Source organism: Erithacus rubecula, assembly GCF_903797595.1.
Source record: "Erithacus rubecula genome assembly, chromosome: 28".
NCBI lineage: Eukaryota > Metazoa > Chordata > Aves > Passeriformes > Muscicapidae > Erithacus > Erithacus rubecula.
Genome location: NC_136680.1, coordinates 3,527,585 through 3,588,784, shown reverse-complemented (window position 1 = coordinate 3,588,784; position 61,200 = coordinate 3,527,585). Strand labels below are relative to the sequence as shown.

Sequence of the window (61,200 nt, the reverse complement as noted above, 5' to 3'; positions counted from 1 at the left end):
TTCTGCTCATCCTATCAGCCCTATTCTGGAAATTACTCCCCCAGCTCTCAGCACTGTTTCACCCACAGCCAGCACTGTTCTTCACAGAGCCTCCACAGAAGCTGCTGAGACAACATCCTTCGCTGAGTCCACCATTGTGTCAACCACTGTGTCGACCAGCACCAGCACGGCGGAAGGCATCACCTCAGTTGTGCAGTCCCCATCTCAGCCAGGGTCTACGGCTTCAGCCTCGTCAGCTGGGACAGAGACCTCTCCACTTGGGACAGCCTCAGCAATCCTCTCGACCTCAGCAGAAAGTTCCAGCATAAAGGTTTCAGCCACCACTCCCATCCAATCCAGCCCCGCTGAGACATCCACTCTTTCCGTGGTCACCACTCAAGCCACAGATACAACTGCGACCTCTGCAGTCCCTGCACAAACATCCTCCTCTTCTCCTGGGACAAGCCCAATTTCTGCCACCACCTCTTCTCTTACCAAGAGCTCTACCCTGGAGAGCAGTTCACCAGCTCTCAAAACAAGTACAGGCATCACCACTACATCAGAGACAACCTCAACTTCTGCTGCTGCGTCAACATCAACCTCTGAGCCCAGCATTGGGCTTACCATCATGACAACAGAGTTCTCCACCTTGGCTGCACAGTCCACATCGCGACGCGTGTCGACAGCTCCAGCCTCTTCCACTAGAGGAGACATATCTCCATTGGAGACAACTTCTACTGTCCTCTCAACAGCAGAACAAACCTCCAAACTGAAGACTTCACCTGCCACTACAACGCAATCCATGCCCACTGAGAGTCCCATGCGTGAGCAGGACACCGCTGCAGCAACAGAGGCAACATCCACCGCCACCACCACGGTCGTTGCAAAAACGGCATCCTCTGCTCCTGTGACAAGATCAACTTCTGCCGCCAGTTCTGTTCATCTCCCGACCTCTAGTCTAGAGATCACTTCCCCAAATCTCAGCACTGTTTCACTCACCGCCAGCACTGTCTTTCACACAGCCTCCACAGCAGCTAGTCTGGCCACATCCCCACCTCAGTCCACCACTCTCTCAACCACTGTGTCCACCAGCACCAGCACGGCAGAAGGCACCACCTCTGCTGTGCAGACCCCATCTAAGCCTGGGTCTATGGCTTCAGCCTCATCAGCTGGGATAGAAACGTCTCCGCCTGTGACATCCTCAACAATTCTGTCGACCACAATGGAAAGCTCCAGGATAAAGTCTTCAGCCACCACTTCCAATTCCCTTCCAGCTGGAACATCCCTTGTTGACTATGTCCACATTCCAGTGACAGAGAAAAGGGCCGCCAGCACCACAGTCATTGCTCCAACGGTGTCCTCTTCCCCTGGGACAAGACCCAATTCTGCCACCAGGTCTTCTCATCCTGTAAGCTCTACAGTGGAGATCACTTCCTCAACTCTCAGTACAGCTACACCCACTGACAGTAGTGTTCTTCACTCAGCCTCCAGAGCAGCTGCTCAGGCCACATCACCCATTGAGCCCACCACTGTGTCAACCACTGTGTCCTCCACCACCAGCATGGAGGAAGGCACAACGTCAACAGTACAGTCCCCATCTCAGCCTGGGTCTATGGCTTCAGTCTCATCAGCTCGGACAGAGACATCTCTACATGTGACAGCCTCAACAATGCTCTTGACTTCAGCAGAAAGCTCCAGCATAAAGGCTTCATTCACCACTGCCATCCAATCCAGATCCGCTGAGACATCCACTCCCTACCTGTTCACCACTGAAACCACAGATACAACTGCAACCTCTGCGGTCCCTGCACAAACATCCTCCGGTTTTGCTGGGACAAGCCCAAATTCTGACACCACCTCTTCTCTTACTGAGAGCTCTACCATGGAGAGCAGTTCACCAGCTCTCAGTACAAGTACAGGCATCACCACTGTGTCAGAGACAACCTCAACTTCTGCTGCTACTTCAACCTCTGAGCCCAGCACTGGACCCACCTCTATGACAATGGATTTCTCCACCTCATCTGCACAGTCCACATCGCGCCAAGAGTCGACGGCTACAGTCTCTTCCACTGGAGAAGACACATCTCCATTGGAGACAACCTCCACTGTCCTCTCAACAGCAGAACAAACCTCCAAACTGAAGACTTCAGCTGCCACTACAACGCAATCCATGCCCACTGAGAGTCCCATGCATGAGCAGGTTACCACTGCAACAACAGAGGCAACATCCACTGCCACCACCACGGTCCTTTTACCAACGGCGTCCTCTATTCCTGGGAAAAGACCAATTTCTGCCACCAGTTCTGCTCGTCCTCCAAGCTCTACTCTGGGCATCCTACTTCTCCCAGCTTTAGCACTGTTTCACCCACCACAAAAACTGTCATTCAACACATCCTCCAGAGCAGCTGCTGAGGCCACATCCCCCGCAGAGTCCACCACTGTGTCAACCCCTGTGTCGACCAGCACCAGCAGGCAAGAAGGCACCATCTCAGGCTGTGCAGTCCCCATTTCAGCCAGGCTCTCCGGCTTCAGACTCAACAGCTGGTGACAGGAGACCTCTCCACTTGTGACAGCCTCAACAATCCTCTTGACCTCAGCAGAAAGCTCCAGCATAAAGGCTTCAGCCACCACTCCCATCCAATCCAGCCCCGCTGAATCATCCACTCTTTCCGCGGTCACGACTCAAGCCACAGATACAACTGCGACCTCTGCAGTCGCTGCACAAACATCCTCCGCTTCTGCTGGGACAAGCCCAACTTCTGCCACCACCTCTTCTCTTACTGAGAGCGTGACCCTGGAGAGCAGTTCACCAGCTCTCAGCACAAGTACAGGCTTCACGACAGCGTCAGAGACAACCTCAAGTTCTGCTGCTACGTCAACCTCTGAGCCCAGTACTGGGCCCACCTTTATGACAACGAAATTCTCCACCTCAGCTGCACAGTCCACATCGCGACGTGTGTCGACAGCTCCAGCCTCTTCTTCTAGAGCAGAGACATCTCCATTGGAGAAAACCTCCACTGTCCTCTCGACAACAGAACATACCTCCAAACTGAAGACTTCACCTGCCACTACAATGCAATCCATGCCCACTGAGAGTCCCATGCGTGAGCAGGTTACCACTGCAATAACTGAGGCAACATCCACCGCCACCACCACGGTTCTTGCAAAAATGGCATCCTCTGCTCCTGGGACAAGAGCAACTTCTGCCACCAGTTCTGTTCATCCTCCAAGCTCTAGTCTAGAGATCACTTCCCCAACTCTCAGCACTGTTTCACCCACCGCCAACACTGTCCTTCACACAGCCTCCACAGTTTCTGCTCAGGCCACATCAGCTGTTGAGTCCACCACTGTGTCCACTAGCAGCAGCACAGCAGAAGGAAGCACCTCGGTTGTGCAGTCTCCATCTGAGCCTGGGTCTACAGCTTCAGCCTTTTCAGGTTGGCTCACCAGTTCTCGTCCTGTGACAACCTCAATACCTTTTCCTTCCCAAAGTGACAGTGTGGTAATATCGGGTGTTATGACTTCCCACCAAGTTCTTTCCACCCTTCGTCCCTTCAACACAGAGACATCTCGTACATCTTTTCTTGATGTCAGCAGCACAACTCATTTGGAAACAACAGGAACATCGTATAGTACTCCTGATGTGAAACAAAGTAAGTTGTATAGCACTGTGCTATCCTATAAATTTTGTTTAATTTTTGTTTATTATGTATGAACCTTAATAAACCTTTTTTTTATTTCTTCCAAAGGACCATTGTAATTAATTATGGCCTTCTTAATATATTTTTTAAATATCTCCTTCTTGTTGAAGTCAAGGGTGTATCATATGCAATATGACTCTTGTATTTTATATTATTTTTTATTTGCTAACCATTTTGTTTCTTTTTACATCTGTCTAACCTTTGTATAGTGCACTAACAATTCCAAGTAAAATTCAGAAAATTCCAAAGGGGATTTTTTTTCTCTGGTGCAAATTCATAGTTATCAATATTGGACTATGAAGTATTGCACTGGAAAAATATTTGGATATAATAATAAGATAATTGCGTAACAAATGTATTTACCTATACATTCCTGTGTTATTCCCTAATGTCTGTTTAAATCAAAATGAAAGGAATCTTAACATATGTATTTTAAAAGGAAATGTAAGCATTCATAACACAGACTAACAGTAAAAGCCTCATATAATTGAAGAGAGAACAAAGACAAAAAGAGGCCTGGATTGGTAACACCATGGCTGCAGGACTGATCGATGAACTCTATGATTGTGCATCCAGAGCCACTTAGCCCATGTCATTCCACATCTGTCCTTCTTTCAGCTCCAACCCATCCAAGAACAACACCTGCTGCCCTGGAGCGTTTCACCGTCAACTTCACCATCACCAACCTCCCCTACTCTTCTGACCTGGACAATCCTGACTCAGCCAAGTTCAGAGCTACACAAAGGGTTATGAACACTCTGGTAAGTGGATCAGCAGTAGGAAATTGTCTTGCCCTCCCTGGGTCCTGTACACTTAGAGGGAGAGCAGTGAGATTTCCATGGCTTAATTGGGAAAACTTTTATGTTGGCAGATCGACCGCCTGCTGAAGGGAAGCAGCATTGGCCCTGTTTTCCAAGGATGTGAGACAACTGGCTTCAGGTATGAGTTGCCCTCCTGTGTGCCTTTAGGTGCTCTTCCTTACTTAAAGGGACCAGTTATGGCTATGTTGTCTGTTTTTATGGAGGAAGGATATTCTCCATCCTTTCCGGGATTTCTTTCTGTTGTGTCTCACTGCAATATCTTCCCTTTACTTGATGCACTCCCCTCCCATTCAAATCTTTGGTGGGTGAAGGCCCAATCCAAGTTGACTCCAAAGTTCTTCCAGCCCCTCTTTTTCGTGAATATGCAGAGGCTCTTAGTGAAGGTGGAGAGCCCTGTCTGGCCACCAAAAACACACTCAAATTTTGGGAAGGCAAAGCTATCGGTCCCATTCCACAGTGTCCTGGGCAATTTCAAGATGAAGGCTCAAGAGGAAATCTTGCAGAGCAGGGTGCTCAGGGAGGTCCCTGTGTTTTGCAGGCCGGGCAGTCACAGGGATGAGACCCGGGTGGACGCCGTGTGCACCTACAGCAAGGAGCCCTGGGCTGCACCTCTGGACAGGGTGGGGCTGTACCACGAAGTGAGCAACAAGACCAGAGGCATCACCCAGCTGGGCCCCTACAGCCTGGACAAGGACAGCCTCTACGTCAACGGTGACTGGCGCTGCTCCCTCGGCCTCCTCTGCTCTCCATGGCAGCCCTGCCCCAGTGCTGCCCCTTGCCCTCATCCAGTCCCTGACCCTCTGTCTCTCTCTTTCCTCAGGATACAACGAGCAGCCAGTGCTGACCAGTGAGTACCTTGCAGCTGTGGGATGGCATGAGAATGCAGCATCTCACACTGGTCTGCTCTGTGGGAGGTTATGCTGGGTGATGGGGCTTGAGACCCTGGGCACATGGGAAGCATTACTGCCATGCACCTAAAGTGGAAAGTTGTCAAGGGGCCTTTGTTTGTCCATCCCGAGCCCTGACACTCTTGCTCTTTCACTTTGTGCCACCCCTCTGCCTCCTCCAGCTCCCACCCCTCCAACAACAACAACAGCTGCTGCCCTGGAGCCTTTCACCGTCAACTTCACCATCACCAACCTTCGCTACACTTCTGACCTGGACAATCCTGACTCGGCCAAGTTCAGAGCTACAAGAAGGGTTATGAACACTCTGGTGAGTGCATCATCACTTTGACGTATTCACCTTGGAGAGGGGTCTGAAAAATGGTCATGATTTAACCGGGAGACCTTTTGTGTTGGCAGCTCAACCGCCTGCTGAAGGAAAGCAGCATCGGCACTGCTTTCCAAGGATGTGAGACAACAGACTTCAGGTATGGGTTACACCTCACAGTCTCTTTGCAATATCTTCACTTATAGAAGGCCACCATTATCTTGCAGATTAACTTGTGTTACGGAGAGATCCTTCCTATGAAATGCCCTACTGCCCCAAAAAATTCTTCCTGAAACTTCCCTCTAGGAGATACTCATCCCTTGCTGCACACTTATCTTGAGGAGGTGAAGGCCAAACTCCTCCATGACGCTCAAGTTCTTTTAGGCCCCTTGCCCTTGAACAGGCCTGTGGTATAAGTGAAGGTCGGCAACAGTGCCTGGAAACCAACCACATACATTTTGGGGAGGCAGAGCTTCTGTTCCCAGGCAGTGATGGCCACATTAGTTGCCAAGTTATGCTCTGAGAGGAGAATGTGCAGAGCAGGGTGCTCATGGAGGTTCCTGTGTTTTGCAGGCCGGGCAGTCACAGGGACGAGACCCAGGTGGACGCCGTGTGCACCTACAGCAAGGAGCCCTGGGCTGCACCTCTGGACAGGGTGGGGCTGTACCACGAAGTGAGCAACAAGACCAGAGGCATCACCCAGCTGGGCCCCTACAGCCTGGACAAGGACAGCCTCTACGTCAACGGTGACCGGCGCTGCTCCCTCGGCCTCCTCTGCTTTCCATGGCAGCAGCCCTGCCCCAGTGCTGCCCCTTGCCCTCATCCAGCCCCTGACCCTCTGTCTCTCTCTTTCCTCAGGATACAACGAGCAGCCAGTGCTGACCAGTGAGTACCTTGCAGCAGTGGGATGGCATGGGAATGCAGCAAGTGTGTCACACTGGTCTGCTCTGTGGGAGGTTTTGCTTGGTGCTGTTGCATGACATCCCGGGGACATGGGGAGCCTACCTGTGGCCATGCAGAGGAAAGCTTGCAAGGGACCTCTGTTTTTCCATTGCAAGCCCTGACACTCGCCCTTTAAACTTGTCACTCCCCTTCTGTGCTTCTTGCAGCTCCCACCCTTCCAGCAACAACAACAGCTGCTGCCCTGGAGCGTTTCACCGTCAACTTCACCATCACCAACCTCCGCTACACTTCTGACCTGGACAATCCTGACTCGGCCAAGTTCAGAGCTACAAGAAGGGTTATGAACACTCTGGTAAGTGGATGATTACTTGGAAATTTTCTTGCCCCCACTGTGCTGATCAGCCTGGAGAGAGTGCAGAGGGCTGGCCATGGCTGAACTGGGAAACCTCTTCTCTTGGCAGCTTGACCGCCTGCTGAAGGGAAGCAGCATTGCTCCTGATTTCCATGGATGTGAAACAACTGGCTTCAGGTATGGGTTGCGCGTATTTGTCCCTTTCCAAGGCCCTTGCTCACATAACAAATCTGAGCCTCGGCTGGAAGACACTCATGTTCTCCTACTTCCCAGATGCAGGCTCTTCCTATTAATGATGTCCTGCTCCAGGATGTTCTCCCTGATGCCACTTCCTCTTAATTGTCCCCCCTCTAAGCCTGTAATCTCATTTTGGTCTAGGCTAAGAATATTTAGACAACATGATAATATTTTTTAAGTCTTTCCAGACACTCTTCTTAATCATGTATCTCAGAGCATTAGTGAAGATGAAGAGCAGGATCTGGCTGTTAAATAGACACATACTTTGGGAAGGCAGACTTAGTAATTCAAGTTGCAAATGGCAATAGAAGCACCAATACCCAGCCATGAGTAGAGAATGTGCAGAGCAGGGTGCTCAGGGAGGTCCCTGTGTTTTGCAGGCCGGGCAGTCACAGGGACGAGACCCGGGTGGACGCCGTGTGCACCTACAGCAAGGAGCCCTGGGCTGCACCTCTGGACAGGGTGGGGCTGTACCACGAAGTGAGCAACAAGACCAGAGGCATCACCCAGCTGGGCCCCTACAGCCTGGACAAAGACAGCCTCTACGTCAACGGTGACCGGCGCTGCTCCCTCGGCCTCCTCTGCTCTCCATGGCAGCAGCCCTGCCCCAGTGCTGCCCCTTACCCTCATCCAGCCCCTGACCCTCTGTCTCTCTCTTTCCTCAGGATACAACGAGCAGCCAGTGCTGACCAGTGAGTACCTTGCAGCAGTGGGATGGCATGGGAATGCAGCAAGTGTGTCACACTGGTCTGCTCTGTGGGAGGTTATGCTTGGTGCTGTTGCATGAGACCCTCAGGATATGGGGAGCCTTCCTGTGACCACGTAGAGGAAAGCTTGCAAGGGACCTCTGTTTATCCATTGCAAGCCCTGACACTCGCCCTTTAAACTTGTCACTCCCCTTCTGTGCTTCTTGCAGCTCCCACCCTTCCAGCAACAACAGCTGCTGCCCAGGAGCGTTTCACCGTCAACTTCACCATCACCAACCTCCGCTACACTTCTGACCTGGACAATCCTGACTCGGCCAAGTTCAGAGCTACAAGAAGGGTTATGAACACTCTGGTAAGTGGATGATTACTTGGAAATTTTCTTGCCCCCACTGTGCTGATCAGCCTGGAGAGAGTGCAGAGGGCTGGCCATGGCTGAACTGGGAAACCTCTTCTCTTGGCAGCTTGACCGCCTGCTGAAGGGAAGCAGCATTGCTCCTGATTTCCATGGATGTGAAACAACTGGCTTCAGGTATGGGTTGCACCCATGTGTCCCTTTGCAATACCTGCACTTCCATAAGGCAACCAGTAACTTACACATTCACTACTGTTATGGAGAGATTCCTCTCATCAATGCACTTCTGCCCCACAAAATTCTTCCTGAAATTTCTCACGTAGAGGTCCCTGTCACGTTCTGCACAGGCATCATGTGCTAGTGAAGGTCCAGGTCCTCAATGACACTCAATTTATTTTAGGCCTGTTCCCCTTGAACTCGCCCATGGTATAAGTGAAGTTCGACAGCAGTGTCCAGAAAACAACCACACACGATTTGGGGAGGCAGAGCTTCCATTCCCAGGCAGTGCTGGCCACAGCATTCACTTCATTAAGGCCTGAGGGGAGAATGTGCAGAGCAGGGTGCTCAGGGAGGTTCCTGTGTTTTGCAGGCAGGGCAGTGACAGGGACGAGACCCGGGTGGACGCCGTGTGCACCTACAGCAAGGAGCCCTGGGCTGCACCTCTGGACAGGGTGGGGCTGTACCACGAAGTGAGCAACAAGACCAGAGGCATCACCCAGCTGGGCCCCTACAGCCTGGACAAGGACAGCCTCTACGTCAACGGTGACTGGCGCTGCTCCCTCAACCTCCTCTGCTCTCCATGGCAGCCCTGCCCCAGGGCTGCCCCTTGCCCTCATCCAGCCCCTGACCCTCTGTCTCTCTCTTTCCTCAGGATACAACGAGCAGCCAGTGCTGACCAGTGAGTACCTTGCAGCAGTGGGATGGGATCATAAGACAGACAGGGCCTGACACTAGAATTCTTTAGGATATTAGAGGTTGGCGGCTCGGGCACGAGATCCTGGGGACATGGGGTGCCTCTCAGCCTTGCCCATGGAGACGAAGGCTGACTGGATGGATCTGCACGCATCCAGTGAGACCTGTAACAATTGATATTTGAGAATTCCTACTTTCCCACCTCTGCTTCTTTTAGTTCCAACACATCCAACGACACCTGCTTCCCTGGAGCGTTTCACCGTCAACTTCACCATCACCAACCTCCCCTACTCTTCTGACCTGGAGAATCCTGCCTCAGCTAAGTTTAGAGCTACTCAAAGGGTTATGAACACTCTGGTAAGTGGACCAGCCCCTGGAAATTGTCTTGCTCTCCCTGGGCACTCTAAACTTGGGCAGTGTCCAGTGAGGTGGCCATGCCCTAACTGGGAAACATTTTACCTTGGCAGCTTGACCGCCTGCTGAAGGGAAGCAGCATTGGCCCTGTTTTCCAAGGATGTGAAACAATAGACTTCAGGTATGAGTGGCCCTCCTGTGTGCCTAGGTAGTCCCATTACTTACATAGAGAGAACCAGTCATGTTCATGTTCTCCCCTTTATCGAGCAACGACATTCTCTGTCCTTCCCAGTATTTTTTCTGAAGAGGCTTTGTCTTCATCTCATCCTCACTTGCTGTACTCTGCCGTTCGGGTGGTGCAGGTCCAATCTGTAGTTCATTCAAAAGTTCTTCAAGGCCCACTCTCTCATGGACATGTCAACAATCTTATTGAAGCCGAAGTAGAGGGTCCAGACAACAAGGGAATAAATTCTTATTTTAGGAAGGCAGAGCTTGCATTCCAACTGTAAAATGACGATGCCAGTTCCAAGAACAGGGCTCAAGAGGGAATCTTGTGGAGCAGGTTGCTCATGGAGGTTCCTGTGTTTTGCAGGCCGGGCAGTGACAGGGACGAGACCCGGGTGGACGCCATGTGCACCTACAGCAAGGAGCCCTGGGCTGCACCTCTGGACAGGGTGGGGCTGTACCACGAAGTGAGCAACAAGACCAGAGGCATCACCCAGCTGGGCCCCTACAGCCTGGACAAGGACAGCCTCTACGTCAACGGTGACTGGCGCTGCTCCCTCGGCCTCCTCTGCTCTCCATGGCAGCAGCCCTGCCCCAGTGCTGCCCCTTACCCTCATCCAGCCCCTGACCCTCTGTCTCTCTCTTTTTTCAGGATACAATGAGCAGCCAGTGCTGACCAGTGAGTACCTTGCAGCAGTGGGATGGCATGGGAATGCAGCAAGTGTGTCACACTGGTCTGCTCTGTGGGAGGTTATGCTTGGTGCTGTTGCATGAGACCCTCAGGATATGGGGAGCCTTCCTGTGACCACGTAGAGGAAAGCTTGCAAGGGACCTCTGTTTATCCATTGCAAGCCCTGACACTCGCCCTTTAAACTTGTCACTCCCCTTCTGTGCTTCTTGCAGCTCCCACCCTTCCAGCAACAACAACAGCTGCTGCCCTGGAGCGTTTCACCGTCAACTTCACCATCACCAACCTCCGCTACACTTCTGACCTGGACAATCCTGACTCGGCCAAGTTCAGAGCTACAAGAAGGGTTATGAACACTCTGGTAAGTGGATGATTACTTGGAAATTTTCTTACCCCACTGTGCTGATCAGCCTGGAGAGAGTGCAGAGGGCTGGCCATGGCTGAACTGGGAAACCTCTTCTCTTGGCAGCTTGACCGCCTGCTGAAGGGAAGCAGCATTGCTCCTGATTTCCATGGATGTGAAACAACTGGCTTCAGGTATGGGTTGCACCCATGTGTCCCTTTGCAATACCTGCACTTCCATAAGGCAACCAGTAACTTACACATTCACTTCTGTTATGGAGAGATCCTTCTCATCAATGCACTTCTGCCCCACAAAATTCTTCCTGAAATTTCTCGCGTAGAGATCCCTGTCACGTTCTGCACAGGCATCATGTGCTAGTGAAGGTCCAGGTCCTCAATGACACTCAATTTATTTTAGGCCTGTTCCCCTTGAACTCGCCCATGGTATAAGTGAAGTTCGACAGCAGTGTCCAGAAAACAACCACACACGATTAGGGGAGGCAGAGCTTCCATTCCCAGGCAGTGCTGGCCACAGCATTCACTTCATTAAGGCCTGAGGGGAGAATGTGCAGAGCAGGGTGCTCAGGGAGGTTCCTGTGTTTTGCAGGCCGGGCAGTGACAGGGACGAGACCCGGGTGGACGCCGTGTGCACCTACAGCAAGGAGCCCTGGGCTGCACCTCTGGACAGGGTGGGGCTGTACCACGAAGTGAGCAACAAGACCAGAGGCATCACCCAGCTGGGCCCCTACAGCCTGGACAAGGACAGCCTCTACGTCAACGGTGACTGGCGCTGCTCCCTCAACCTCCTCTGCTCTCCATGGCAGCCCTGCCCCAGTGCTGCCCCTTGCCCTCATCCAGCCCCTGACCCTCTGTCTCTCTCTTTCCTCAGGATACAACGAGCAGCCAGTGCTGACCAGTGAGTACCTTGCAGCAGTGGGATGGGATCATAAGACAGACAGGGCCTGACACTAGAATTCTTTAGGATATTAGAGGTTGGCGGCTCGGGCACGAGATCCTGGGGACATGGGGTGCCTCTCAGCCTTGCCCATGGAGACGAAGGCTGACTGGATGGATCTGCACGCATCCAGTGAGACCTGTAACAATTGATATTTGAGAATTCCTACTTTCCCACCTCTGCTTCTTTTAGTTCCAACACATCCAACGACACCTGCTTCCCTGGAGCGTTTCACCGTCAACTTCACCATCACCAACCTCCCCTACTCTTCTGACCTGGAGAATCCTGCCTCAGCTAAGTTTAGAGCTACTCAAAGGGTTATGAACACTCTGGTAAGTGGACCAGCCCCTGGAAATTGTCTTGCTCTCCCTGGGCACTCTAAACTTGGGCAGTGTCCAGTGAGGTGGCCATGCCCTAACTGGGAAACATTTTACCTTGGCAGCTTGACCGCCTGCTGAAGGGAAGCAGCATTGGCCCTGTTTTCCAAGGATGTGAAACAATAGACTTCAGGTATGAGTGGCCCTCCTGTGTGCCTAGGTAGTCCCATTACTTACATAGAGAGAACCAGTCATGTTCATGTTCTCCCCTTTATCGAGCAACGACATTCTCTGTCCTTCCCAGTATTTTTTCTGAAGAGGCTTTGTCTTCATCTCATCCTCACTTGCTGTACTCTGCCGTTCGGGTGGTGCAGGTCCAATCTGTAGTTCATTCAAAAGTTCTTCAAGGCCCACTCTCTCATGGACATGTCAACAATCTTATTGAAGCCGAAGTAGAGGGTCCAGACAACAAGGGAATAAATTCTTATTTTAGGAAGGCAGAGCTTGCATTCCAACTGTAAAATGACGATGCCAGTTCCAAGAACAGGGCTCAAGAGGGAATCTTGGGGAGAAGGTTGCTCATGGAGGTTCCTGTGTTTTGCAGGCCGGGCAGTGACAGGGACGAGACCCGGGTGGACGCCGTGTGCACCTACAGCAAGGAGCCCTGGGCTGCACCTCTGGACAGGGTGGGGCTGTACCACGAAGTGAGCAACAAGACCAGAGGCATCACCCAGCTGGGCCCCTACAGCCTGGACAAGGACAGCCTCTACGTCAACGGTGACCGGCGCTGCTCCCTCGGCCTCCTCTGCTCTCCATGGCAGCAGCCCTGCCCCAGTGCTGCCCCTTACCCTCATCTAGCCCCTGACCCTCTGTCTCTCTCTTTTTTCAGGATACAATGAGCAGCCAGTGCTGACCAGTGAGTACCTTGCAGCAGTGGGATGGCATGGGAATGCAGCAAGTGTGTCACACTGGTCTGCTCTGTGGGAGGTTATGCTTGGTGCTGTTGCATGAGACCCTCAGGATATGGGGAGCCTTCCTGTGACCACGTAGAGGAAAGCTTGCAAGGGACCTCTGTTTATCCATTGCAAGCCCTGACACTCGCCCTTTAAACTTGTCACTCCCCTTCTGTGCTTCTTGCAGCTCCCACCCTTCCAGCAACAACAACAGCTGCTGCCCTGGAGCGTTTCACCGTCAACTTCACCATCACCAACCTCCGCTACACTTCTGACCTGGACAATCCTGACTCGGCCAAGTTCAGAGCTACAAGAAGGGTTATGAACACTCTGGTAAGTGGATGATTACTTGGAAATTTTCTTACCCCACTGTGCTGATCAGCCTGGAGAGAGTGCAGAGGGCTGGCCATGGCTGAACTGGGAAACCTCTTCTCTTGGTAGCTTGACCGCCTGCTGAAGGGAAGCAGCATTGCTCCTGATTTCCATGGATGTGAAACAACTGGCTTCAGGTATGGGTTGCGCGCATTTGTCCCTTTCCAAGGCCCTTGCTCACATAACAAATCTGAGCCTCGGCTGGAGGACACTCATGTTGTCCTACTTCCCAGATGCAGGCTCTTCCTATTAATGATGTCCTGCTCCAGGATGATCTCCCTGATGCCACTTTCTCTTAATTGTCCCCCCTCTAAGCCTGTAATCTCACTTTGGTCTAGGCTAAGAATATTTAGACAACATGATAATATTTTTTAAGTCTTTCCAGACACTCTTCTTAATCATGTATCTCAGAGCATTAGTGAAGATGAAGAGCAGTATCTGGCTGCTAAATACACACATACTTTGGGAAGGCAGACTTAGTAATTCAAGTTGCAAATGGCAATAGAAGCACCAATACCCAGCCATGAGTAGAGAATGTGCAGAGCAGGGTGCTCAGGGAGGTCCCTGTGTTTTGCAGGCCGGGCAGTGACAGGGACGAGACCCGGGTGGACGCCGTGTGCACCTACAGCAAGGAGCCCTGGGCTGCACCTCTGGACAGGGTGGGGCTGTACCACGAAGTGAGCAACAAGACCAGAGGCATCACCCAGCTGGGCCCCTACAGCCTGGACAAGGACAGCCTCTACGTCAACGGTGACTGGCGCTGCTCCCTCGGCCTCCTCTGCTCTCCATGGCAGCCCTGCCCCAGGGCTGCCCCTTGCCCTCATCCAGCCCCTGACCCTCTGTCTCTCTCTTTTTTCAGGATACAATGAGCAGCCAGTGCTGACCAGTGAGTACCTTGCAGCAGTGGGATGGCATGGGAATGCAGCAAGTGTGTCACACTGGTCTGCTCTGTGGGAGGTTATGCTTGGTGCTGTTGCATGAGACCCTCAGGATATGGGGAGCCTTCCTGTGACCACGTAGAGGAAAGCTTGCAAGGGACCTCTGTTTATCCATTGCAAGCCCTGACACTCGCCCTTTAAACTTGTCACTCCCCTTCTGTGCTTCTTGCAGCTCCCACCCCTCCAACAACAACAACAGCTGCTGCCCTGGAGCGTTTCACCGTCAACTTCACCATCACCAACCTCCGCTACACTTCTGACCTGGACAATCCTGACTCGGCCAAGTTCAGAGCTACAAAAAGGGTTATGAACACTCTGGTAAGTGGATGATTACTTGGAAATTTTCTTGCCCCCACTGTGCTGATCAGCCTGGAGAGAGTGCAGAGAGCTGGCCATGGCTGAACTGGGAAACCTCTTCTCTTGGCAGCTCGACCGCCTGCTGAAGGGAAGCAGCATTGCTCCTGATTTCCATGGATGTGAAACAACTGGCTTCAGGTATGGGTTGCACCCATGTGTCCCTTTGCAATACCTGCACTTCCATAAGGCAACCAGTAACTTACACATTCACTTCTGTTATGGAGAGATCCTTCTCATCAATGCACTTCTGCCCCACAAAATTCTTCCTGAAATTTCTCGCGTAGAGATCCCTGTCACGTTCTGCACAGGCATCATGTGCTAGTGAAGGTCCAGGTCCTCAATGACACTCAATTTATTTTCGGCCTGTTCCCCTTGAACTCGCCCATGGTATAAGTGAAGTTCGACAGCAGTGTCCAGAAAACAACCACACACGATTAGGGGAGGCAGAGCTTCCATTCCCAGGCAGTGCTGGCCACAGCATTCACTTCATTAAGGCCTGAGGGGAGAATGTGCAGAGCAGGGTGCTCAGGGAGGTTCCTGTGTTTTGCAGGCAGGGCAGTGACAGGGACGAGACCCGGGTGGACACCGTGTGCACCTACAGCAAGGAGCCCTGGGCTGCACCTCTGGACAGGGTGGGGCTGTACCACGAAGTGAGCAACAAGACCAGAGGCATCACCCAGCTGGGCCCCTACAGCCTGGACAAGGACAGCCTCTACATCAACGGTGACTGGCGCTGCTCCCTCAACCTCCTCTGCTCTCCATGGCAGCCCTGCTCCAGTGCTGCCCCTTGCCCTCATCCAGCCCCTGACCCTCTGTCTCTCTCTTTCCTCAGGATACAACGAGCAGCCAGTGCTGACCAGTGAGTACCTTGCAGCAGTGGGATGGGATCATAAGACAGACAGGGCCTGACACTAGAATTCTTTAGGATATTAGAGGTTGGCGGCTCGGGCACGAGATCCTGGGGACATGGGGTGCCTCTCAGCCTTGCCCATGGAGACGAAGGCTGACTGGATGGATCTGCACGCATCCAGTGAGACCTGTAACAATTGATATTTGAGAATTCCTACTTTCCCACCTCTGCTTCTTTTAGTTCCAACACATCCAACGACACCTGCTTCCCTGGAGCGTTTCACCGTCAACTTCACCATCACCAACCTCCCCTACTCTTCTGACCTGGAGAATCCTGCCTCAGCTAAGTTTAGAGCTACTCAAAGGGTTATGAACACTCTGGTAAGTGGACCAGCCCCTGGAAATTGTCTTGCTCTCCCTGGGCACTCTAAACTTGGGCAGTGTCCAGTGAGGTGGCCATGCCCTAACTGGGAAACATTTTACCTTGGCAGCTTGACCGCCTGCTGAAGGGAAGCAGCATTGGCCCTGTTTTCCAAGGATGTGAAACAATAGACTTCAGGTATGAGTGGCCCTCCTGTGTGCCTAGGTAGTCCCATTACTTACATAGAGAGAACCAGTCATGTTCATGTTCTCCCCTTTATCGAGCAACGACATTCTCTGTCCTTCCCAGTATTTTTTCTGAAGAGGCTTTGTCTTCATCTCATCCTCACTTGCTGTACTCTGCCGTTCGGGTGGTGCAGGTCCAATCTGTAGTTCATTCAAAAGTTCTTCAAGGCCCACTCTCTCATGGACATGTCAACAATCTTATTGAAGCCGAAGTAGAGGGTCCAGACAACAAGGGAATAAATTCTTATTTTAGGAAGGCAGAGCTTGCATTCCAACTGTAAAATGACGATGCCAGTTCCAAGAACAGGGCTCAAGAGGAAATCTTGCAGAGCAGGGTGCTCAGGGAGGTTCCTGTGTTTTGCAGGCCGGGCAGTCACAGGGACGAGACCCGGGTGGACGCCGTGTGCACCTACAGCAAGGAGCCCTGGGCTGCACCTCTGGACAGGGTGGGGCTGTACCACGAAGTGAGCAACAAGACCAGAGGCATCACCCAGCTGGGCCCCTACAGCCTGGACAAAGACAGCCTCTACGTCAACGGTGACCGGCGCTGCTCCCTCAACCTCCTCTGCTCTCCATGGCAGCCCTGCCCCAGTGCTGCCCCTTACCCTCATCCAGCCCCTGACCCTCTGTCTCTCTCTTTTCTCAGGATACAACGAGCAGCCAGTGCTGACCAGTGAGTACCTTGCAGCAGTGGGATGGCATGGGAATGCAGCAAGTGTGTCACACTGGTCTGCTCTGTGGGAGGTTATGCTTGGTGCTGTTGCATGAGACCCTCAGGATATGGGGAGCCTTCCTGTGACCACGTAGAGGAAAGCTTGCAAGGGACCTCTGTTTATCCATTGCAAGCCCTGACACTCGCCCTTTAAACTTGTCACTCCCCTTCTGTGCTTCTTGCAGCTCCCACCCTTCCAGCAACAACAACAGCTGCTGCCCAGGAGCGTTTCACCGTCAACTTCACCATCACCAACCTCCGCTACACTTCTGACCTGGACAATCCTGACTCGGCCAAGTTCAGAGCTACAAGAAGGGTTATGAACACTCTGGTAAGTGGATGATTACTTGGAAATTTTCTTGCCCCCACTGTGCTGATCAGCCTGGAGAGAGTGCAGAGGGCTGGCCATGGCTGAACTGGAAAACCTCTTCTCTTGGCAGCTTGACCGCCTGCTGAAGGGAAGCAGCATTGCTCCTGATTTCCATGGATGTGAAACAACTGGCTTCAGGTATGGGTTGCGCGTATTTGTCCCTTTCCAAGGCCCTTGCTCACATAACAAATCTGAGCCTCAGCTGGAGGACACTCATGTTCTCCTACTTCCCAGATGCAGGCTCTTCCTATTAATGAAGTCCTGCTCCAGGATGATCTCCCTGATGCCACTTCCTCTTAATTGTCCCCCCTCTAAGCCTGTAATCTCATTTTGGTCTAGGCTAAGAATATTTAGACAACATGATAATATTTTTTAAGTCTTTCCAGACACTCTTCTTAATCATGTATCTCAGAGCATTAGTGAAGATGAAGAGCAGGATCTGGCTGTTAAATACACACATACTTTGGGAAGGCAGACTTAGTAATTCAAGTTGCAAATGGCAATAGAAGCACCAATACCCAGCCATGAGTAGAGAATGTGCAGAGCAGGGTGCTCAGGGAGGTCCCTGTGTTTTGCAGGCCGGGCAGTCACAGGGACGAGACCCGGGTGGACGCCGTGTGCACCTACAGCAAGGAGCCCTGGGCTGCACCTCTGGACAGGGTGGGGCTGTACCACGAAGTGAGCAACAAGACCAGAGGCATCACCCAGCTGGGCCCCTACAGCCTGGACAAGGACAGCCTCTACGTCAACGGTGACTGGCGCTGCTCCCTCGGCCTCCTCTGCTCTCCATGGCAGCCCTGCCCCAGGGCTGCCCCTTGCCCTCATCCAGCCCCTGACCCTCTGTCTCTCTCTTTTTTCAGGATACAATGAGCAGCCAGTGCTGACCAGTGAGTACCTTGCAGCAGTGGGATGGCATGGGAATGCAGCAAGTGTGTCACACTGGTCTGCTCTGTGGGAGGTTATGCTGGGTGATGGGGCTTGAGACCCTGGGCACATGGGAAGCATTACTGCCATGCACCTAAAGTGGAAAGTTGTCAAGGGGCCTTTGTTTGTCCATCCCGAGCTCTGACACTCTTGCTCTTTCACTTTGTGCCACCCCTCTGCCTTTTCCAGCTCCCACCCCTCCAACAACAACAACAGCTGCTGCCCTGGAGTCTTTCACCGTCAACTTCACCATCACCAACCTTCGCTACACTTCTGACCTGGACAATCCTGACTCGGCCAAGTTCAGAGCTACAAGAAGGGTTATGAACACTCTGGTGAGTGCATCATCACTTTGACGTATTCACCGTGGAGAGGGGTCTGAAAAATGGTCATGATTTAACCGGAGACCTTTTGTGTTGGCAGCTCGACCGCCTGCTGAAGGAAAGCAGCATCGGCACTGCTTTCCAAGGATGTGAGACAACAGACTTCAGGTATGGGTTACACCTCACAGTCTCTTTGCAATATCTTCACTTATAGAAGGCCACCATTATCTTACAGATTAACTTGTGTTACGGAGAGATCCTTCCTATGAAATGCCCTACTGCCCCAAAAAATTCTTCCTGAAACTTCCCTCTAGGAGATATTAATCCCTTGCTGCACACTTATCTTGAGGAGGTGAAGGCCAAACTCCTCCATGATGCTCAAGTTCTTTTAGGCCCCTTGCCCTTGAACAGGCCCGTGGTATAAGTGAAGGTTGACAACAGTGCCCGGAAACCAACCACATAAATTTTGGGGAGTCAGAGCTTCTGTTCCCAGGCAGTGATGGCCACATTAGTTGCCAAGTTATGCTCTGAGAGGAGAATGTGCAGAGCAGGGTGCTCATGGAGGTTCCTGTGTTTTGCAGGCCGGGCAGTGACAGGGACGAGACCCGGGTGGACGCCGTGTGCACCTACAGCAAGGAGCCCTGGGCTGCACCTCTGGACAGGGTGGGGCTGTACCACGAAGTGAGCAACAAGACCAGAGGCATCACCCAGATGGGCCCCTACAGCCTGGACAAGGACAGCCTCTACATCAACGGTGACCGGCGCTCCTCCCTCGGCCTCCTCTGCTTTCCATGGCAGCCCTGCCCCAGTGCTGCCCCTTACCCTCATCCAGCCCCTGACCCTCTGTCTCTCTCTTTCCTCAGGATACAACGAGCAGCCAGTGCTGACCAGTGAGTACCTTGCAGCTGTGGGATGGCATGGGAATGCAGCAAGTGTGTCACACTGGTCTGCTCTGTGGGAGGTTATGCTTGGTGCTGTTGCATGAGACCCTCAGGATATGGGGAGCCTTCCTGTGACCACGTAGAGGAAAGCTTGCAAGGGACCTCTGTTTATCCATTGCAAGCCCTGACACTCGCCCTTTAAACTTGTCACTCCCCTTCTGTGCTTCTTGCAGCTCCCACCCTTCCAGCAACAACAACAGCTGCTGCCCTGGAGCGTTTCACCGTCAACTTCACCATCACCAACCTCCGCTACACTTCTGACCTGGACAATCCTGACTCGGCCAAGTTCAGAGCTACAAGAAGGGTTATGAACACTCTGGTAAGTGGATGATTACTTGGAAATTTTCTTGCCCCCACTGTGCTGATCAGCCTGGAGAGAGTGCAGAGAGCTGGCCATGGCTGAACTGGGAAACCTCTTCTCTTGGCAGCTTGACCGCCTGCTGAAGGGAAGCAGCATTGCTCCTGATTTCCATGGATGTGAAACAACTGGCTTCAGGTATGGGTTGCACCCATGTGTCCCTTTGCAATACCTGCACTTCCATAAGGCAACCAGTAACTTACACATTCACTTCTGTTATGGAGAGATCCTTCTCATCAATGCACTTCTGCCCCACAAAATTCTTCCTGAAATTTCTCGCGTAGAGATCCCTGTCACGTTCTGCACAGGCATCATGTGCTAGTGAAGGTCCAGGTCCTCAATGACACTCAATTTATTTTCGGCCTGTTCCCCTTGAACTCGCCCATGGTATAAGTGAAGTTCGACAGCAGTGTCCAGAAAACAACCACACACGATTTGGGGAGGCAGAGCTTCCATTCCCAGGCAGTGCTGGCCACAGCATTCACTTCATTAAGGCCTGAGGGGAGAATGTGCAGAGCAGGGTGCTCAGGGAGGTTCCTGTGTTTTGCAGGCCGGGCAGTGACAGGGACGAGACCCGGGTGGACGCCGTGTGCACCTACAGCAAGGAGCCCTGGGCTGCACCTCTGGACAGGGTGGGGCTGTACCACGAAGTGAGCAACAAGACCAGAGGCATCACCCAGCTGGGCCCCTACAGCCTGGACAAGGACAGCCTTTACGTCAACGGTGACCGGCGCTCCTCCCTCGGCCTCCTCGTCTTTCCATGGCAGCCCTGCCCCAGTGCTGCCCCTTGCCCTCATCCAGCCCCTGACCCTCTGTCTCTCTCTTTCCTCAGGATACAACGAGCAGCCAGTGCTGACCAGTGAGTACCTTGCAGCTGTGGTGTGGGATCACAGGAAAGAAAGTGTCTCCCTGTGGCGTCTTCTTTGAACACAGGAGGGCTGGGACTGGGGCATGAGACCCTGGGTAGTTGGGGAGCATTCTAGCCTGTCTCAAAGACAGCAGGGATGATGGCACAGCTCTGCACTCATCCAACCAGACCTGTAACAACTAAGATTTTCCAATCTGTAAATGATGATCTCTGCTTCTTCCAGCTCCAACCCATCCGACAACAAGAGCTGTCTCCCTGGAGCATTTCACTGTCAACTTCACCATCACCAACCTTTACTCTTCTGACCTGGAGAATCCTGACTCAGCCAAATTTAGAGCTACACAAAGGGTTATGAACATGATGGTAGGTGGACAAGCAGCCAGCCATTTCCTTGACCTCACTGACTGCATCAGGCTGGAAGAAGTGCAGAGAGCTGGCCATGGCTTAATTGTGAAACCTCTTCTCTTGGCAGCTTGACCGCCTGCTGAAGGGAAGCAGCATTGCGCCTGATTTCCATGGATGTGAAACAACTGGCTTCAGGTACGGGTTACACCCAGTGTCCCTTTGAAAGGGCCATGCTCGCATGACAGGTCTGGGCTTGGGCTGCAGGACAGTCATGTTCTCCTCCTTTCAAGAGGCAGGCCCTTCTAGCTAATGCTGTCCTGCTTCAGGATCTTATCCCTGAGGCATCTTCCTCTTAGTGGTGACCCTCTAAACCCTTACTATCAGCTTGGCGAGGTCTAGGCTATGATAATTTGGTAAATTCAAGAATACTCTTAAAGTTTTTCCAGTCACTCTCATTCATTAATTGTCTCAGAGTGCTAGTGAAGATGAAGAACAATAACTGGCTGCTAAATACAGCCCTATTTTGGGAAGGCAGACATAGTAATTCAAGTTGCAAATGGCTGTGGAAACATCACAACACAGCTATTAGTGGAGAATGTGCAGAGCAGGGTGCTCAGGGAGGTTCCTGTGTTTTGCAGGCTGGGCAGTCACAGGGACGAGACCCGGGTGGACGCCGTGTGCACCTACAGCAAGGAGCCCTGGGCTGCACCTCTGGACAGGGTGGGGCTGTACCACGAAGTGAGCAACAAGACCAGAGGCATCACCCAGCTGGGCCCCTACAGCCTGGACAAGGACAGCCTCTACGTCAACGGTGACCGGCGCTGCTCCCTCGGCCTCCTCTGCTCTCCATGGCAGCCCTGCCCCAGTGCTGCCTCTTGCCCTCATCCAGCCCCTGACCCTCTGTCTCTCTCTTTCCTCAGGATACAACGAGCAGCCAGTGCTGACCAGTGAGTACCTTGCAGCTGTGGTGTGGGATCACAGGAAAGAAAGTGTCTCCCTGTGGCGTCTTCTTTGAACACAGGAGGGCTGGGACTGGGGCATGAGGCCTTGGGCAGTTGGGGAGCATTCTAGCCTGTCTCAAAGACAGCAGGGATGATGGCACAGCTCTGCACTCATCCAACCAGACCTGTAACAACTAAGATTTTCCAATCTCTAATTGCTGATCTTGGCTTCCTCCAGCTGCCATCCATCCAACAACAAGAGCTGTCTCCCTGGAGCATTTCACTGTCAACTTCACCATCACCAACCTTCACTACTCTTCTGACCTGGAGAATCCTGACTCAGCCAAATTCAGAGCTACACAAAGGGTTATGAACATGATGGTAGGTGGACAAGCAGCCAGCCATTTCCTTGACCTCACTGACTGCATCAGGCTGGAAGCAGTGCAGAGGGCTGGCCATGGCTTAATTGTGAAACCTCTTCTCTTGGCAGCTTGACCGCCTGCTGAAGGGAAGCAGCATTGCGCCTGATTTCCATGGATGTGAAACAACTGGCTTCAGGTACGGGTTACACCCAGTGTCCCTTTGAAAGGGCCATGCTCGCATGACAGGTCTGGGCTTGGGCTGGAGGACACTCATGTTCTCCTCCTTTCAAGAGGCAGGCCCTTCTAGCTAATGCTGTCCTGCTTCAGGATCTTTTCCCTGAGGCATCTTCCTCTTAGTGGTGACCCTCTAAACCCTTACTATCAGCTTGGCGAGGTCTAGGCTATGATAATTTGGTAAATTCAAGAATACTCTTAAAGTTTTTCCAGTCACTCTCATTCATTAATTGTCTCAGAGTACTAGTGAAGATGAAGAACAATAACTGGCTGCTAAATACATCCCTATTTTGGGAAGGCAGACATAGTAATTCAAGTTGCAAATGGCTGTGGAAACATCACAACACAGCTATTAGTGGAGAATGTGCAGAGCAGGGTGCTCAGGGAGGATCCTGTGTTTTGCAGGCCGGGCAGTGACAGGGACGAGACCCGGGTGGACGCCGTGTGCACCTACAGCAAGGAGCCCTGGGCTGCACCTCTGGACAGGGTGGGGCTGTACCACGAAGTGAGCAACAAGACCAGAGGCATTACCCAGCTGGGCCCCTACAGCCTGGACAAGGACAGCCTCTACGTCAACGGTGACCGGCGCTGCTCCCTCGGCCTCCTCTGCTCTCCATGGCAGCCCTGCCCCAGGGCTGCCCCTTGCCCTCATCCAGCCCCTGACCCTCTGTCTCTCTCTTTCCTCAGGATACAACGAGCAGCCAGTGCTGACCAGTGAGTACCTTGCAGCTGTGGTGTGGGATCACAGGAAAGAAAGTGTCTCCCTGTGGCGTCTTCTTTGAACACAGGAGGGCTGGGACTGGGGCATGAGGCCTTGGGCAGTTGGGGAGCATTCTAGTCTGTCTCAAAGACAGCAGGGATGATGGCACAGCTCTGCACTCATCCAACTAGACCTGTAACAAGTAAGATTTTCCAATCTCTAATTGCTGATCTTGGCTTCCTCCAGCTGCCATCCATCCAACAACAAGAGCTGTCTCCCTGGAGCATTTCACTGTCAACTTCACCATCACCAACCTCCACTACTCTTCTGACCTGGAGAATCCTGACTCAGCCAAATTCAGAGCTACACAAAGGGTTATGAACATGATGGTAGGTGGACAAGCAGCCAGCCATTTCCTTGACCTCACTGACTGCATCAGGCTGGAAGCAGTGCAGAGGGCTGGCCATGGCTTAATTGTGAAACCTCTTCTCTTGGCAGCTTGACCGCCTGCTGAAGGGAAGCAGCATTGCGCCTGATTTCCATGGATGTGAAACAACTGGCTTCAGGTATGGGTTGCACCTCAGTGTCCCTTTGAAAGGGCCATGCTCCCCTAACAGTTCTGGGCCTGGGCTGGAGGACACTCATGTTCTCCTCCTTCCCAGAGGCAGGCCCTTCCTGTTAATGCAGTCCTGCTCCAGGATGTTCTCCCTGATGCCACTTCCTTTTGGAGGTCCCCATCTAAGCCTGTACTCTCATCTTGGCATGGTCTAGACTAAGGTCATTTAGTAAACCCAAGATAATTTTTAAATCTTTCGAGGAACTTTCTTTATTCAAGTGCCTCAGAGCATTAGTGAAGATGAAGAGCAATAACTGGCCACCAAACACATAAAAATTTTGGGAAGGCAGACGTAGCAATTCATTTGCAAATGGCTGTGGAAGCACCAATACCCAGCTATGAGTGGATAACGTGCAGAGCAGGGTGCTCAGGGAGGTCCCTGTGTTTTGCAGGCCGGGCAGTCACAGGGACGAGACCCGGGTGGACGCCGTGTGCACCTACAGCAAGGAGCCCTGGGCTGCACCTCTGGACAGGGTGGGGCTGTACCACGAAGTGAGCAACAAGACCAGAGGCATCACCCAGCTGGGCCCCTACAGCCTGGACAAGGACAGCCTCTACATCAACGGTGACTGGCACTGCTCCCTCGGCCTCCTCTGCTCTCCATGGCAGCCCTGCCCCAGGGCTGCCCCTTGCCCTCATCCAGTCCCTGACCCTCTGTCTCTCTCTTTTCTCAGGATACAACGAGCAGCCAGTGCTGACCAGTGAGTACCTTGCAGCAGTGGGATGCCATGGGAATGCAGCAAGTGTGTCACACTGGTCTGCTCTGTGGGAGGTTTTGCTTGGTGCTGTTGCATGACAACCTGGGGATATGGGGAGCCTACCTGTGGCCATGCAGAGGAAAGCTTGCAAGGGACCTCTGTTTTTCCATTGCAAGCCCTGACACTCGCCCTTTAAACTTGTCACTCCCCTTCTGTGCTTCTTGCAGCTCCCACCCTTCCAGCAACAACAACAGCTGCTGCCCTGGAGCCTTTCACCGTCAACTTCACCATCACCAACCTCCGCTACACTTCTGACCTGGACAATCCTGACTCGGCCAAGTTCAGAGCTACAAGAAGGGTTATGAGCACTCTGGTAAGTAGATGATTAGTTAGAAATTTTCTTGCCCCCACTGTGCTGATCAGCCTGGAGAGAGTGCAGAGAGCTGGCCATGGCTTAATTGTGAAACCTCTTCTCTTGGCAGCTTGACCGCCTGCTGAAGGGAAGCAGCATTGCTCCTGATTTCCATGGATGTGAAACAACTGGCTTCAGGTATGGGTTGCACCCCAGTGTCCCTTTGAAAGGGCCATGTTCGCATGTCGGGTCTGGGCTTGGGCTGCAGGTCACTCATGATCTCCTGATTCTCAGAGGCAGGCCCTTCTAGCTAATGCTGTCCTGCTTCAGGATCTTTTCCCTGAGTCATCTTCCTCTTAGTGGTGACCCTCTAAACCCTTACTATCAGCTTGGTGTGGTCTAGGCTATGATTCTTTGGTAAACTCAAGAATATTCTTAAAGTGTTTCCAGTCACTCTCATTCATTAATTGCCTCAGAGCATTGTGAAAATGAAGAGCAATATCTTGCTGCTAAATACATACACACTTTGTGAAGGCAGACGTAGTAATTCAACTTTCAAATGGCTGTGGAAGCACAAAGATGCAGCCAAGAGGGGGAGATGTGCAGAGCAGGTTACTCAGGGAGGATCCTGTGTTTTGCAGGCCGGGCAGTGACAGGGACGAGACCCGGGTGGACGCTGTGTGCACCTACAGCAAGGAGCCCTGGGCTGCACCTCTGGACAGGGTGGGGCTGTACCACGAAGTGAGCAACAAGACCAGAGGCATCACCCAGCTGGGCCCCTACAGCCTGGACAAGGACAGCCTCTACGTCAACGGTGACCGGCGCTGCTCCCTCGACCTCCTCTGCTCTCCATGGCAGCCCTGCCCCAGGGCTGCCCCTTGCCCTCATCCAGCCCCTGACCCTCTGTCTCTCTCTTTCCTCAGGATACAACGAGCAGCCAGTCCTGACCAGTGAGTACCTTGCAGCAGTAGGATGGGATCTCAAGACAGCCAGTGCCTGACACTGATGTTCCTTAGGGTAGACATATCTTGTGCCTGGGGCTCGGGCATGTGATCCTGGGGACATGGGGATCCTCCTGTCCTTCCCCTTGGAGAGCAGGGCTGACAGGACAGGTCTGCACTTATCCAAACATAGCTGTAACAACAAAAGCTGTGCCCTTTTTCACTCCCTATCTGTGCTTCTTTCAGCTCCAACATATCCAATGACAACACCTTCTGCTCTTGAGCATTTCACTGTCAACTTCACCATCACCAACCTCCCTTACAATTCCGACCTGGAGAATCCTGACTCAGCCAAGTTCAGGGCTACCCAAAGGGTTATGAACACTCTGGTAAGTGGATCAGCAGTGAACTTATCCTTGACATCATTGGCCTCAGCATCTTGGAGGAAGTGCAGAGATGCTCTTGACATAACTGGAAAACTACTTCCCTTGACAGCTCGAGCGCCTGCTGAAGAAAAGCAGCATTGGCACCTCTTTCCATGGATGTGAAACAACAGACTTCAGGTATGAGTTGCACTACAGTAGCATTCTGTAAAACCTCCCTTTTATAATGGAGCCAGTCACACTCATCTTCTCCATTTGAATGGAAGTTTAAACTTCCCAATAATGCTCTGCCACACATCTGCCTTCTGTGTGACGCCCTTCTGTCTTAGACCCCACATGCATTGCCTTTACTCCCTTGGGGTGCTAAAGGCCCTACCTCAAGACAATTCCAAATTCCTTCCAGGCTGTATTGTGCCTGAAGGGCACCAGGGCATTAGTGATGGTGGAGAGCATTGGCTGGCCATGACACACATAGTTGTGGAAGACAGACCATGGTTTCTCACACAGGAATGGCAGTGGATGTGCCATGACTGTGCCTGGTGTAGACAATGTGCAGAGCAGGGTGCTCAGGGAGGTTCCTGTGTTTTGCAGGCCGGGCAGTCACAGGGACGAGACCCGGGTGGACGCTGTGTGCACCTACAGCAAGGAGCCCTGGGCTGCACCTCTGGACAGGGTGGGGCTGTACCACGAAGTGAGCAACAAGACCAGAGGCATCACCCAGCTGGGCCCCTACAGCCTGGACAAGGACAGCCTCTACGTCAACGGTGACCATTTTTTACATTCCTTTAATTTTCATATACTTAATTTTCTTTACTGAAATGATTTCATATCTTGTCGCATTCATTCACTAATTCATTCCTTCTTTTTTAAAATATTTTTTGTTCTTTCACTCATTTGCATCTCTCTTTTTTTTTTTTTTCTGGGTTTACGGTGCCTTCTCATAAACTTTATATATGTTTCTAATTTTATGTCCTTCTATATATATTTATAATACAGTAAATTAAGCTTTTTCAATAATGCTTTCTCTGTTACTCGTATTTCAAAGATTATATTTATGAATGTCTGAGAAAATATAGGAATTGACCTCTTACGTTAAAGGAAGAGCACTTGAACTTTTTACCACTTGACAAAATCATGCATAAATTTTCCATATACAAGTTGAAGGATTCTTTGACCATGGCAATGTGGTTGGAACTTGATGATCTTTAAGTTCCCTTCTAACCCAAACCATTCTGTGATTCTAAACTGTTTTTCAGCAATCGGTAAATTCCTTCTAAACATCCCTAGGAAAGGGAGCATTCTGTTCACTGCTAAGAAAAGCAGCACCTTGCCAACAAAGTAATGTGCATTCAAGCCTGGACAGTCACCATACCAATCTTTCCTAGGGAATGTTTACACAGGAGCTCTCAGACATGTTCTGTATTCTAATGTGTGCCAAACCTTCCTAACTGTAAGGCACGTCCTCAAATCCTGTCCCTTTTCTTCCCCCACAGGTCATCATGAAGTGCAGCCTGAACTATGTAAGTACAATTAAGGAGAAATTGAGGGACAGGAAGATTTTGCTAATCAGCAACAGGCAAAACAGCAAGCTTTTAAGAATATCTGTTAAGAATATCTGAGAATTTTACCTAGAGTGCTTCCTCTTGGGATGTTCAACACAAATGGTATTTTCAAGCAGTTACTTTCCTTTCTCATTACAGCTACTGATCAAAGCACCCAACCTCTGGCACCAGCAGTAAAGAACTTCACTCTGAACTTCACCATAACCAACCTCCAGTTCAATGCAGATCTGCAGAATCCCAATTCCAGGAGATTCAAGTCAACAGAAAAAGTCATGTACCACTATGTAAGTCTTGCAAACAATGCCCTGCTGGGGCACAGTTCTCTCAGTAACTCTCATCTCTTACCTTCACTGGCACATTTTGCTTACCCCCATGTTCTTACTCCATTTCCAGGTTGATCCTTTACTCCAAAGGAGCAGCATTGGCCCAGCTTACATTGGCTGCAAAATAATGGCATTCAGGTAAGAGCCATGTCTGGGAAAAGTCCCCATTCCCTGCTTCTTAAAATTCCCATTTCTCAGCATTTAACTCATCTCTGGGTACTTTCTTACGTGGTAGCAACATCTGAGGGGTTTTTCTGATCCCTCTCTCTGATTGTGTACTAGAAGTTAAGATAGATTTCTCATAGATTTTTCAATGCCTCATTTCCTAGATCCACAAAGAACAGGGATGACACAGGAATAGATGCCATGTGCAGCTCTAGGGATGAGCCTTCAGATCCCAAATTCAACAGAACAACTGTTTATCATGAACTAAGCAAAATGACTAATGGCATCACCCAGCTGGGACACTACAGCCTCAACAGCCAGAGCCTCTACGTCAATGGTAATGAGAGCTTCTCAAAGCATTTTTCCTAAAAAAATCGTGGACTCTCTGTCTCTGGAGGTGTATAAGACCATGTGGGATGGAGCACTGAGCACCCTGGTCTAAGTTAAAGTTGTCCCTGTCCAGGGCAGAGAGGTGGAACTGGATGGTCTTTAAGGTCCTTTGTGTCTCAAACCATTCTGGGATTCTGTGTTGGAATCATGGAACAATTATGGTTGGAGAAGACCTCTGAGATCAAGACCAACCTTCAGTGTTTGCACAAACTAATTTGAAATTAGAATGAAGAAGATTTAATTTATCTTTCGAAACAGAGAACAAAAATTAGAGGGCAAAATCAAGTTAAAAGTCTTGAAATCAGTCACCACAGTCTTGTAATAAAACCCCTGTATTTAGTCTTGCTACAAGACTAAGGACTTACAAGGACTTTCATGGAATATTTTCCTAATAATTTTTCATTTGTTTTTCAGGTTACAATGAACCTCACAGTCCATCCTGTAAGTATATTTAAAACCAAATACAGGTTAATGCTATTTAAAGGCATAAATTGATTTTCCTTCCTGCTGATCTGGCAATATTTGTAACATTGCAAAATGTCTGAAGGTTGGGATCATGTTCACATGGATTTTTTTCTCTGAGAAACCAAATAATAGCAATGTCTTATGAAAATTCTGTTCTTATTTTATCATTGTCATTTTTGTTCTCTCTTGCAGCAATAAAATCAACCACCACACTAAGCCCAGGAGCAATCACAGAGCACTTCACCCTGAACTTCACCATAACCAACCTCATGTTCACCACAGACCTGCAGACACCAAATTCCCGTAAATTCCGCTCTGCTGAGAAAATAATGAAACACTACGTAAGCCAAAATTCTGTTGTTTTTCACTGAAATCACCCAGGATTTTGGGGTTCCTGTATTCACAAAGACTTTTCCTTGCCAGATTGACCCCCTGCTTCAGAAGAGCAGCATTGGCCCCCATTTCACTGGCTGCAAAGTGACGGGATTCAGGTAAGCAATAACCACAGAGCTGCACTTGGAACTGCAGCAAATGGATTTCCTTCCATTTGACTGACACTTTCATAATTGTTCTCCTTTCTCAAGTAGCTGCTTTCATTATAATAAAGCTTCTATGCCATTTTGTATGGTCTTTATCTTACAAAGCCTGTTTCTTTGTAAGGCTGTATCTTGGTGATTTCTGCAGCTCATCTGAGAACTGTGAGCAGATTTATTTGGAGGGTTTTTTAATCACACCAAACAAACAAACAAACAAACAAAAAACCAAACCCAAATATTTTTAATAACTAACAGAAGCTTTGTGATTTTAAATTCCTCAGACCTGGGAAGAACAGGGATAGCACAGGAGTGGACACCATCTGCAGCTATGGAAAGGGCTCCCAGGTGCCCAAGTTTAACCCAGCTGAGGTTTACCAAGAGCTGAGGGGAATGACAAGTGGCATCACCAAGTTGGGAATTTACAGCCTGGACAACAAGAGCCTCTATGTTAATGGTGAGTGATTTTCCCACTCCTCCAGGCTCTGGTGCAGTTTGGGATCACATTTGTTCTCACCTCAATGTGAAAAAAAGTCACCTTAAGGAGAAGGTATAGAACTTTCTGCATAATTTCTCTGTGCAAAATGAAGCATAAGATTTAAAATCCTTCCATGTCGACATTTTTGAAAATTTTAATTTCTGTATTACATTGAAGAATGAACTTAATTTTAGTCTTGACCTCGATCATTCACCTGTCTATGAACATTTCACCTGATTCCTGTCCCACAGTGTTTAATTAAACATTGACACACACATTTTCTCATTGTGGCCCTGCTCTTCCAAAGCACCTTGTTCTGCCTAAGTCTTGTTTGCTTAATACATTCACACCCTTGGGGCCTGGTTCTGATGATTCATTCCCAAGTAATTCCTTTTAATCACCCCCTTCCATTCTCCAAAGTGGATCCTCTCTTCCATAACTCTTTCTCTTGCATTTCCTTTCAGATTACAATGAGCCCCTTCAGAGATCCCGTAAGTATTTTGCCAAATTCATTTTGCCACGTTCCTTTCACCAAATTCATTTCAGAGGAAGCTCTCAAAGGAGCAATGCCCTGAGAAAATCAGAGGGGAAGAGATTATTCAGAGTAGCCTTGAGGTGTGCTGGGAGTAGGAATGTTCTGAAAGTGAAACAGCTTTTTTTTTTTTTTTTTTTTTTTGGTAGGAAATTCCTAATCCTTCTCCCCTTTGATTGCAGCCCGGAGCACCACAGCTGCACCAAAACCAACATCCAGGAACTTCACACTGAACTTCACCTTGACCAACCTCCCCTACAATGCAGATCTGGGTGTCCCAAATTCCCGCAGATTCCTTTCCACAGTGAAAGTTATGAACCACTATGTGAGTCTGGCTCTGCTTGTGCCCCCTTTGGGTCTTGGTGGTGACTTAATCCACCTGCTGTAAACTCAGGGTGTGATTCCCAGCTCTCAATTGTCTTTTTTTTTTTTTTTTTTTTTGACAGCTTGACCCTCTTTTCAAGAGGAGCAGCATAAGCTCTGCCTACACAGGATGTAAAGCCATGACATTTAGGTAAGATTTGGGATTCCAGAATCACAGGATGGGTCAGGTTTGAAGGGACCTCAGTGGGTCACCTGGTCCCACCTCCCTGTTCCAGCAGGGTCATCCCAGAGAGCACATGGATTGTATCCAGATGGCTCTGGAATATCTCCAGTGGGGAGATTCCACAGCTGTTCTGAACAATCTGTTTCAGTGCCTGGTCACTGCACAAAGAAGTTCTTCCTCATGCTCATCAACTTCCTGGGCATCAGTTCCTGCCTTGTTCCTCTTGTCCTATTCCTCAGCACTGCCTGGTCCCTGCTCTGAACCCTCCCTGCAGACACTAAAATTATCTGAAAGAATACTAAAAGTGCCTGAAATACTAAAATACCTAAATATAAAATACCTAAAATACTCCTGAAATGAACCATTTCTTTACCCACTCTCACACACCTTCAATTTGTGGCTGGTCTGAAGCCAGAAAACAGCAGCCAGTGACATCTCCCTGTCCAGCCAGGAATTTTTTTAGCTGGTAAAATAATTTTGATATCTAAATGTCATCACCTTAATTCTGGAGAGCCTGGTGAAGGATGCAGGAGCCCATTGGCACTGAGGGTTTGGTGTCTGCCCTAAAAACCCCACAGGAAGTTCTGCCATCAGAGCAGTGTCCCAAAGAATGTGTCTGACACTTTTCCCCAGGTCTGGAAGCAGGGATGACACAAAAGTGGATGCTGTGTGCAGCTACAATGCCAGCCTGGCCAGCTTTGACAGAGAAAAGCTTTACCAGGAGCTGAGCACCATGACAAACAATGTCACCAAACTGGGCCACTACAGCCTGGACAGGAGCAGCCTGTACATCGATGGTAAGCATCCATGGGATTACAGGATTTTGGGATCTCCTGGAGCTCATTCCTCATCACTGGGGCCTGAGCACTGATGAACACTTTGGTTTGTTGGTTTTCTTTAAGTCTGACACAATGACAAATCCATTCCTACAGGATATTGCCAAGCATTTCCATTCCTTAAATCAGACAAATTCTGGGCAAATTTCACTGTTACAATGTATGATCTAAGCAGGGATGTATCTATATTGCTTTTATGATATGAACAGATGTAAAAGTAAATTGATTCTACCCTTTTTATTTAGGTTTCACCCTTACAGACTCACCTGCCACCAAAAAGCCTGTCTTGACTGAAGGCAAACTGGGCTACAGACTGAACTTTAGAATAGTCAATGAAAACCTCACCAACCCTGACTCCCAGTCTCCAGAATACAGAGCAGCAGTAGAAAGCATCACCAATAAGGTAAGGAGGTATTTGAGAATATGTCTGGCTGGTCACTTTTTGAAGCAACTATTAAAGATTTATGTCTGAATTAAAAAAAAAAAAAAAATCAGCATTTGGGAAGAAAACATTCTAGAATCTGAAAGATAAGATTAGCCTTTGATTCAGTTTTAGTATTAAGCTGTACCTGGTGGGTGTCATCCCTGCCCATGGCAGGGGACTGGAGGATCTTTAAGGTCCTTTCCAACCCAAACCATTTGATGATTCCATGGTTTTACAAAATTCTCTCCAGCCAAAGACACAACCTGCAAAATGCCAGAGCTGATCTGTTAAATGAACACACCCCCAGCATTTCACTTCCACCTCCTTGGTGCATCCAAAGCCAATCCCTGCTGGCCAATCCCTGGTCAGCACATCCATGATTCATTCCTAGAATCCAATATTTTCTCTTCAGCCCCAATCCAATTTATCAGCCTGCTAAGGCCCTGATTGGGTGGTTTTGCTCACTTTGAGCTGTGGGTCTGTGAGGTTGGGGTGTCACTCAGGACTCTGCTTTCCCACACTGGCATCCTGCTCAGAGAAGGCAGCAAGGCTGGAAGTCAGACCCCACCACCAAAAGGTGCCTATTCCAAAGTAAAACCCAACCCTCATGAAATCCAACCAGCAAAAAATAACCCTGGTGTTTCTCCAGAGCTCAAATCCCTCCTGCTGCCATAAAGCCTCCACCACAGTGCCCAAACTCATTAATATTTAATGTGATATTTTAATTTCAGATGAATCAGTTATACCACCAGAGCGACCTGCGGGACCAGTTCCTGACCTGCAGGATCACAGGGCTGAGGTCTGGGATAAAATCTGATTTTATTTAAAGATTGCAACACCCTGGCACTGCTCCCCCATGGCTCAGTGCCACTGGCCCCTGAGGAATTCCCCCTTCTCTTCTCCTGTTGGAAACTGATGCCCTAAGGAGGCATTTCCAGAATTTGTCTGTTTGAAAATTTTTTTTGACTAGGGTTTCTCAGTCAGGGTTTCTTTAAGGCACTCTCAGGTGTCTGAGTATCCCAGGAAAGTATTCCATCCTTTTACTGGGAACTGGTGATCCTGTGACCTCTGCACTCCTCTCAACCTGAACTCCACTAGATTTTAAAAGTGAGCTGTCCTGCTCAGGATGGAATGCGTCTTAGACAAAGGATGCTCCCACAGGGCCAAACCTTTTAAAAACCTAAAAGTGCTGCTCTTTCCTTGAATTTATGCAATACAACCTAAATTTGTCCAGAGAAGAGGTAAAATTTTAATTCCTGTTCCTGTTCAAAGGAAAAGCCCCATCCAGCCCATTCCCTACCATTATTCCACCACTCCACCTTCAGGAAACTCCTTCCCACACAAAGCTTCCTGCCCATCCCATTTATCTCCAAACCTCTGTCCCTCTGCCCACAGGCCTGGATCCATAGTGGTTGACTGCCAGTGCTTCTTCCAGCCTGACCCCAACATCAACAGGGCAGTGGTTGAAAGGACTTTCCAGGACAGGACCTCCAACACCACTGGGCTGTGGCTGGGGAGCAGCTACAGACTGCAGGAATTCTCAGTGGACAGTATGTGCATCAAATCCCTTCCCAGTGACCACAAGGATAACCCACTTTGCCATAGCACACTCAGAATCTCCCAAATTCTTGCTCTGTCAGAGCACAAATAAATCTATTTTTGAGTTGAATCACTGGACTCTGAGTTAGGCCACTCAGCATTCAGTCCTCTAGTCATTGATGGCTTAAGGGGTTATTCAATATTAAGGTGTTCTACAATATTAAAGTATTTTTCAAAATTAAATTGTTATTCAAAATTAAGGTGTTTTCAGTATTAAAAAATCAGAAAATGAAGTTTGAATTGTTCACCACAACTTCAACCATCTAGAGTTAAAAGGACTTTCAGCTTTTTTTCCCCAATGTGCAGCATCCCAAAGAAATTAATGACCTGGTACCTTTGGAGTATCCTGTCAGACCCCATTGCAACTCAAGTTCTGCCAGCAAAAACTTCAAGTTAAAAGGCTGCTTGGTGGGAAAGCTTTAGCTTCTCTCTGCTAGAATTTAATTTTCCTCTCTATTTTCAGCCTTGGAACTCTCAGTTGAGGCAGCAACTCACAAGACACCCCTCAAGTCTGGCAAAGAAAACTTTGGATTGAATTTCCAAATCTCCAACCTCCCCTACTCGCCAGAACTGCAGGACTCCAGCTCCCAGATGTACCAAGAGAACAAAGAGAAGATTGAGAAAGAGGTGAAATGAACAGCAAGAGCTCAGCTCCCTGTCCAAAGGATATGTTAAATCAACTCAGCTTTCCTCAACTCTTTTGTTTCTCCCCATCAGCTCGAGGTATTCAGGAGCAGCCACCTGAAGAACCAGTTTGTTGGCTGCACTGTGGAGAGCTTTGGGTATGTCCAGTGCTTTTTTTCAAGCCCCAAAAGAGCAGTTCAGGGAGACATTTAGGGTGCCCACCCCTCACTGCCAACCTCAGTGCCCCCAGTGACACACAGGAGTCATTTCATTCTCCCCCAGTCAGTTTTGCCTTTACCACAAAAGGTTTCTGTCCAAACAGAGCTGGTTTTGTTTCGGTGCTTGCAGAGCTGTTTTCATGCATGAACAATCCCAGGGTAAAGCAAACACATTCATTTTCTCATTTAACGTGTTCAAAAGAGCTCAAATTCCACTGATACACAGCAGGGAAACCAAGTGACCACACAACTGACCAGCCTGAGGACAAAAATCTGGCTCTGTGAGGCTCCTCCAGCAACTTTTGGAGGAGCAAAGCAGCAGAGTAGATCTAACTTTTGGAAACAGAGCTGATTTAACTCTCAGAGTTGATTTTCCTCTTAGAAATAGAGCTGATTTACCTCTTAAAAATACCTTGCTGGGGATTAAATCAGTTTATGGATTTCACAAGGCTGCAGGAGTTCCTGTCTCACCCAGAACAAGCTGCTAAAACTGATCCCATCCCAGCCACACATGGCTGGGACATCTGCAAACCTGAGACTCCAAACCCCTCTCCCTGCTCTACCCAGCTCTGCTTCATTTTCTCTCCTCTCTGCCTGTCACCCTCCAGGCCTGTCCATGGCAAAGGACACACACAGGTTGCCTCAGTCTGCAAATTCACCCTGGATCCTCCATCAGGGACTTTACAAGAGCAAAAAGTGTTTGAGGAGCTGAAACTCCTGACCCAGGGCTTCACCAGGCTGGGCCACTATGAGTTGCAGGAGCAGAGTCTGGTGGTGGAAGGTGAGAGCTCCTGGAGGGGTATTTTGGGGAATTTTTCCTCATTTTGTTTAAATCAGCTCCAGAGTTCCATTCCTCATCTGTACCACTCCTCATTTCCAGGTTACTCTCCACTCAAGACAGATGAACCAGAGTCCAAAAGATCTGGTAGGTAATTTTTTGGCAAGGATTGACCCAACAGCCACTGAATACTTGAGCTCTGATAAATAATTGAACCCTGGTAAATACCTGAGCTGTAATAAATTAGCATCAGATACCTTGGAGTGGGGCTAAATCCATGGAAAAGATAAAATATCCAGGGCTCTTGGATAGCAAGCAGCAGGTGCCACCAGCCTGAGGGGAATGGAATTGAAGGACAGAGGCAAAGCACTTTGGGAACTGTTTGAAAACTCTGGCACCAAGAAATTTTGATAACTGCAGTATTTTTTGAAAAAAGACCAGACCAGATGTGGTTTAGCTTGGCTACAACCCCAGAACCAACAGCAAACAGGAGAGAAAAAACCAATAAAAATACCCTGAACAGTTACTTTCCCATGCACCACAAACACTCTGGTAAAACAACTTCAGCTTTTGCTGACACCCTGAGACCTGTCCCTGTCCCCAAAAGAGTCCAGAAGCAGTTATGACAGAACTTTGTCACTCTGAACATCCCTGGAATCAGCTGGGGCTCTGCTGCTCCCTGCAGTGAGAATTAAGGTTGTGGATCACTGAACCTTCACTCCCTTTTCCCAAATTTCTGTAATTTGTACCTACAGAGTGTTCAGCACTTCTGAACTTTGCCAGGGTGAGATAATAATCATAATCCTACATGGAAGAGTCTCTAAACCTGATGTGCCCCTTTTTTTTTTTTTTTTTTTTTTTCCCTTTCCAGAGCTTCAGTTCTGGGCCATCATCCTCATCTGCCTTTTCACCCTGCTGGGTTTCATCCTCCTCCTCTTGCTGTGCTTCTTGGTGAGTGTCCCCTTTGCTGTCCCACTGTCCCTGCAGAGCCACAGGAGGGACATTCAGACACATTCCCAAGGATCCCAGTGGGAAACAGCAAAATCCACCCCAAATCCTTCAGTCCCTGCCAGTTCTTGCAAGCACTGGGAATGGGGAAGGGAATTGAGAGTCAGCTGAGCAGATTTTTAGAAAAGGAAGAATTTTCTTTTTAAAAAAGCAGCAGGACCGTGGCTGGCACTGGGTTTTTGCAGAGGGAAAAACCACAAACCCAACACCAGGAATGAGGAGCAGGAATTGGGGAATCCACAGGTGGAAATAGGGAATCCTCTGCAGCATTTCCTAAGCCTCTGCCCTGTCCAAATACCTGCAGGATGAGCAGGATCCTGGTCAGGCAGTGCCTAAAACAACATTTTTAACAGCCTGTGGGAACTGCATTGAGGATTTTGCTGCAGCCTGGCAGGGCCACCTCCAGCTGCAAATCTTGGAAAAGGCACAGGAGATCCTCTGCCTAACTCTAGTGCTGTTTTAATGGGGAATAACATCTTTTCAAGCACTCAATGCTTGAAAACCTTGCTTTGCACCAGCTGAGAAGTTAAATCTACAGAGAGCAGGGAGGTTCAGGAGACAAAATTACAGCCAGCAGGATTTAGGAGAGGAAACTCCTCTGCTGCAGAACTGCCTCAAAGCTTTAGGCATTTGGGGATTTTTATTCCCAAAATCCTTCCCTTCCCACCTGGCAATGTGATTTGGGGACACCTAATGGTGGGCACAGCATGGATTCAATATTTTTCCCAGTAATTTTGGTCTTTATTGCCATTAATTCTGTTATTTTCCCATTACTTTTGTCCTTCTCCCATTAATTTTTGTTCTTCTCCCATTAATTTTGTTCTTTTCCCATTCATTTTGTTACTTTCCCATTGCTTTTGTCTTTCTCCCATTCATTTTTTTCTTTTTCCATTCATTTTGTTACTTTCCCATTAATTTTGTTATTTTCCCATTAATTTTTGTCCTTCTCCCATTAATTTTGTTCTTTTCCCATTCATTTTGTTACTTTCCCATTACTTTTGTCTTTCTCCCATTCATTTTTATCTTTTTCCATTCATTTTGTTATTTTCCCATTAATTTTGTCCTTCTCCCATTAATTTTTGCTCTTCTCCCACCAGGTCCTCTCCTGCCTGAGGAGAAAATCCCACCTGTACCAGGTGCAGCAGGGCCTGTATGGGTTGTACTTCCCCCACCTGAACACAGGGAAGGTTCACTGACACCTCAACTTGGTCTTCCCAGACCTGTTTGTCCATTGATGAAGGAAAAATAGCCACAAACCCTAGAAAATATTTCTTTTATAAATTATTTCAGCGTTTTATCTCGCCTCGAGACAAATCTTTGCACTATTGCCATGATTCTTTTCATACTCCAGGAAACTGCCAACAGTGCAGGTGCTGAGGAAAAATTTTTTTAAGCACTGCAGTGTTTTATATAAATATAAATTTTATATAAATATTACACAACCAAAGGAAAATAGAAACTACCAGGAGCTGCAGTTTGCAAAGCCCTTCAGTGTTAACGTCAGTTTTCTGAAAAAGGCTTAAAATTACAGTAATTTGGAGATTTTTGGGGACTGACTGCTGTAGACTTAGAAATCCCACCTAGATTTTAGCTTTTTCACCACTGAGCTTTAAAACTGTAAATAACTTAAATTAATTCAAATATTTTTTCTATTTATAATGATGACATTATGATGTAAAGAGACCTTGTTAAATCTGTGACACAGCCAGGCTGTGTTGTTTGAGATTGTTGCTGATTTCAGTTCATTAAATATAACATTTTACTGCCATGAAGTTGTGTTTCCTCTTTATCAGCATTTTCATCATCCCAAATCAGAAACTCTGCAGAAATCCCAGAGGTTTTGCTCCTCAGCTCCCATCCCACAGCACAGGATCTGGTTTTAGATCCCAGCACCTTTTCCTGCCCCTCTCACCCAGAATTTGGGGCCAGAATTGCCCCAAAACTCCCAATTTCCTGCTGAGCGCAAGGCTCAGGGCTGTTTCTCTGCAATTATTCAATCCTATCATTAAATAACTGTCTGAAAGTGAAAGCATTCAATTAGAATTAACAAAGCCACAATTAGTCATTAATCCTGCCACTGCAGGCAATGTTTCCATGCAACCAGAGTGGGTTTTGCTTTCAAACTCCTCCAGGGCAGGTCCAACCAGTTCACCCCCAGCTCAGAGTTTCCTGCAGAGGATTAGGATCTGTTTGCTCGCTCAAACAAAGGGCTTGAAGCACCAATTATGTCAGCAAACATCGATTAAAAGCTCTCAGAGCTCTTGCACAACACCCCTGTGGTGTCCCTGTCACCCTGAGTGTCCTGAGCACAGCTGCCACCCTGAAACAGGCAGGTTGGGAGTGGGAAGGAATTCCCAGATTTCAGCCTGAGCAAGAAAAGCTAAGTGAGCCAGCAGGGCTGAGTGCAGCCATGAGAATCATAAAATCATGAAAGGGACCCTCAGGGATCATCAGTGACCCCCAGACCCCCCAAAATCCCCCCTGAGCATCCCTGAGAGTGTCCAAACGCTCCTGCAGCTCTGGCAGCCCTGGGACCATTCCCTGGGGAGCCTGGGCAGTGCCAGCACCCTCGGGGGGAAGAACCTTTCCCTGAGCTCCCTGCCAAGGCCTGACACAGCTCCAGCCCTTGCTGGGCTCCTGTTCCTGTCCCAGACAGTTCAGACCTGTAAGGGACTCATGGATCTCATTGCTGTGGGATGTGGCTGGAGCCAAGTGTTCTGTACTTTGGGAAAGGGTTTAAAACCCAGGATCTGTGCAATCAGACTCTGGAGCCCTAATTAATCCTTGAGAGCCCAAATTCAGACTCCAGAGCCCAAAGCTGGGCACGTTGGTCACTTTTCTGCCCAGCCCAGCCTTACCCCTGACTCCCAGACCAGCAAAGGCAGATGATTTACAGGAGCCCTGGAACTGTCTGCAAGGTTAGAATTGGGGCCCAGATCTGCACAGCAAAACAGATTCCCCATAAATGACTCTGTTAAGGCTTTTCATGAAAGTTTTGCAGGGATTCAAGAGGATTCAAGAAGAGCCTGCTCCTGTCCCAGAGCAGAGCTCAGCCCCCGAGGAGTCTCCCCTCAGTCTCCTCTGCTCCAGCTGAACCAGCCCAGTGCCCTCAGCTGCTCCTCAGCCCTTCCCCAGCTCCCTGTCCCTCCTTTGGACACTCTCCAACAGCTTTGGCTCCTTCTGACCTTGTGGTGCCCAAGGTGCCCCCAGCACTGGAGGTGGGGCTGCCCCAGTGCAGAGCAGGGTGGGACAATCCCTCCCTGGCCTGGCTGGTGATGTCCAAACCCTTCTCATCTCATCTCTCCATCCCTGCTCAGCACCCTCGGGGGAAGAACCTTTCCCTGAGCTCCATCCAAGCCCTGACACAGCTCTGTGCCATCAGAGCAGAGCTCGGCCTTGGCAGCCCTGGGAAAAGCCCTGGATTTTTTCTGACTGTCCCTGCTGTGCTTCAGTTTCCTTCCCCCCTGCTTCCCCTCTCCCCTGGGGAGTCTCTTACTCCCAAAAAGCCACAGTAGATGAGAAACTGGCTCGCTCTGGGAGAGGAAGGTGCTGGTTTTTGGACCTGTTTCCTGGATATTCTGAATTTTCCTTTTCCCAGCGTGGCCCCAGGGGGAACCAGGGATCACAGCAGGAGTCACATCACCTCCTGCCCAGGGTTTGGAGAGGAGAGACCCAGCACACCCTGCAGGGCAGAGCTGGCACTGCTGCCCCATCCAGTCCAGGGACAAAAGGGAATGCAGAAAATCCAGCAATTCAGGCCCAGGACTATAATCTGCCCAGGCACATTTCTCACAGAAAGGCACAAGCAGCTGATCTAATGCAAAAAGCCCTCAATGTGGCTCTGCATGTTTGTGGGGATCCAAAATGCCAAGGAAACTTTCCCAGCACTCCTGAAGGAATTGTTCCTTTCTGCAGGAGCAGCTCCTCCTCTGCACCCACTGCCAGCCCAGGATGTGCCAGGTACCACCAACCCACCCCTCCCTGTGGGAGCCCAGGGCATACCCCTGGCCTTCTTAGGGGTCTCAAAACCCCCCTGGCAAGTGTCTCAAAGACCTCTGAGTGAGACCCTGGTGTCACAGGTGCTGAATTCTAACCCCTGGGGGAAGTTGTCAGAACAAAGAGAATGGAAACAAGCTACCAAAATTAGTGAAGTGTAAATTAGATTGTTAGAATGTAGATAAATAGGTTTTTTTTAATGTATATGATAAGGGACACCTGGCCAAGATGGAGAATTTGGGGGGTGGACACCTTTTCCTCCTTCTTCTCCATGTCATCCATGTTGGGTGACACATTGGCACTCTTGGATTGGATGGGGTCAGGGCTGGACCATTTAATAAAATTGTATTGTACTGGGAAAATTCTGTAAACATGTAATACATAGTACAAACTATATAAGATAAGCCCTGCCTTCACCAGGCAGATTCCACCATGGATGCCAGGCTGAGCAGACCACTGCTGGCCAGGCAAAAGGTCCCTGAGATAAGAAACAATAAACAATCCCTGGAAAAAGAGAAAACGGTCTCCAGCAATCTCTCACTGGCTGCTTCAGAGAAAACCAGGGTTTGAACCACCTCATGTCCCTCTGGGGTAATCTTGGGGCAAAGGAGAAACCCCAGACTGGGACACCCCCTGCCATCCTGGGAGCTGAGCCCCAAAATCAGAGCCAAAATTAAAGCTGGAAAACAAGGAGAAAAGAGCACCAAGGCAGCAGTGAGGGGAGGGAGCAGCCTGCAGGGAGGAAGGGCTCAGGGGTGCTCTGGCACCCAAGCCTCAGTCCAGGGATGCTTTCCAAGGAAAGAGGCAAGAGGCCCCACGTTCCATGGTGCTCCTGAGCATCCCCTGGGCTGTGTCAGACTCAGCTTTGTGCTGGGCTTGCAGGGCTGGGCCAGCTCAGCACCAACAGGGGCTCAGCCCCTGCCCAGAAGGATGGAGGAGCTCTGGAATCTTCTCCCAGCCCTTCCCTTAACCTCCTGCACAACCTTTGCCTCCCTCTGCTTCTCTTGTCCCCTTCCCCTGCAGCTGCACCAGGGCATCTCCTCAGCCTTTCTGTCCTTGTGTTTGTCCCCAGGGCACCCAGCTGAGTCCCTGCTGCCACCAGAGGGTGACCTGGCTGCTGGCAGCACCAATCCCACCCTGCTGGGAGCTGCTGACAGGTCACAGCCCCTTTATCAGAATGGGGACACTGGGACCCAGCCTGAGCTGCACAGGTAACATCAGCTGCTCCTCATCCTCTCCCAGCAATTCCATTTGGAAAAATGCAAAAGCACATTGACAGTTTTATCCAATCACTATAAGTACACAAAGCTTTGGTTAAAACAATGCTTGCTTATTTCAAATACAATACCTGCTTGAAAGCCTTAAAATACAATGCACAGAGCTCCATTATTTAGCATAGAAATTCCCAATATCTTGCTAGATACACTTTCTGCAGCTCAGGGAGTTATTCTAGCCAAGCTTTAATACACAGACCATTGTTTTATTTGTCCTTGATTTCTACATCTCATACAACTTTTCAGCTGACAAATCCTACGGCTCCTGCTTAGCTCTAATTGCAGTTCTGCTGTTTCTGAGTCTGCTTTTTGCACCTTTCCCAAAATCCTCTAATTTTAAGGATTCTCACACCCAGCACCAGACTGGCACTGCCTGGGAATTGCTGCCAGGTCACAGCCACTTTATCAGTCTCTCCTGAGCTGCACAGATAACATCACTTGCTCCTCATCCTTCTTCCTAGCAATTCATTTTCCATTTGGCTCTTCCAGATGGAAAGATGCTCTGTCTGCTTTGGAAGCAGCTGTCAGGAATCTGTTTGTGCAGTCAGGGAGCCACACTCAGACACCTCTGCCACCTCCTGCTCTCAGCACCAACCCAGCACCACTTCCCAGGGCCAAAATTCCACCCTGTCCCACCTTTCATGGACAGAGCAGGGGTGACCTGAGCGCCTTGTCCAGACCACCCAGCCCAGCTGGGATTTACAGCTCCATGGGCTCATCCTTCCTGCTCACCCCTCTCAGTCCTTTCTCTAACTAGTTAATTCATCTAATTGAATCTCATCTGCATTTCTCCACTGGGAGCCTCATCGTGGGGCAGCCAGGAGATCTTCACCACACCCAGCCAGGAATTTTAATTGGGAACTGGTTGTTTTAGCAGCAAATGCATCATTTTGTTAGTACCAATTGCTGAATTTACAGCAGAGCTGGCTGTCATCTCCATGGCCTGGTGTCACCTGCAGGGTTTGGTGTCACCTGCAGGGTTTGGTGCCACCTGCAGGGTTTGATGTCCCCTGTAAGTTTTGATGTCACCTGCAGAATTTGGTGTCACATATAGTGTTTGGTGTCACCTGCAGGATTTGGTGTCCCCTATAGGGTTTGGTGTCCCCTATAGGGTTTGGTGTTACCTGCAGGATTTGGTGTCCCGTGCAGGGTTTGGTGTCCCCTATAGAGTTAGGTGTCCCTGCAGGGTTTGGTGCCACCCCCCCCCCCCCCCCCCCCCCCCCCCCCCCCCCCGATGCCAAACAGCCCAGGGACACTCACCTGTGCTCAGCCAGGGCAGTCCCAGCAAGGTGACAGTGTGGCTCAGGGCAGGGCCACTCGGTGGCAGCTCTGCAGTGCCAGCAGGGTGTCCCAGAAGAGCTGCTCCCTCTGGGCAGGGCAGAGGTGCCTGCACAGACCCTGCACAGACCCCAACTCGGGGTTGCCAGGCTGGGGTTCCACTGCCCCCACCCAGCCCCCGGTGATGTCACAGGACCCCGGGCACATTCCACACTCCCAGAGCTGCCCCAGGGTGGGGAGAGCCCTGCCAGGAGCTGGGCACTGCAGGGATGGGGCAGGGGAGGTGCCAGGGGTGCTGGAAGGATGCTGCAGAACAATTTCTCCCTGCTCTATGACCTGCAAAGAACTTGAGTCTCAACACCCCAGAAACTTTCCAGAGAAGAGCAGTTCATCCCTCCCTGGAAACCCAGCCCCAAACTGGGGATGCCTGGAGGGAGGAGCAGCCCCTGGGATCCTCCAGAGCCACAGGAATGTCCCTGTCATGGGCTGTGACACTCTGTGCCCACGGGTGTCACCTCTGTAGGTGGCCTTGCTGATCCCCAGCACTGCAAGAACCAAGATTCTTCAAAATCTAAATAACTTCAGTTTTACACTGCCTGATTTCACAGCCCCAGGGAGGGCAGAGCATCAACATTTGCACTCCAAATCCAGCTCAGCTCCTTTGGCTGAACAGCAGCACCCTGTGAGGGGCAATGAGCTTGGACTGAGATTCAGAAATTAAATAACAATAAATAATAATTCTAATCAATAAAACCAACTCCCTGAATGTTTACAGGAGGTGGATCCCCATCTCCAAGCTGTGGGGATGTGATCAGACAGGTCCCACCTTAGCCAATCCCAACATCCTCAACATCCTCAATATCCTCAACATCCTCAACACCCTCTGCATCCTCTGCATTCTCTGAGCACCACCAGCATCCTCCAACCACTGTGCCTGAGCTGTGGCACTGTGTCCCCATGGGTGTCACCTCTGCTTGAGGTGGCATCAAGGAACAACACCAAAAAAATCCCCAAATGAGACCACAAAACCCTTCAGGACCCTTGAGCACTCTTGGTTTTCCCACCACATTCCTGACCAAAGTTTGGAGCATCCTGGGGGTGCTAAACCTGCACAGGGGTGGAGAATCCCCTCCCTGGGTCTGGAAGTGCCTCCCTGTCCCTTTCCCTGTCCCTGTCCCTGCCCTGTCCCTGCCCTGTCCCTGTCCCTGTCCCTGTCCCTGTCCTGTCATGTCCCTGTCCCTGTCCCTGTCCCTGTCCCTGTCCCTGTCCTGTCCTGTCCCTGTCCTGTCCCTGTCCCTGTCCCTGTCCCTGTCCCTGTCCCTGTCCCTGTCCCTGTCCTGTCCTGTCCCTGTCCCATGGCACAGCCCCTCTGCAGGGCAGGCTCTTGCTGCCCCTGGCACTCCAGCCCTGCTGCCCCATCCTGCAGCCACCCAGAGTCCCAATGATGGCCCTGCTGAGGCCATCCTGGGGCTGGGGACATCCCCTGCTGCCTCTGCCCCAGCTGGCCCTGGGGGACACAGAGCCCTCAGCCCACAGGGACCCCCCAACACCGGGGTTGCCAGGGCAGGGCTTCCAGTGGCCCCTGTGATGTCACAGCACCCTTGGGGACATCCCCCCCAATCCCACTGGGTTCCATGGGGAATTCCAACCCCATGGGATGTGCTCCCTGCCCAGGGAATTGTGCTGCCCCACAGCCACCCAGTCCCACCTGGAGCAGGGACACCCCCCAGTCCCTCCCTGCTGCAATGCCCCCAGGACCACTCAGGCTCTGGGATCTCCCTGGCAGCAGCACAGCAGCAGGACACCTCTCCCAGAGCATAGGGAGCATTCCCAGAGCTGCCCCAGCAGCCAGGAAAGGCCCTGGCAGGATCTGGGCACTGCAGGGGATGGGGCAGGGCTGTGGGATGGGCAGGCGGGCAGAGGGAATGTGGGAGGGGTGCAGGGAGGAGGGGTCAGGGATGCTGGAGGCATCTGGCAGGACACTTTCCCCGGGATTTCTGACTAGCAGAGAGTGTTTTGTTCTCAAATAGACTCCAAGTGGTTCCTTCATTTCCCCTGAAACTCCCAGAGAAAACCAGCTCATCTCTCCTTGTTCCATTTTAAGGCTATAGGAGCAGCAGAAAGGATAATGCAACAAAGTTCTTCATGCAATGGAGAAGCAAAAAGAGAAAGAGCTCTATTTAAAGAAATACATATACACACATATATAGGGTGGTGTGTGAAAAACAAAATAGAAAAGACTCATTGGTCCAAGAAGGCAACGCCTCTCTGGAAACATACTTTCTGCAAAATATCTCAAAACACTCACACATCTCCCACCCACCCTGTAGGTGCACAATCATTGTTATAATTTCTTATCCTTATGAAGGCTGAGAGAGGCAGGATTTGAAGGCTGATTTTCCCTGGTTCCCAGCAGCATCCAACATCATCTCCTTAGAGCCCAGCCCCAGTCTGAGCTCTCTGGAGGGAAGAGCAGCTCCTGGCATCCCCCAGAGCCTCTCCCAGCCCTGCCCAGCCCCTGGTGCTGCCTGCCCAGGGCTGTCCCCTGGCTGAGCTGTGGCACCGTGTCCCACAAACCATGACCCCATGTCCTGTGCAGCAAAGAGCTGCAGTTTATTTCCTGTGAGCTGCAAGGGGAGCCACGGGCTGGGGAGGACTGGGCACACCCCAGAGTGTTACTGTGCATCCCTAGTATCAGCTGAGAGATCACACCTTTGCTTTTCAGGCTGTTCCTTTTTCTGGTAAAGGCTTATCATGGTCATGACCATGTGTCCCTGGTCACCCCTGCAGTGACCACAGCCCTGAGTGGGCACAGCTGCAGCCACAGCACATTTACACCACATTTACACCACAGCTGGCACAGCTGCAGCCCCACCATCCCCTTTCTCCTTCTCCTGCTGCAGCAGCAGCTCCTTTCCCTGCAGATTCCCCCAGTGCCCCTGGGGACGGAGGCAGGAGAGGGGAGCTCATCTCCATGGAGGAGGATGGCTGCTCTGAGTATTTGGGAAGAGGTTTTGTGGCAGCAGTGATTGCCATGGGGCTTTCGGGGACTGAATTAAAGCAGGGTTAGAGCCCTCCCAGACCTCTGTGCCCCTGTCCCATGTCCCCTGTTCTGTGTCCCCTGTTCTGTGTCCCCTGTGCTCTGTCCCCTGTGTTCTGAACCAGTTCCTGTTGTAAAACCTGCACAGAAACACACACCTGCTGCTCTGGATCCCTGCACATCAATGGGTGACATTGTGCAGATGGGAATTTGGGGACATTGTGCAGATGGGAATCTGGGGACATTGTACAGATGGCAATTTGGGGACATGGTGCAGATGGCAATTTGAGGACACTGGCACAGCCCAGCAGTATCCAGGGGCTGGTGCTCAGGTTCCAGTCAGGGACAGCAGCACTTTTGTGATGAAGGGGTTGGTCTGGCTCTGAGCTGGCAGCAGCTCCCAGGTTACCCCGAGCCCTTTTTGGTGATCAAAAGCAAACACACCCCAAACACATCCCCCTGCAGCACTGTCAGTGCTCAGAGCCCCCCCTGCTCACTCCCAGCCACGCTGGGTGTGTTTGTAGTGGGATGCAAATCCCCCAATCCAGCAGCGACGGGAAGAGCATGGTGTGATTTTTGAGGTTACTCAAAACACTGAGGTAATTCAGTGGAAAGTCTTTTTCTGCTGTAATCTCTCTCTCCATGCCAGGCTGCTGCTGCTGTATTAGAGAAAGGCAACGTGTGGGAGGTGTGAATTAATGTTACCACACTGGGAAGGTGGTGACGACCAGAGATCTCACAATGATGCACATCAGGCTCCCCCCTCAACAGGGCTGTGAGCAAGTGCAGTGGAAAAAAAAAAGGGACACTTTTTCTTAAGGTGTTTTAAGAAAAAGCCCAAACCAAAGAGCTGTGAGACACCAGCGTCAGCAGATGCTATTTCAGAGCAAGACACTCACCTCCTTTCCCCCAGGACAAGTGTTAACCTTTAAATGCAGCATTTCCACTCCCTTCCCTTTCACTCACGTATTTTTTTCCTCCCCCTGCTCCCCATTTGACAGAATCACTCGAGTTTCTCCATTGAGAGTCCGTGGCTGTTGTGTGCAGGGAGCTGCTCCATCCACACCCCCCAAACCTCTTCCCTGCTTTTCCAGCAGCAAAATCTTCCTGTGGCACCCAGGACTTGGACATTGGCCTCAATTCTTGTCCTTCCCAGAGATGTGGCTGGAACTGGAGCTCCCCAGCTCTGGTGCCAAGGGGAGCTCAGGGGCAGCTTTGATCTCTGTGGTGAGCAGGGAGAGGAGCCCAGCAAGGGCTGGAGCTGTGTCAGGCCTTGGCATGGAGCTCAGGGAAAGGTTCTTCCCCCCGAGGGTGCTGGCACTGCCCAGGCTCCCCAGGGAATGGTCCCAAGGCTGCCAGAGCTGCAGGAGCATTTGGACACTCTCAGGGATGCACAGAGGGGGGTTCTTGGGGGTCTGGGCAGGGCCAGGGGCTGCACTGTTGATCCCTGAGGGTCCCTCCCAGCTCAGGATATTCTGAGATTATGTGGATTATTTTAACTCCCATCTTCCCCAGTGTTTGCAGTTCAGGAACAAGGTCTCTGTGCCCCACAGCTGCTCCCAGCCAGGCTCCAGCTCCAGCTGGGGATGGGTACTGGGACCCCCTGCCCCAACTTTCCACCCCCTCAGAGCGTCCCTGTTCAGTGGAAATGAAAGTTCCTCTGCACATCCTGTACCCAGCCTGCAGCAGTTCAGGAGAAGGGGATGAGGCTGAGCCTCCTCCTGCATCCAGGCAGGACCAAGGGGCCTCCAGGAAACTGCAGAAAACCAGGAGGATCCCTGGGACAGGAAGGGAATTGTGCAATTTCTCTCTCACATCCCAATTCTCCTTCCCAAGGGGGATGTGCAAATCCTCCAGGCTGGGAGGAATCCTGTGCTGCTCCTCATCCTCCCCCTGCAGCTCCCTGGGGATTTGGAATAAGAGGATTTCATGATCAAATTGCCTTTTAATGCTGAATTTGCAGCCTCTGCTTCAAAGGCATTAAGAACAAAAATAGGTTTTTTTCTGTTGAAAGTGCCTGACTCACTGAGAGGTCTCAGCTGCAGCTTCAGGACCAAGTGACTGTGAAAATGAGGAAACTGCTGTGAGAGGCTCAGCTCTCAGCAGTTGTCACCAAATGTCCCCAAAGACTCCCCTGTCCCACCCAAAGGAGCAATCCCCATCTTTTTAGGATTTGGTTAAAAAAGATTATTAGAATTTAAATAATTTAAATCTTACAATGTTTGATTTCACAGCCCCAGGGACAGCAGAGGATCAATATTTGCCCACTAAATCCAGCTCAGCTGCTGAACTTTGGCAGTGCTCTGCAAGGGGAACCTGGGCTTGGACTGAGACTCAAAAATTAAATAATGATAGAAAATAAATGGTACTAAATTAAAACCAACCCCAGAGTATTTACAGGAGGTGAATCCCATCTCCCAGGTGATGTCCAAGCTGTGGGGATGTGGTCAGTGAGGTGCTGTGACCTCAGCCCCTCCCCAGGGCAGCCACTCTCAACATCCTCTGAGCACCACCAGCATCCTCCAACCACTCACAAAACACCTTTTAACCGAAATCTCCCCAATTCTGCCCAGTTTGGCAGGGAGCATCCTTGTTCCCACAGTGAGGGGCTCAGGAGCTTCAGCCCTGTGGTTGTGCTGCTGCCACAATGAATCACCCAGTGTCAGACATGTGGCCACCAGCACTCTGGGGCTCTTCTTCTGCTCCTCTGCAGCTGTGCAGAATTTTGGGGCTCAAACACAAGTCCCTCACTTCTCCTCCATGCTGAAATTTTAGATTTCACAGTGGTGCTCACCAAAAAAGGATTATCTTGCCCATGTTTCTTCAAGGCATAGCATAAATAATGCCATTTCCATTCCCTTCTGGATTTTGTGTTTTGCTTTTCCTTTTTCTCCTCATTTCCAAGCTTTTTTTTACCCACAACTCTCAAACACTGAGGAATTAAAGAAGGTTTGTGCCACAGGAAAATGCAGAAGCAAGTAGGAAAATTGCCTGGGTTGTTTTAAAACCTTCTAATTTTGTCTAATTTGTGGGACCAGGTCAGATTGGGGATGAGTCCTCAGCTGTGTCTCCCATGGATGCATTTCCATTTTCTCCAAGGAGAACAGTGGGAATTAGGGAATTAATAAAATCATGCCAGCCAGCTCCAAATATTTCCTAGAAAGGTTATTTTATTCTGAAAAAAAACCCCAAAAACAAACAAACAATTTTTCAAGTACATTTCAATGCAGAGATTCCTCTCCTTTCATTTTGGTCACAGAAATAAGAGCCAAAAGTTCAACTTGAAGTCTAAACCTTTGACATTCAGTGGGGTGGAGGGAGGGAAATGCTGACAATAAGAATTCAGGATCAGATCATGCCTCTTTCACCTGCCAGGGAGGAAAAAGGAATTCCCTGAGCAGCTGTAATTGCTCAGGAGAAGGAAAACTGCCTGGGAATGATCTTCCTGCCCTTCAGCTGGGGAGCAAAGAGAGCAGAGGCAGCACATCTGGAGCTGGGGGTGACCAGGAGGCCACATCTGGATGGCTGCACTGACATCCTGTGGCTGCATTCCAGAGGAAATCTGGGGGGGATCAATAAAACCTTAATGTTTTTCCTCTGATCTCTTCCAGAGCAGGAACCTCTCCCAGCTGAAGCAGCGACTTTGTGCCACCAGGAAATATTCAGAGTTTGTGACATGGGAACCAAGCAGAGATGGCAGAGGGAGGCTCAGGGCATCCCAACCTCAGGGACAATCCTGGAGCTCAAATTCCTGCCCAGCAGAGCCTCCTCTGCAGGGTTTGGTGGCTGTGGGGGGATCTGCCCCTCTGCCTGGGCAGCACTTCCCTCTGTCCTGGGGTGCAGAGAATCCAGCTGGGCTCCCCAAAGCTCAGCTTTGTTGGGCCACAGCAGCACTTGCACATAGAAAAGTTGGAAGGGACCTTAAAGATCATCCAGATCCAACCCCCAGGCATCCCATACTGTCACCCACACCTCTGTGACCCTTCCAGCTGTGAGCCAGATGTGTGGTGGGTGTTGATCTCTGCAGGATGAGCCAGCCCCAGGTCTGTGCAAAGGGAGGGATGAACCAGCAGGAAGAGCAGACAATTCCCAGGTTTAAACACAGGAAACCAAGAATTTTAGGGAGACTGGAGGGATTTTAGGCAGAAAAGGGATGTTGGGGGTTCTGGGTAGACTTGGTTCACATTTCAGGCCAAGCCATCAATAATTGAGGGAGTTTGGGTATAAAAAAAACCAGAAATAAAGACCACACAACCCTGAGTGAGGTCTGGGGAGGTCAGCACAGCTCTGCCACAGCCTTCTGCAAAACAGAGAGGGGGAAAGTCAGGGAAAAGTCACTCCTGAGCAGGGCACTGGGGCTGTGTCTGCTCCAGTGAGCCAGGGCTGCACCAGACCTGAGCAGAAATTGGGATGGAGACACTTGGGTCACTTTGTGAGAGATTTGGGGACCAAGGTTGAGCTGGGAGCAGTTTTTAGCTGTTACTTGCCTTCCCCAGCTTAAACACCTCCGAGCTGTGAAGATTTAAAATACCTGAAAAGAAAAAAATCAGAACCAGGCCAACTCAATTCACCCTGGAGTGCTGCTCTCTGAACAGTTTTGAGGTCAGGGAGTTGCCAAACTTCCCCTGTTCCCTCTGATGTTTTAACACTCAGTAGGTCTGGGTAAGGCTGTGAGAAATGAGAGCTTGTGGTCTTCAGGAAAACTGAGACCTCAAACCCAGCCTGGGATGAACAACTCAGTGTGGTCACACCTCTGCAGCTGCATTTCAACAGGGTCTGGAGAAATCTCTCTTTGTTTCTCTTTGTTCTCTGCAACGGGGACAGGAATTTATAACAAGTGATAAGAGAAGGACTGGAGCTGGAAGGCAGCTCCATAAATCTGTGTCCTGCACCCGAAATATCCCAAATAACACCTTGCTGTGAGTTACTGCACATGCATTTTGAGGGGAACAAGGAATTTAGGCAGCTAATCCCATCTTTTTGCAACAAATTGCAGAATCTGCTTTGTCCTTTTGCAAGGCAAAGGATGGAGCTGCAGTTGAGGGGACACAGAGGGAGGCTGAGGTCACCCCAGGGAATAGTCAGGGGGTGTCTCCAGACCATTTCCCCAGCTCTGTCCCAGCCCTGCTGTGGAAGGACAGAAGAACCCCACAGATTTGAGGCTTATTATCCTGAAGTCCCCATTGGATAAATCAGGCCAAGAATTTCATGGTCATGCACATCTCCAGCCCTGGAAGTCCAACAGGCACCAAAGGTTGTCCTGTGCAACTTCTTCTGCACCCAGCAGCTCCTGAGGTGTTGATCCTCAGGTTCTGTACCTTCCATAAACAGGGATGTGGGTGGGCATGAAAATCCCAGGTGTTTCATAAAAAACCTCCACTACCCTTAAAACCCCCTCCAAATACATTAAAATCCTCTCCAAAACCAATCTTTCCCAAACTCTTTCCCACGTTTGCTCAGACAGAGCCTGAACAGCCCTGGGGTGACTGAGCCAGGCAGGGAACTGGGACCAGTTTGCACAAAATGTGCAAAGGAGGGGATGTACAACCAGGGAGGGTGTGAAGGAGGCACTGAGATCTAAAGATAAGGCCGAGGCTCAGCAGTAAAGGGACAGGTTCAACAAAACAGCCCAGCAAGCAGTGAACAGCTCAGGTACAGCACTCAGCCAAACCCCACATGATCTCTGTACAGGAAACAGCAAAGCCCAGCCTAAACCTTGATCCAGAGGCTGCCCCAGGTCAGAGCATCACCATGAAGTTGGAAATGTTGCTGCATCTCCTCCCCACTCCTGCCCAACCAGCCCCTTCCCACTGCAAACCCCTGTGGTTTGATGTGACCAGAAATGTGTGTTCTGTCCCCATCTGCTGAAACCAGGTGGGGCAGTGACCCTGATCTCCTGGCACATGTTATCTGCTAATGGGCCGTTTTTAAACCAGCTGGGACAATCATCTTTATCTTTCTCACAGCCCATCCTCCCTCCACGAGGTATCACCTGTTAATGGGCCATTGTTAAAAACTGGGTGTGGCAGCGATTCTAATCTCTGTGGGAATTATCTCCTGTTAATGGGCCATTGTTTAAAACTGGGTGTGGCAGTGATCTTTATCTCCTAGCACACATTATCTGCTAATGGGCCATCTTTAAACCAGCTGGGGCAATCCAATCATCTTTATCTTTCCCATGACCCACCCTTCATCCAGGAGATATCTCCTGTTAATGGCCATTGAATACCAGTGCATGACTGATAACATTACATCATCCCATTTGAGATGCTCCAGCCAGGGGAGGAGCCAAGCCTTTCCTACCCAGATAAAAACTGAGATTTGGACACCAAGGCACCTTCTTTCCACTGGATTCCAGAGGAAAACCAGACCTTTCCACATCATCCCTGGAGCTTCAGAGGAAACTACACCTTCTCCAGGAGGACTGCTCCAGCTGAACCACATCTGCCACTGCAGGAGGATGCAGCCATCACTGAATGGGACTGCTGCCACCACCCTGACTGACTGGCAGGTGTCAGCTTGGATTCTGACTCTGGTAGTGTTTTTGGGATTGGTCTTTGTAATACTGTATTTCTATTTTAATTTTCCTAGTAAAGAATTGTTATTCCTATATCCCCTATCTTTGCCTGAGAGCCTCCTAATTTCAAAATTATAATAGTAAGTTGGAGGGAGGTGCTTTACATTCTCCATTTCAAAGAGAAGCTCCTGCCTTTATTGGCAGACACCTCTCCTTCAAACCAGGACACAGTCCCTGGGCTGGGATTAGGGAAGAATCCCAAATCTCTGCCCTGCAGGGAGCCCCAACAGCTCCCCGTGAGCTCCAGGTCAGGCCTGACCCTGCTGAGCTCCCCTGGGATCTGATGGAGCAAACACCAAGCCAGGACATGATGATCAATTTCTTTTCCATAGAAAAGAGCAACCCACTTCCTTAGAAATCCTTTCAGGAGTGATGAAACATTAAGTGGAAAAAATACTATGGGATGGGAATAGGGAAATGTAGTTTGGTCTGAGTCTGAGCTGCCCATGCAGTGTCTTCTCTCCTGGGTGAGAGGGGCCAGGGTGCAATGCAGGGAGCACCTCATTTTCAGGTGGTTAATGCTGGATGTGCTATATAGTTTGGCATTTTCCCTTCTGATTCCTTTATAATGCTAGAAATATAACCAAAATTAAATTTAAAACTGACTTTGGAATCAGCATTGCCCTGCCAGGGGTTCCCCAGTGTGTGAGCAGGGCACTGTAAAGGCAGCACCTCTTTCCAGAAGTCATTGCTGACTTTTTGTGCCTCAGCAATGATTCAATTTGGGGCCTGAGCCAAAGGTCAGGTCAAAGCTAAAGGTCAGCATTAACTCATGCTCTGAATGGAGGGCTCTGTACTCATCTCTCTGCCCAGCCCTGCAGTGTGTAACACACAGTGCCTGAAATGGGTGGGATTTGATGGGGTTTTTTTGGAGTTCACTGTGCCTGGAGAAAGAGAAATTTCCCTTTCTGAGGCACAGGCATGGAGAAGCATTTGGATGAGGTTTGGCTCCACCCAGGCTTGTCCCCAAAGCTGGGAGGAGCTCAGCAAACCCCAGCATCACCCACCCCCAGCTCCCCTGAGCCAGTCTCCCCCAGCTCAGTCTCCAATCCCTCCTGGCAGATTCATCCTTCCTGAAATCCTCTCCTTGTTTTTTGACCCCTGTAGTCCTTTGCTGCAGGGTTTAGTCACAAGCTGCACGAAAATGATCCATCCTGCAGCTTTTGCAAAGCCTCTGCTCACTTTCCCTGTGTGGAAGCTCCTTCTGAGGCATGGAAAGCACTGAGCAACTTTCCCCTGTTCTCATTCTCCAGGACTCCCCTGATGGGTATTTAGGTGCCTGCAGCGTGTCCCTCCCAGGTACCTCCTGCCAGCACAAAGGCAAAACCTTCCTGTCCTGGCAGACAGATAAAAAATACTGAAAGAGTTTTCCAAAGAGGTACAAGCAGGAAATGACTTTTTTTGTCTCCCCCCTATTAGGACACACAGAGAATTTTTTATTCTATAATGTGCAGCCCAGTAATGAATCATCTTGAAAACTACCCGAAATCACTTTGGAACAAAGACTTATATAAGAATTAACTAAGCCTAAGCAGAGGCAGGAACAGCTCAGCTCACTTCCAGCCCAGCTGCACAATTGGTACAACAATGGATCCTTTCTGAGGGTGTTATTGAATGTGGAACTTGGAAGATGGATGGATGGATGGATGGATGGATGGATGGATGGATGGATGGATGGATGGATGGATGGATGGATGGATGGATATTCCCCACAAAGGAAATTTTCTAGGACAAAGCAGCAGAGGAGGAGTGAAGGTGTGGAAGGAGGGGAAGAACCATCTCCACCTTCTTCTCCTCCGGGTGAGTGACCCTGGAGGGGAGGAAAGGAAGCCCTGGAGCAGGGAAAGAGGGGCAGGTGTGGGAGCAGGGCTGGCTCACTGCACACCCTGTCCCCATCTTCTGCTACTTTTCCTGCTGCTCTCCCACCCTCCCACTCCCTCCATGGGCACCCAACAGCTTCCAGTGCCAGCAGCTCCAACTCCAAACCAGGTCTGGCCCCTGGTTTGTGCAAGAACAGGGACACAGCACACAGGAAATGTTACTCATTTCTTCAGCATTCTCAACACACCACAAAAATTACCTTTGGGCACCTGCAGGGTTAAATCTCTCAGGATTGAATTACTGGGCCACAGGCAGGAGGGGTGGGAGGGACAGGAGGGTTAGGATGGACAGCAGCATTTGGGGGTGCAGCAGGGTTAGGAGGGACAGCAGGGTTAGGAGGGACAGCAGGGTTAGGATGCACAGCAGAGTTACAGGGTGCAGCAGGATTAGGAGGGACAGCAGGCCCTGGAGACAATGAACCTCAAATCCATGCTACAGATTAAACTGAGCTCCCTCCCACCCCCTTGCTGCATCTTGAGTTCTTGGCAAGCACACAGAGCCAGCCCAGCCCTGCCCAGGGGGAAAAAAAAGCTGATCCCACAGGGATTGGGAACGGCAGGAATAGGAGGGAGAGGTTTTTACAGTAAAATCCTTTCTGTGCCTCCTCCTTGCCCTGGGCTGCCCCTGCCCCTGCGAGGGGAAAAGGGGACAGAGGGAATGGGACAGGAAAAGGAACCACGTGTGGTTTCCTTTCATCTGAGAGCATCACTGCCTCGAGTTTCACACCTGAGCAGCATCTGCAGCTCTGGTTTCCCCTCGTGCCAGGGGCACAGGGCAGCCCCCCTGCCCCCCTGGCAGCAGTGCCAGGAAGTTCTGCCCGTTTCTCTGCACTGATCCTGACCCAGGACAGGGGGACAGGGCAGTCGGGGCTGATCCTTGTGGGTGTCCCTATAAACAGAGCTGGGATAGAGCCCCACAGCCCAGTGCTGGAGGTGCTGGGAGCTGGACTCCTGCTGGGGGAGCAGAGGCACAGACAGAGGGAAAGCACCTCTGTGGACACAGGAATGGGGAAGGTGGGTGCCCACAGCTCCCTGCTTGTTCCCACTTGTTCTCACAGGATGGGTTTAGGATGCTGCCTGTTCCTAAGGGGGAAAGATGCAGATCCAGTCCTAACAGTCAAACCAAGACTTTTGCAGCTCCTGCAGAGTTTTATTGGGCACATGTTGGTCCCTCCCCAGTTCAGACCCCTTGTACAGCTCCCACTCAGGGCCCTCTTTTCAAGTTTTGTTCCATCCTCTGTCAGCAATGTGGGCTGTCCTTTTGCTTGGATCTCTTACTGCTGCATTCCTTTATTGGCTATGAAATGATCTCTAGAGAAACACTCTTGACAATTGTCCTTATTCTCCAGAGCCTGAAGTTTTCATGGATCATTGGATGGTTTGGGTTGGCAGGGACCTTAAAGCCCATCCAGTGCCACTTCCTGCCATGGCAGGGACACCTTCACTGTCCCAGGCTGCTCCAAGCTCCATCCAACCTGGCCTGGGACACTCCAGGGATCCAGGGGCAGCCACAGCTGCTCTGGGCACCCTCCCCACCCTCCCAGGGAAGAATTCCTGCCCAGTATTCCATCTAATCCTGCCCTCTGTCCCTGTGAAGTGTCTCTTTCTGTTTCCTTAGCTCCTTCAGGCACTGGAAGGCCATAGTGAGGTCATCCCAGGGTTTTTTCTTTCCAGGTGATCAGTCCCAGCTCTTGCAGCAGAGCTGCTCCATCCCTGTGATCATCCTGCTGTCTCCTCTGCACTGGCTCCAGCAGCTCCAGGTGCTCCCTGTGTTGGGAACAGCTCTGCAGGTGGGGTCTCACCTGAGGGGGTAGAAGGACAGACACACAAAGGAACAGGAGAACCCCTTTGAGCTGGAGATGATGAGGGGGACACTCCCAGGGGTCTGAGCTGGGACACTGAGCTCCACTGTCAGCTCTGGTTCCCAGCAGGGCTGGGCAAGTCCTGCAGCTCCTCTGTCCTTTGGAACATGGACTGAGAATGTGTGATTGGGCAGAGGAGAACAGCTTGACGTTGCTTTTTCACTTTGAGATCTTCCATTGGATTTGGGCTGATGGAATCATTAGATTGGGCTGGGCTTGTCCAACACGTCAAAAATATTTGGGGCTGACAGACACAGCAACATCAGAACTGCAGGATCAGCCTTTTCTTGGGAAAAGAAACAAAGCAGGAAACACCTGAGGAGAGGAAGTTGCAGCTGTACCTGGAGTGCATCCCTGAGAATTCTCTTTGGCTTGAAAACTGAGGAACAGCTCCAAGCAGGCTCAGAGCCCTGCAGGAGGCTGCTCTCCCTGAGGCTTTCCCAAAGCAAAGGCAGGCAGAAGGCAGGATGGACAGGGACTGGGTCCCAGCAGATGCAGGAATACAAACACCATGTGCAGCTTGTGACTGTTTGATAAAGAGTTCCCAAATATACAAAGATCGGGTTTGAAAATGCTGTTTTAAAAGAAAGAAGCAAAACTAAATTTTTTTTTTTTTTTTTTTTTTTTTTTTTTTTTTTTTTTTTTTTCAATAATAATAATAAAATAATATTTAGTCTTCCATAATACAAGTTGCAAAGATAAATGAAATTATCTTCTGGTCCACAGCATGTCTGGTCACAGAGAAAGAGTTTATTCTCTCTGGAGATAAATTATGGTAAACTGGAATAAAGTGCAGGAGGTCCTGCTTTCATTTCATGCCAGTGTAAATCAACACTCCCAGAGTCACAATCCCTTTTTATTCTCTCCAGAGAGCTGAAGGGTCAGAAAATGGTTCCATCAACCATTTGAAATCTGACTTCAGGCACAATGGTGAGGATGAAGGTGGTGATGAAGCAAAGGTCACTACAGTGGCTGCTACCCTCACCAGCTGTAGTGGTGTCACATTGTGTGGGAACCATCCCCACTGTCTTGGCCTCTTCCTGCCCTTTCACACCTCCAGTTTGAGCTCGCTGTGGTAGCAGAGCCAGTGAAACCAGGGGGTGACCGCAGGGTCCTGGCCAGCTGCAGTTGTGCTGTAGTGATGCAGCCCCAGAAATCTACACAGAGCAGGGAAAATTATGTCCATCTTTGGAGAAAACGACATTTCCCTGTCACCTCCTCCTTCCAAACCCTTTGTGTCCTTGGAGTGTCTCACTCTGGCCCCACAGCAGCTGTCCCTGTGCTGCTTCAGTGTGAGTTCAGCCTAGCCTCCTCCAGACTGCCCAGGGCTTTGCTCTTAATCCGGAGCTTGTGTGGGAGGGCAGCAAAGCTCCGGCCCTTCAGCTGCTCTTCTGAAGGGCAGGGCAGGCTGCAGGAGGGCACAGGAGAGGTTTTGGGCACTTGTTGCTCATCATCTTCATCCGACACCGTGGTGCTGCTCTCCTTCCTGGCCTCGGCGGTGCCAGGGGATGGGCACAAGAAACAGGCACTGCCCAGCCAAGGGCAGGGGAAGGGGTGTTTGTCTGGGCAGGGGTAGCTGAGGAATGGGGAGCAAACTGTGGGACTGAAGGATGCATCAAACCTTTTGGGGCTGAAAGATCCCTCGAACCTTTTGGGGCTGAAAGATCCCTCAAACTTATTTGGGCTGAAAGATCCCTCAAACTTTTTGGGGCTGAAAGATCCCTCGAACCTTCTGGGGCTGAAAGATCCCTCAAACCTTCTTGATTGCTGGAGGCCAGGTGTGTCCATGGGAATAAGTTTGGAGTCGCAGCCAAGGATGTTTGTGGACGGGTTGAAGGTTTTGCAAGGAAACTCAGCCAGTTCCAGCACCTTGGGCACAAAACTCTGTGCAGGGCAGCAGGAATCACCAGCAAAGGGCTCCATGCCCAGCAGGGGCGAGGCTGCCCGGTGCCCCCTGAGGTAGAGCCCGAGGGGGTGACCCTGGTAGGGGCTGGGCTGGGGGCCGAGCAGCCCGAAGCGCAGCTTGAGGGCGAGCAGCTCGGTCCTGAGCGCGGCGTTCTCGCGGCTCAGCGCCGCCAGCTGGCTCTCCATGGCCACGTCGTTGAGGCGCCGCTTCTCCCGCGAGCGCTTGGCCGCCTCGTTGTTCTTGCGCCTCTTCTCCCAGTACGTGGTGTCCTTCTTGTGGTCCGGCATGAATTCCCTCTTCCTGCGGGAGTGGCCGCTGGCTTTGCCCAGGAGCAGCTGGGCCCGGCCCTGCTGCAGCACCAGCTGGCTCCGAGGGGCCAGGGCGGTGTCCATGCTGGTGGGGATCACAGCTGGGGTGCTGTGGGAATGAGAAGGATCATTAGTTGCCTCTAATGGTGCTGTTGATTAGTGCTGTTTGGTGAATTAGTATTGGAAGGGGATTTTTTTTCTCTCTGTGGAAAATGAGGACAGCTTCTCTTGCTTATTCCTGTGTCTTAGGCTGCAATACAGGATGTAACCAAAAGTCTGTGTTCTATCACTATCTGCTGAAACCAGCTGGAGCAGTGATTCCTTATCTCTGTGGGAGATATTCTCTGCTAATGGGCCATCTTTAAACCAGCTGGGGCAATCATCTTTACCTTTCCACAGCCCATCCTCCATCCAGGAGATATCTCCTGTTCATGGCCATTGAGTCCCAGTGCATGACTGATAAAATTCCATCATCCCATTGGGAGATGCTCCAGCCAGGGGAGGAGCCAAGCCTTTCCTACCCAGATAAAAACTGAGATTTGGAGCACCAAAGCAGCCTTTTCCACTGGATTCCAGAGGAAAGCCAGACCTTTCCACATCATCCCTGAACCTTCAGAGGAAACTGCACCTTCTCCAGGAGCACTGCTCCAGCTGAACCACATCTGCCACTGCAGGAGGATGCAGCCACCATTGAATGGGACTGTGCCACCACCCTGACTGACTGACGGGTGTCAGCTTGGATTCTGACTCTGGCAGGGTTGGGATTGTTTTTGTAATAATGCTTTTCTATTTGAATTTTCCTAGTAAAGAACTGCTATTCCTATTCCCATATCTTTGCCTGAGAGCCTCTTAATTTAAAAATTATAATAATTTGGAGGGAGGGGCTTTAATTCTCCAAAGAGAATTCTCTTTCAAAGAGAAGCTTCTGCTTTTATTGGCAGACACCTGTCTTTCAAACCTAGACATCCTGTCATTTTGGAGCTGATGCCTAGAGGAGCTGGAACAGAGGCTAGACAGAGGAATAAAAAGAGTATTTATTGAGGGGCCTTAAAAGGCCACACCCTGACAGTAGCAGTGCCATTGCTTGGATAGCTCCAAGATGGAAGCAAAAGAGAGCTTGGTCAGATCTCACATTTTTATAGGTTTTAGTCCATTTGCATACAGAAATCAACTGTCTAATTAATAGCCTCAAAACATGAAGTTTCATCCTTCTTACTTGCTTGCCTGCCCTCCTCTTTTCACATTGTTTGTGCTTAGGGCCTGCAGTTTGAAGTCCTTGTCTTCACCACCCTATGAAAAGATCCTAGTAACTCTAAATATAAAACTAAAATCTGAACACCCAAGCAGAACAGAAAAACTTAAAACTTAATGCATCAGAGTCACCTTTTCAAAATATTCAGATTCTGTAATGTTTTCAAAATATTCAGGTTCTGATGTGTCAGCCAATCAATCAAGCAATCAATCACTCACATTTCACCAACATTTGCAAAGTCCACCCCAAGATATCCAAAAACGGTGTATGACTGAGCAGAGTTCCACCCCACACGTTTCGCCGACTCAGTGAACAGTCACACTTTATCTAAGTAACTTCAACCAAGATGATAAAAATTAGTAGTGATCTCTCACTCATCTCAAGCTGCCTTACAAAGGAAATAAGAGTCATTAGCCCTGTTTGGGAGATAAGGAAGGAACAGGGAGAAGAACTGATTTACCTCTGTCACGGACTGTGGGTAGGAGCTGAAGGAGGGTTACAAAACAGCTTTGCTGTCATGGAGTGGTTTGGGGTGGGGGGACCTCAGAGCTCATCCAGTCCCATCCCTGCCAATGGTAGGGACACCTTCCACTGTTCCAGGCTGCTCCAGCCCCAATGTCCAGCCTGGCCTTGGACACTGCCAGGGATCCAGGGGCAGCCACAGCTGCTCTGGGCACCCTGTGCCAGGGCTTCCCACCCTCCCAATTCCTGCCCAATATCCCATCAAATCCTACTCAGTGTCCATTTAAAGGTATTTCAGAAAATCAGATCTCTTTTTAAAGTATCCCAAGCACCCAGCAAATGAAACAGGAAAGGTATCTGGAGGATTTTGAGGATCAAGCAATGTGAGAATGGATTAAATGAGCTCCATCATACATACAGAGTTACACAAATGTTGTGCAGCAGAAAAGTGAGCACTGAGCCTAAAATGCTGTTCAAGGCCTTTGATTCAATGTTGTACTGCTTGTAGATGAAATCTTTATTTATGCAGACTTAGAAACCTTCAGTACTGGCCAGTTGTCATCACCAGTGACCTCTGCATAACTCAGACCTGCAAACCAGACCAATCCACATCTATTCCCTCTCCCAGTTTGCCCAGTGTGACCAGAATTTTGTTCTGATTTAAACAGGACAAGTCCCACCAA

At 50.2% G+C, this 61,200-nt stretch overlaps 4 protein-coding genes across 4 annotated transcripts; 3 read left to right on the top strand and 1 right to left on the bottom strand.

Moving 5' to 3' along the window:
* Nucleotides 1–3,079: 3,079 nt before the first annotated feature.
* On the top strand, nt 3,080–8,803 carry LOC306813206 (mucin-16-like; the record flags this gene model as incomplete). Its single annotated transcript, XM_079328414.1, has 16 exons — nt 3,080–3,083; nt 4,299–4,441; nt 4,552–4,619; nt 5,040–5,212; nt 5,322–5,348; nt 5,571–5,716; nt 5,806–5,873; nt 6,287–6,459; nt 6,572–6,598; nt 6,823–6,968; nt 7,078–7,145; nt 7,586–7,758; nt 7,871–7,897; nt 8,122–8,264; nt 8,374–8,441; nt 8,665–8,803. The coding sequence occupies 16 exons, from the start codon at nt 3,080–3,082 to the stop codon at nt 8,801–8,803; spliced, it is 1,593 nt and encodes a 530-aa protein (XP_079184540.1).
* A 13,486-nt stretch (nt 8,804–22,289) lies between these two features.
* LOC306813205 (mucin-16-like) lies at nt 22,290–30,103 on the top strand (the record flags this gene model as incomplete). Its single annotated transcript, XM_079328413.1, has 15 exons — nt 22,290–22,295; nt 22,405–22,472; nt 22,916–23,088; nt 23,198–23,224; nt 23,457–23,599; nt 25,007–25,074; nt 26,792–26,964; nt 27,694–27,720; nt 27,901–28,046; nt 28,156–28,223; nt 28,415–28,587; nt 29,055–29,081; nt 29,298–29,446; nt 29,529–29,596; nt 29,923–30,103. The coding sequence occupies 15 exons, from the start codon at nt 22,290–22,292 to the stop codon at nt 30,101–30,103; spliced, it is 1,497 nt and encodes a 498-aa protein (XP_079184539.1).
* A 431-nt stretch (nt 30,104–30,534) lies between these two features.
* LOC306813337 (mucin-16-like) lies at nt 30,535–38,255 on the top strand. Its single transcript, XM_079328688.1, has 13 exons — nt 30,535–30,607; nt 30,831–30,973; nt 31,095–31,162; nt 31,829–31,992; nt 32,277–32,434; nt 33,187–33,254; nt 33,851–34,005; nt 34,518–34,681; nt 34,772–34,836; nt 35,505–35,677; nt 35,777–35,821; nt 36,546–36,625; nt 37,780–38,255. Exons 2-13 carry the CDS (start codon nt 30,962–30,964, stop codon nt 37,876–37,878), a joined length of 1,251 nt encoding a protein of 416 aa, XP_079184814.1. The 5' UTR covers nt 30,535–30,607; nt 30,831–30,961; the 3' UTR covers nt 37,879–38,255.
* A 19,019-nt stretch (nt 38,256–57,274) lies between these two features.
* NFILZ (NFIL3 like basic leucine zipper) lies at nt 57,275–58,887 on the bottom strand (the record flags this gene model as incomplete). The annotated part of the gene is made up of 1 exon (XM_079328412.1): nt 57,275–58,887. The coding sequence occupies one exon, from the start codon at nt 58,885–58,887 to the stop codon at nt 57,877–57,879; it is 1,011 nt and encodes a 336-aa protein (XP_079184538.1). The 3' UTR covers nt 57,275–57,876.
* Nucleotides 58,888–61,200: the final 2,313 nt, after the last annotated feature.

What these genes read in the sequence shown, in the direction of transcription:
- LOC306813337 (XM_079328688.1), top strand. An exon ending in GCAGGAATTCTCAGTGGACA is followed by an intron (nt 34,006 to 34,517) that starts GTATGTGCATCA and finishes CTCTATTTTCAG; the next exon opens with CCTTGGAACTCTCAGTTGAG. An exon ending in ACCAGAGTCCAAAAGATCTG is followed by an intron (nt 35,822 to 36,545) that starts GTAGGTAATTTT and finishes TTCCCTTTCCAG; the next exon opens with AGCTTCAGTTCTGGGCCATC.